At 43.7% G+C, this 60,948-nt stretch overlaps 2 protein-coding genes across 4 annotated transcripts; both read left to right on the top strand.

Annotated features, from left to right (window-relative positions):
• The first annotated feature begins 17,818 nt into the window (after positions 1 to 17,818).
• Positions 17,819 to 34,218, top strand: LOC308659647 (membrane-spanning 4-domains subfamily A member 4A-like). 2 transcript variants are annotated; one of them, XM_081313463.1, is made up of 7 exons: positions 17,819 to 17,924; positions 23,644 to 23,885; positions 25,634 to 25,756; positions 25,933 to 25,989; positions 27,899 to 28,027; positions 31,852 to 31,977; positions 33,800 to 34,218. In XM_081313463.1, the coding sequence occupies exons 2-7, from the start codon at positions 23,676 to 23,678 to the stop codon at positions 33,908 to 33,910; spliced, it is 756 nt and encodes a 251-aa protein (XP_081169589.1). In that variant the 5' UTR covers positions 17,819 to 17,924; positions 23,644 to 23,675; the 3' UTR covers positions 33,911 to 34,218. The 2 variants fall into 2 exon arrangements, with proteins under 2 accessions (XP_081169589.1, XP_081169588.1); XM_081313462.1 differs by lacking the exon at positions 17,819 to 17,924 and adding an exon at positions 22,864 to 23,497.
• A 2,400-nt stretch (positions 34,219 to 36,618) lies between these two features.
• LOC308659646 (membrane-spanning 4-domains subfamily A member 8-like) lies at positions 36,619 to 52,806 on the top strand. Of its 2 annotated transcripts, none has more exons than XM_081313461.1 (7): positions 36,619 to 36,790; positions 44,729 to 44,973; positions 46,041 to 46,163; positions 46,348 to 46,404; positions 47,396 to 47,530; positions 49,770 to 49,895; positions 52,501 to 52,806. In XM_081313461.1, exons 2-7 carry the CDS (start codon positions 44,761 to 44,763, stop codon positions 52,612 to 52,614), a joined length of 768 nt encoding a protein of 255 aa, XP_081169587.1. In that variant the 5' UTR covers positions 36,619 to 36,790; positions 44,729 to 44,760; the 3' UTR covers positions 52,615 to 52,806. The 2 variants fall into 2 exon arrangements, with proteins under 2 accessions (XP_081169587.1, XP_081169586.1); XM_081313460.1 differs by lacking the exon at positions 36,619 to 36,790 and adding an exon at positions 43,438 to 43,784 and having other exon boundaries at positions 52,501 to 52,803.
• The last annotated feature ends 8,142 nt before the right edge of the window (positions 52,807 to 60,948 follow it).

Raw genomic sequence — 60,948 nt, 5'->3', positions numbered from 1 at the left:
TTCTATAGCCAACAACCTTTTGAGCATCACCAAATTGTGTGACGATGACAAAGTGGAAGTCTTATTTCGCAAGGGGGGAGGTCATGTCACCCGGGACCAGAGGGTCATTGGAAATATTACCATAATAAATGGCTTACCATATTTTTCTCCCAAGCCACCACAGCCTGCCCCAAGGCTTTCCAAGGGCAGTGTGGGCAAGGAGCCTGAATCTCAGCAGGCACCTGCAGCACCACTCAAAGCAACCAGAGCCAAGAGAGTGTCAATAGGGAAGCCAATTCACGATAAGTGCGCCCACTTATTGCACAGAAGGCTGGGTCTTGCAAGCTTCCCTGTAGTTAAAAAGATGGGAGAATTTGCTGAGGGAGTCCAGCTCAAGGACTGTGACGTGTTTCTGGACTGTGCCATTTGCAAGAAAACAAAGAGGAAGGCTGCTCCTATATCAAAGGTGTCATTACGCAAGACTCAATATCCATACCAACTAGTACATGTTGACCTAGTTGGGCCTTTTACACCTTCCCTAGGAAAGAAAAGATATTTTCTCACTGCTGTTGATGATTTTTCACGTTACGGTCACGTATATACCCTCACAGAAAAATCTGAAGCCTTTGACGCCATAAAGTCGCTGTACAACTTCGTAGAGACCCAGTACAAGACCAAGATCGCACAATTGCAGAGCGATCGTGGGGCTGAGTTCATGTCTCAGAAGTTCCAGGACTGGGTAAGGCGTAAGGGCATCCGCCATTTCCTAACTGCACCGTTCACCCCTTCGCAGAATGGTGTAGCTGAGAAAAGGAATGGAATCCTGCAGACCATGATGCGTAGTCTGATTGCAGACGCGGGTGTCGCAGAATCATACTGGGGGGAGGCAATTCATTATGCCAATTACACCTTAAACCGCACCTGGAGCAGTGTTGTAAACCAGACCCCATATTTCCTGGTTCACGGTAGGAAACCAAATCTGGCACATTTGCGCGTGTTTGGCTCCTATGCATGGGTACACATCCCCAAGCAGCTGCGGAAGAAGGGGAGATCTGTTTCCCAGAGACTAAGGTTCTTGGGCTATGCTCCTGGCTCCAAGGCCTATCGTTTCCTGGGAGAAGGGGGCAGGCCTGTGACTTCCCAATCTGCCTCTTTCGAAGAGGACTCCAATTGGACCCAGATCCACTCAAATGATCTGAGCCCATATGCCAACCGACCCAGCAGAGGCACACCGACCGCGACATCGCCAGAGGCGACCTCGTACCCTGCCACCGACGAAAGTGAGGAACAAGACGAAGATGCGTCCAGTCCCATGGAGGAAGACACACCGTCTTCACCCCCAGCGACACCTCAGAGACCCGCGGAAGAAAAGAGCGGTGAGTGGCAGAAGGTAAGAAGGTCAAAGCGGTCCAACAAGGGAGTCCCACCAAAGAGAATTGACATTGGCCACATCGCGTCTGTCAACAGCGTTGTGGTCACCCCAAAATCCTTCTCTGACATCCAGGAGCTGCCCATCGAGGAACAGGAGAGATGGCAGCTCGCGATGGAGAAGGAAATGCAGAGCTTAAAACAACTTAAGGTCTTCACCCCCCAGCAACCACCAAAGGAGAGGAAAGTCATTGGCACAAGGTGGGTTTACAAGGCCAAACCACTTGCCAATGGTCTCTACCTGTATAAGGCCCGTTTGGTAGCCCAGGGCTTCGCTCAGCGTTATATGGAAGACTACTCGGAGACTTACTCTCCAACCGTCCGGGCAGAGAGCGTCAAGGCCGCCCTCGTGACTGCAGCCGCTCTGGGAGAAGAAGTCTTCCAATTTGACATCCAGACGGCTTACCTCCACGCCAACTTGGACCGGCAGATCTACGTGAAGGCTCCTCCTGGCTACCAGCAAGAAGGGGGAAATACATGGTTGCTTCACAAAGGGTTATATGGTCTTAAGCAGTCAGGGAAATTATGGTATGACTGTCTTAGAAAGAGTTTAGAATGAGTTGGTTTCTCAGAATCTCATGCAGATCAATGTGTTTTCACACGCAGTTCCAAGGGAACCACAGAACGGGTGTTAGTTTATGTGGACGACCTATTATATGTAGGGCCTAACAAGGAAAGGTGTGATGAATTTGCCAAGGCCCTGGAAGAAAAGTTTACTCTGAAGTCTTTGGGGCGGGTTGACAAGTACTTGGGTGTGCATATTTTGGCCACTAAAGGGGGGTTTGCTCTATCTCAAAAAGAAAAGATAGAGGAATTACTGGCCAAATGCAAAATGACAGAATCTAATCCTACGCATAGCCCAATGCAAAGCGATTTTTACAACCAAACCCATAAGGACGGTCCTGAGTTCACAGATAACACGCTTTACAGATCTGTGATTGGCTCCTTGCTATACATCAGCAATTGGAGCAGACCTGACATAGCTTTAGCTGTGAATCTATTGTCCAGGCATGTGGAACACCCAAAGGAATTCCACTGGACTGCTGTTAAAAGGGTGCTTAGATACCTAAAGGGCACAGCTGATGCCCTCCTTATGCTAGAACCAGAGAAGGGGAAGACGGCCCAGCTCTCCGCTTACTCAGACGCAGACTGGGCTGGAGACACCAAAACTAGACGGAGCACTTCTGGTTTCCTCATTTTGCTAAATGGCTGCCCAATACATTGGCATGTTAGGCAGCAAAAATTTATTTCTTGCTCCACGGCCGAGGCTGAATATGCCAGCCTGTCAGACACGGCCAATGATTTGACTTGGTTCAATGAACTGATAACAAGCATCTGGGCATCTCCCCCTCTGCCCATCCAAATTCTAGAGGACAACACTGCCGCAATTGCAATCTCGGAGGCTTATGCAGTAGGCTCCAGATCTCGCCATATAGACATACGCTATAAAAATGTCAGGCAGCTTACCAAAAAGGGTTTTATACATGTTGAGCACTGTAACACAGCTGACCAGATAGCTGATCTGTTTACCAAGCCTGTTCCCGTTGACCGGCACAACCTTCTGTGTAAGCGTTTGTGTCTGGCCTTCTGAATGTTTTTCATGCATGTCCATGACACCTGCTCACCCCTTACATACATTCACTGGTCCCTGTCATTGGCTGGCAAGAAGGGGAATTGTTAGATGTTTAGTGCCAGCCATTGGCAGTTCCCCAAAAGGGTCATCAGATGGAGGCAAAGAGACTTCTTTGCTTCCACTGATGAGCCAAGGGTCCCAGACCCACAGCCCCATTGGCGAGAGAGTTTTATGGTCAAGGAGGGGCCAAGACCCCCCATAAATACCTCTGCACGAGGGGCTGCTCTTTGTTCTCCAGTTCTATCTCTACTCCTAACCTCTATTTTAGTCATGTAATCCTAGCTTGTTTTGTTTTATTTTATTTCTCTCTCACATGCAGGCATGAATGCTTTCATGCCAAGTATTTCTTTCTCTTTGATCTATCTTGAATAAAACTAATATGATTGCATCTCTGCGTTCTGCCTTTGCTTGGGAGCTCCTTTAACGATTCATTGTGAGTCCACCTCACAGAATCAACCATATTTCAGAGCCACACATCGCGTTAAATCATTGCACAGTAGCACCTATTTCACCTGAGCCTTGTTTCTCCTTTCTGCACCACAAAAAGCTGCTCATGTAGGATGAAGCAGAGAAGAAGAATCCAACGCTCAGGCTAAATCATTAGTTTTACCGATGAAGAAATTTCTCAGCTATCCTAACCAAACCGGCTAAAGGATATTGCTCATGATAGAAGGTGGTAGTAGTGTTATCAGAAGAAGGCTAGATTGGAGCCTTTGTAGGAATGTGGAATTTGGAGGCCACGGGTCAGACCATGGTAAGGACATCCCATAATAATGTCAAAGGTTCCCTCCCAGCTGTAAAGGCCATTGTACAATGTACATTACTTTATCATTCTTATTCTTATGTTCTAAATGTAGTTAACCCATAATCTTTCTTAGTTCTACACGTTTTGGCCTTCTGCTGCCCAGGTGCCCAGTGATCACTCTAGCTTTGCATGTCAGTGAAAGATCCTTTGTTTTATTTCCAATCCCTCTGCTTCCTTATTTAAAGGGACCTGTTTGCCAGAACAAGGTGTTCAGGTTATCATGACTCAAACACAATAGAACATTTTGAGTGTACGTTTTCCTGAATTGCACCAATAGTCACAAGGGAGAGAACTGAAAGCAGTTAAGGCAGAGACTGGCTAGTCCCAAGAGGAAAAGCAACAGGCCTCCTCACTGTCCTAACATATCCACTGTTGGTCACCAAGATAATGGTAAACAGATTTTATACACCTTGAGGCTGTTGTTGGATGGGGTCAGAATACAAGGAGAGGAAAAGACTAGTTTTATACCAGTGCAGCTAATGATGACTTAAGGCTTGGAATTTTACTCATGGGCTGAGGATAAGGTAAAGGTAACCTCATGGGAAAATTGAGAAAATTGGCATTAACAGATTATGGTTAAGGGCAACAATGTGATTTAGATTCAGTCAGTCAAAGATATATTGCTTCCCGTCATCAATAAGGATGCAGCTAGATCTATTTTCTTTACCCAACTTCTTTCCAATCATCTGTCAGGTTGTAAAGGAATAAAACCCTGGACGAGATACTACTATGATTAAACAGTCATAAGAAATCAAAGGATAGCATTTTATAAAATAGTAAAATCTCAAGTCTTTGATCTCAGGTATATGGTTCTAAACTGTCCACACTTCAGAACTCACCTAAATTTCAGTTTTCTAAAACTGGGTGGCAAATGCAAAGAAGGGATGAGGATGTGGGAGTGGCAGGAAAACCTCATATAGATTTCAACATGTACAGCTGTATATCCTATATAGAATTTTCTAACAATCCTTTGTTTTGCAGTACTCAAACCCTACTGTAAAACAACCAATTTTTTACACTCTACAGAGACATAGTCAAAAGGTATGTCTAGAACACATTTTCCATTTTTTTTAAAAAAAATCTATTCCCCTTTCCACCAAAAAAAACCCTAGAAAAGAAAGAAATATACAAAGAGCTACACATTTGTACCTCAACAACCAGAAGAACTTGCCCTTATTTAACCAATATATATATATATATATATATATATATATATATATATATATATATATATATATATATATATATATATATATATATATATATATATATATATATATATATATATATATATATATATATATATATATATATATATATATATATATATATATATATATATATATATATATATATATATATATATATATATATATATATATATATATAAAAATTCAAATCAAATAACACTCATGTCTTTGGGACTTATTCAAGGAAAGATTTAAAACAAACTGAAAGAATCTGGGATAGCCTGGCTGCATACAAAATCTCCTTCGGGATTCTGCACATGAAGCCAAAATTTAAGACCAGACTGGTTTACTTATGATTATACCATACTTGCAGTGTCATATTGAGGAATAGTGCTGTCGATCATCTGGTATATGCACAGCATGATACCAGTTAATGCCACTGCAGCACTTGCAATGTTCATTCCTACACTGGATTGCACCTGAAACAGAAATTCACCAGAGAGAGAGAAATTACAATTGCAGTGTCAGCAAAGATGGAAAAGAAAAATAACTAAAACACATCAAGGAAGCCCTCATAACTTGTGGCTATCCCAAGTGGGCCTTCATCAAATCTCACAAAAGACCCAGCAGGAGCAACTCCAAAACTGATGAAGGAAACAATAAATGGAGCAACGTTGTCATTCCATACGTTGCAGGAATATCGGAAAAGCTCAGGAGGATCTTCGGCCAACACAACGTATGTGCACACTTCTAACCCAAGAATACACTAAGGCACAAACTTGCCCACCAAAAGATAAAACACCCAGACACAAACTGAGCAACATGGTACCTGCAGTAAAATGCAGTGAGCCATGTGCAGATGTGTACATTGGGGAAAAGCAACCACTTCATAAACACGTGGCACAACACAGGAGAACAAGCCCATCAGGAGAAGAGTCAGCAGTCCATCTGCATTTAAAAGACAAAGGCCAGGCTTTTGAAGGCAGTAAAGTCCACATTTTGGACAGAGAAGACCGCTGGTTTGAAAGAGGGATCAAAGAGGCCATCTGTATGTCAAAACTGAACAGCCCTCTCTCAACAGAGGGGGAGGGATACGACATCATCTCTCTCCAGTCTACAACACAGTCCTTTCAACAGTTCCAAGAAGGCTCCACACTCATTTGCATCACTCAGGTGACCCTGAAGACACAGATAAGCCTCCAGGTGCCATCAACTACTCACTAAAAGAATGCAAATGAACAGCTGCCTGCAGGAGTATAAATCTTTCCATTTTCCACCATCCTATCAGAGCTGAAGAAGCTTCTTGAACGAGAAGTGAAACATCTTCGAAGGAAAACCAGAAACTCCAGTTGTTATGTATCCAGGTACAGCCTCTGCATAGCAGCAGCCACCAGGGGGCGTTTGGCCTGGACGGTTTTAGCGGAGGAAAGGAAAAAAGTGATGAAGTACAGGTAGTCCTTGACTTACAACAGTTGGCTTAGTGACTGTTCGAAGTTACAATGGCACTGAAAAAAGTGCCCCCCAAGCCATAGCTGAGCAAGACACCTACCTGCCCGCCTGGTGGTGCTCTTCCTCCTGTCTGAGGTTTTCATTGTTGTGAACATTTCTGTTGAGGATTGGCAGCGGGGTGGGGTGGGGTGGGGGTGTTTGGTTTTTATTTTCCCCATCTGCTGGGTGGTTGCAGCAGGTTTTGGTCACTTCACATGACCCTGGGACACTGTGAATATGAATCAGTTCCCAAGCATCTGAATGTAAATCACAAGACCCTGGGGATGCTGCAACTTTCCAGCTGATTGGCGCTTCTTCTGGGCTCAGAAGCACCAGGATCAGCACTGAGCTCCAGCTGGAGCCTGGCACTGATCCTGGCACTTCCACTGAGCCCTGACAACCCCGAAGCGCTGATCCTGGCGCTTCCTCTGAGCCCTGACACCCTGCAGCTCCAGCCATCTCTCGCTCAGGCTTGTGTGGTGCTGCCACTGGTTCAGCTCATTCCCCTCCCCCGCTATCACTTTTCTAGGATAGTCGCGTATCACCTGCCAGGTGCCAATGTACCACAGGTGTTACCCCGTACCACTGGTTGAAAAGCCCTGCTCTAGGATACAATGCACTCCAAGCACTAAATGTTAATGTTAAATGGTCTTCTAGCTATACAACAACACAGACAGGCAACTAGTATTTTTCCTATCAAGATGGTCATTTTTCTTCTCTTGAATCCTCACTATGTTCCTTTACAAAACAAAAACATTTCTATGGTGCCATGAACACTTTAAACCAAGGAGAAACACGAGAGAAGAAAGCAAGCTCTTTGCAGGAGGGCTACCATCAGTTCTCCCCTATCTTTGATTCCCAGGATGAATCGTGCACTTATTCCATACTTTTACTCTTAATACACTGAGCTTCTTTCTAATGTTGCTTCTTTGTAGGAATACTGCTGAAACAGAACTTCTGTCAACTTGGAGGAGAAGAAGGAGAAGGAGGCATGTTGGAGGTCTGGTTCAAGACTTGAGTATGCAAGAACTTTGTCTTTGTTCAGGACTAGCACTATTACTAGTAGCAACTAAGGAAGCTCTGGTAGAACAAGCACCCACGTCATGGTCATTGACTCTCTCGGGCTTCTCTCATTTTCATCGTGGTACTGATGGGATCTGCCACGTTGCAGGTTGCAGATCAGGAAGGGAACTTGGGAAGAAGCTCATCGCAAAATGGGAATTATGGGAGACTCCAATTCTGGATGGTTGAACAGTGTCTACTGTTGACACAGAGCTTTCAATGCAATCAAAACCTGGAAGTAAAAGTTGATCAAAAAAGGAAGTGGGTGGGGATTTTGAGTTTGTTTTTTTCTCTCCAATGTTGATTTAAGACTGAGCAGTATTTGAAGACAATAGGCAATATAGAAGGACCTGAGCGCTTATAAACAAACAGCATAAAATAAATTCTAACGCCATATATCTTTCTCAGCAAATCATGATTTGGACGGTTTGTAGCTGCTACACATAGTGACCCAGTAGAAATGAACTATGGAAGAAGAAACAGAAAAACATTGACTTTAGTTCATTGGAAATATCAATGGAAAGAAGGCTTGGAAAGAAATGTCTGGTGTTTGAAGCCGTACAATTTCTTGCGAGATGAGAAGATCGTTCAAACTTGGTTTCAATATACTCAGTTACGGGCCAGGTGGAAAGAAGATCAGAAAATTGGTTTTGCAATGACCGATGAAAATCTGATAAAGCAAATTAGAAACCAGGGTCCAGCTCATATCAAACGGATATATCTTGCATTGATAGAAATTGACTCAGAAACAGAACTTGTTAAAGATTGTATGATAAAATGGGCTCAGAATATTCAAGAAGTTATTACAATGGACACGTGGGAAAAGATCTGGGTGAGGAACGTAAAATTCACGCAAGCCCAAAACCTAAGAGAGAACTGCTTTGGCTAAGAAGCAGGCGAGACAGCTAGTTAACAGTTTAACTTTTTATTCTGAACCAGGCAAAGAACAAGGGAACATGACATCTATTTATACTGACAGCTGCCGGCGGATCGACCAATCCGGGGTGAGTCTGCTCCCGCGCTGCGGTCGCCGCCAATCGGGTTTGTTTGGTTTTGACAGCTCGGAGCTGTCATCTGTAGCGCGTGTTGAGCTGTCAATGGTTGGCGCTTGCGCGGTTTCGCCCGGCAGCTTTTGACAGCTGTCAAAAGCTGCCGCGGTTTTACCTCAGCTCTGTAACTTCTGTTTAACTTAATGTAATAACAATTAGTAAATACACAACACCCCTTCCCCCTCCCTCTGATTGAGTTGATTTTACCCCAACTGTTTCTTTTTTGGTTTTCCCCATTCATAGTCTTTCAAGTATGTGGGAGGTTTCCTTAATCTCTCGGAGCGCCGGGGGGTAGCCTCGGTAGTATGTTCTGGTTCTCTTGGCGCTTCTTGGGTTGGCTCCGGGGGTGGGGTGTTTGGCTCTGCTGGAGTGGGGTGTTGAAATGGTATGTTCCGATCAGGGGAGTCTTGTCGTGCCAGTCTTTGCGCCGGTGCTTCTGTTGGTATTTCGTCGTCACCCCTTCCCCCTATATTTTGAGGACTGCGTTGGCGTAATTGGTCTATATGTCTGCGGATATGTATATTTTGTCCAATGTCAATGATGTATGACAAGGGGCCTGTTTGTTCGATGACCACCCCTTGTGTCCATTTGTTCCCTCCCCCGTAGTTTCTAGCCCAGACAGCTTGCCCAGAGTTGAGAGTTCTATGATGGAGGGGCAGTTCTGGGTCTGGAGGGGATCTGTCTGGGTGGAGACGGTCCAGTCTGGTGGTCAATCTTTTGCCCCAGCGAAGCTCTGCTGGGGACTTCCCGGTAGTTGTGCAAGGCGTGGTGTGTTGGGAGAGAAGGAATTGTGCCAGTCTTTGGTGCCAGTTGCCGGAGATGATCTTGCGTAGTGCCTCCTTGGTTGATTTTACCATCACCTCTGCCAAGCCGTTCGACGATGGGTGAAAGGGAGCCGAGGTGGTGTGCCTAATAGAGTTCGCCGTTGTGAAACTCTGGAATTCGTAGGAGGTAAATTGGGGCCCGTTATCGGAAACTATAACATCAGGGAGGCCATGTGTGGCGAATAATCCCCTTAAAACTTGTATAGTGGCCGAGGAGGTTGTATTGGCTACTGGCGCCACTTCTAGCCATTTTGAAAAGCTGTCTACGACAATTAGGAATGATTGTCCCTGGAACGGACCTGCATAATCTATATGAATGCGAGACCAAGGTGACTTTGTCGTTTCCCATCTATGTATGGACGCCTGTGGCTGGGCTGCTCTAACTAGCTGGCAGGAATAGCAGCCAGCTACGTGTGCCTCAATGTGTTTGTCTATACCCGGCCACCAAACATAGCTCCTGGCCAGAGCCTTCATTTTGACGGTGCCCGGGTGCCCTTCGTGGAGGCTCTCTAGTACTTTAAGTCTGTGTTTGTCAGGGATGATTACTCTGCTGCCCCATAAGAGACATCCCTGATGGGTGGATAATTCTTTTTGTTTTAAGAAGTAAGGTTGGAATTGTGGTTCCTGGGGTGAATATTGCCAGCCCGTTGTGACATAGCCTAGGACTCTGCCTAGGATTTTGTCTGCCGCGGTAGCTGCGGAGATATCTTTGACAGATAAGGGGCATTCTGGCAGCTCTGAGATAGCCAGTATTCTTCCAGCTGGTGCTGGGTCTGGGTCCACAATTGGTTGCGGCAGTCTGCTCAGGCCGTCTGCATGGCCCATGGTTTTCCCTGGTCTGTATTCTAGGTTGTATGAATAGGCTGATAGAAATGTAGACCATCTTAGGATGCGGGGAGATAATATTTGTGGTGTTAGCCTGTTTACTGTAAAGAGTCCTAACAGGGGCTTATGATCAGTATAAATAGTAAATGGTCGGCCATACAGGTAATCATGAAATTTTTTTACGCTGGCTACTATAGCTAGAGCCTCTTTATCGATTTGAGCGTAATTCCGCTCAGGTTTTGACAGCGTTCTCGAATAGAACGCTACAGGGGTCTGTATTCCTTCTTTAGTTAAATGGCTTAGGACCGCTCCGATGCCGTACGGGGAGGCATCGCAGGCGAGACATACGGGCAGCTGATCGTTAAACAGGGCTACCGTTGCGTTGCTGGAGAGTAAGTTTTTTAGGAGGTTAAAACTTTTATCATGCTCAGGGGTCCACGTCCAGGGTTTGCCCTTGTCTAATAATCTATGTAAGGGTTCTGCAATGGAGGCTTTATGCGGTAGGAAGGTGTGGTAAAAGTTGACTAACCCTAAGAAAGCCTGAAGTTCTTGTTTGTTTTTGGGGGTCGGTGCTGCTTTGATAGCTTTAATTTTTGTGTCCGTGGGGTGAATTCCCTTAGCATCTATTTTAAACCCTAAGAACTCTGTTGAGGGCACCCCGATGGAGCATTTGTCTCTTTTTAATTTGAGACCGGCCTTCCTGAACCTTAGGAGTACCTTGGTTAGTTTGCCAGCCAGGTCATTTTCTGATTCCCCTGCAATTAGGACGTCGTCAAAATATGGGCAGACCCCGGGAATTCCCTTAAGTGTTTTCTCCATGATTTCCTGGAAGATTCCCGGGGCTGCAGAGATGCCAAATTGAAGGCGGTTAATTTTGAATGCTCCCTTGTGGGTGACTATTGTTTGAGCCAAAGCGGTGTCAGGGGTGACAGGCAACTGTAAATACGCCTGCGCCAAGTCTAACTTGGCAAATATGGCGCCTGACTTAATGGCCGCGAGGATGTCTTTGACAGCCGGGACCGGGTAGGCATGTGCGTTTAAAGCGAGGTTGAGGGTCGCTTTATAATCGGCACATAATCTAATTTGGCCGTTTGGTTTAACTGGGGTCACTATGGGAGTCTCCCACTCGGCCCCTTCTACCGGTTCGAGGACCCCTAAGTTTGTTAATCTGTCAAGCTCCGCTTCTATTTTTTCCCTCAAGGCGAAGGGAACCCTTCTGGCCTTGATTCTGACAGGCATCACATTTGGGTTCAGTTTAAGTGATACGGGCGGTCCCGTGTATTTCCCTAGTGAGCTGTCAAAAACGTCCGCGAATTGTCGGCAGACGGATTCCAATTTTGACAGCTGAATGGCGTTGACACCTGTCAACGCTATTCCTAGTGCCTCGAACCAGTCTAATCCTAGCAGGCTTATTCTGTTTTCTTGGGTCACCAAAATAGGAAGGGATCCTTTAAATTTTTTGAACTCTACGGGGACGGAAGCTTTTCCCCGGAGTTTAATGGGCGTTTTCTGGAAGTCGGCTAGGCGGAGTTTGGTGGGTCTAAGGGCGGGCCCTTTCCTACTTCGGTTACAAATGTCCCTGTACGTTTGCCATGAAATTAGTGAGACGGAGGACCCAGAGTCCACCTCCATCTCACAGGGAATTCCCTGAATCCGTACGTCCACCTTGATTTTGGGTTTAAGAATGCTGTGGACTGTATGTTTCTCCGCCCTCCCCCTTACATTGGACACTGGGGTTCTGGGGCTGTGCCTAGCTCTGAGTGTATATGGGGCCATACCTTCGGCTGTCACCTCCAGGTCGTGCAGGTTTTCCCGGCTCCGGCTGCGGCACACTGCTTTGAGGTGGCCTGTCTTCCCGCACCCGTGGCATCTGGCACTGCGGAACCGGCACGTTGCCCTAGGGTGGCTTCCCCCGCAGCTGGCACACTTCGCCCTGTTTGTCGGGAAGTTGGCCCCCCTCTGATTGTTGGCAGGGTCCCCCTTGTAGTTGCGTTGCATCCTCAGTTTCTCGAACCGCCGTTTCACCGCGTCTATATCTGTGGGGCCGTCGTCGTCCTCAGAACCGCTGAACCTGCCATCTTCCTGGTGCACGGACCCCCGTGGTCCGCTGTCCGGTATCCGTCGGTCGTCTCCGTGGCATTCTTCGTATGCGATGACTTCTCTAGCCACATCGGTCATTGTCATTTCAGGCTTGGCGATCAGCTTCTTCCTCAGCCGTTCGTCCTTGAGCCCTATGACAATCTGGTCCCGGATTCGGTCTTCCAAATCCGGGAACCGGCACCGACGTGCGGCATGCCTGACCCTGGTTATAAAGTCATTTGCTGGCTCGTCAGGAAGCTGGAGTTTCCGCGCGAAGTTCACTCTCCAGTAGAGTTCTGACTTGAGGGGCATGAAGTATTTACTCAGCCCCTCAGTGAGGTCTGCATAGGAGATGGTGGCGACCGGCTCCGGGGTGAAGATCCCCACAGCGGCATCATAAACAGCAGGGCCGCTGAGCCAGAGGAGGGCGGCCGCCTTGGCCCGGTCATCTGTGATCTTCTTGACTACCAGGTACCCTTCTACCTGGCCCAGATGCGATTCCCAGCCTTCTGGGTGGCGGGTATCGAATTCTCGAATGTGGCCGTGGTTCGTCATGCTGTCTGTAATTGAGGTGCCGCTGCTTGCGTTGAATGGAAGTTTGACTTCCAGTGACTTCAGCAAGTGACCAGCTCAGCTAAGGGAAAAATCTCTTCTCCCCTTAGGTAGTGACTTCAGCTAAGCAAGCAGCATCCCACCTTCGTCGCCAGTGCTTTGGCTAAGAAGCAGGCGAGACAGCTAGTTAACAGTTTAACTTTTTATTCTGAACCAGGCAAAGAACAAGGGAACATGACATCTATTTATACTGACAGCTGCCGGCGGATCGACCAATCCGGGGTGAGTCTGCTCCCGCGCTGCGGTCGCCGCCAATCGGGTTTGTTTGGTTTTGACAGCTCGGAGCTGTCATCTGTAGCGCGTGTTGAGCTGTCAATGGTTGGCGCTTGCGCGGTTTCGCCCGGCAGCTTTTGACAGCTGTCAAAAGCTGCCGCGGTTTTACCTCAGCTCTGTAACTTCTGTTTAACTTAATGTAATAACAATTAGTAAATACACAACAAGAACTTTTATAAAATGTTTTATAGATGGCATCTAGACCCTAAAAAGCTTGCAAGTATGTATCCGAATTATCAGCCTACATGTTGGAGGTGTGGAGGTGAAGATGCAACGTATTTTCATATATGGTGGACCTGTAAAAAGGTTAAGGCTTTTTGGATAAAAATTTGGTGGAATATGCAGAAGATCTTTAAGCAAAGGATAAAGTTTTGTCCGCAACTGTTTTTGTTGGGCATAATTACAGAAGCTACTGTGCTGGACGTTAAGTTGATGCTGAACTTAATCACAGCAGCAAGACTTTTAATAGGTCAATATTGGAAAAAGGAGGAACTGCCGACTATAGAAGAATGGACTCTAAAGGTTTCTGACCTGGCGGAAATGGTAAAGATTTCGGCTTACCTGAAAGATCATTCGCAAGAACGTTACATTATGGAGTGGAAAAAGTGGATTGATTATATTCAGAACAAATATGGGACTAAGAAATTTCATTTAGCATTTGAGTAAGTTTTCTTTTTTCTTTTCTTTTCTTTTTATATGTAATATTAATATTGTTTGTAATCATTTTATATGAGCTAGAGGGTGATAGAATTGATAGTTTATTGTTGTTAGCATATGGATGCTTATGTTTGTTCTTTGTTTTTATACCCTGTATTTAGCTCTGGGAAGTCGGGGGGGGGGAGGGGGGAATGGGTGGGAGGGATAGGGAGGGTTAGGTAGGGGTGGGGGGAGGGGGGATTGTTAAAGTTAAAATGTACTGTAAAATTTTTCAATAAAAAAAAAGAAAAAATATCAGAAAAATCTGGCACCCATGAGGCTCCAACAGGACTTTTATAGGCATGTCAAACTCGTGACATCGCGCGACATATCACGCCTTTTTCCCCATTGCTGGCAATGGGCTGGGTGCGGTTTCGGTGTGAAGCATCTGGTCCGCGGCCAGCAGTTTGACATGCCTGAACTATGGAAAAAGAAACAGAAAAAAAGTCTGCTGGAAAAATCTGGCACCCATGAGAAGCCAGGGAGGCTTCAATTCAAACAAAACTTTTATAGGTATCTGTTAGCCATTAATACCATATTGCACGACTGAATAGAAATTTGCACATACTTACAAATATCCCTCCCCAAAAGGGGTAACCTCCAGTTCCAGACACAGTAAGATCATAAGGACAGAGACACATCGAGACAGCTGCAATGCTAATGTGGATCAATCCAATCATGATCTGGATGGCCTAGGGAAGGAAAACACACAAAATAACAAAAATTAGTTCTCTGAATCTGAGAAAGAGAAACATTCTAATTTGTTAGCATTCCAGGAAAGATATCACTTTTACTCCTGTGTCTGGAACTTGAGTTTGTGAAACTAACAAATGAGTTGAAAGGCCAGTTTGATTGGAAACAAAATTTTGAATGTATATATATTTGGCAAAAATGTACTCTGAAATCCATACTGTGTTCCTTTACAAGGCAAAAATATTTCTATGCTGCGAAGAGCACACTTTAAATAAAGAAAGATGGGGAGAAAAAAGCAAGCTCTTTGTGGGCAGGCTTGATTCCCAGGATGATTCCCACACTCATTCCATACCTTTACTCCTAATATGCTGGGCTCCTTCCTAATGTTACTTTCAGGTAGGACCACTTCTGAAACATGACCCCCTGTCAAGACAATGGAGGAGGAGGAGGAGGAGGTCTGGTTTAAGATTAGAAAATGAGAAGATATCTCTCTGCTCATCACTAGTACCATTTCTGGTAGTAATTAAGGAAACCTTGGTAGAAGAAACAGCCGCATCATGGTCATTGACCCTTTCAGGCTTCTCCTATTTCTGTCAGGGACCTGAAAAGTTACAGATCAGGAAGGGAACTTAGGGAAAAGCCTATTGTAAATAGAGCGACCAAGGCAAGTTCTAAGTCTAACAGAGAATATGAAGGGGTTTGAGTGCTTAGGAAGAAACAATAAAAGAAATTGAGATGTCATATACTTTCTCACCAAACTACGTTTTTGATTATTCGCAGCTGCTACACATAGAAAAAAATGAACTATGGAAAAAGAAAAAGAAAAAAAAAAGATTGTAGTCTACTGGAAAGGTGTTTTTTTTTTGCATCCACAGAGAGAAATACCTGCCATACCTAGGATCGAACTCAAAATCTCCTGTGTGAGGAGTTTCACCTCTAGGCCACCATACTGCTCAGTCTACTGGGAGGGTGGGGGGAAATCAGAAAAATCTGGGACCCATGGAATAGTCTTCTATACCAATGTATTATTTTATGTATGATTGTTTTAATTTTATGAAGCCAGCCTTAATTGTTTTGGATTGGATCCTAGAATATCAATACACACCCTCCCAACCCCTGCAAAAGCCGAACCCTGCATCATCCTTAAAAGAGTCTAAGACTTGTAGCAGACCTATAGCAGAAAGCCTGTCTTTAAATCAAGGCTCTTCAAACTTGGCCCTTTTATGACTTGTGAACTTCAACTCCCAGAATTCCTCAGCCAGGCACGCTGGCTGAGGAATTCTGGGAGTTGAAGTCCACAAGTCATAAAAGGGCCAAGTTTGAAGAGCCCTGGTCTAAATGCACCTGTCACACTCAACAGGTTGAGCAAATGTTCAGTTTGAATAAATGTAAAAGGAAACATAATGGATTAAGCCGTGCTAATTTTAGCAATGCAGTGAGTAGGCTTGCCTTTAGCATCTGTTTGGTAGCATATGCAACTCTACTAATTATTAGCCCGGGTGGATATGAATTCTGTTAGAATTACTGTATGTGGCAGATAATCCTTACCTCCCCTTAGAAAATTTTCCTTAGTTGCACTTACTGCTAAGCCCAAAGAAGTAAGCTCTGATTGGTATAAATGACAGCTTACTTTATCTACCAGGATCCAACCTTTGTTTCAAGTATATCATAGCTGGACCTGGAATAACTTTATAAAGCTTCATTTGGTACACTAATGTTGGATGTTCCTGCTAAAGGAAGATCTAGACTTTGTTATGAATCCCATGGTTTGAGGTTGGACTATAATATAGTCTGTACAAAAGTAAAAATGAAATATGCAACTCTACTGACAAAACAATATGATCCAGATGTTTCAGCAGCTTCTGAGATCCTTGCAAGTTTTTCCAGGAAAAGTTTCTGAAGGAACACAATTGGAACCGGGGACTGACTCCCTCCGGTTTCCCCTTCGCGTCATTGCGACTCTGTTCAAGCGCCGGAAAGAGTAAGTTGAAAGCTATAAAGAGCCCCGGTGGAGGAAAAGGAGAGAGAAGAGAAAAAACCTCTCTGCTGGACTTGTTGTTGTTAGTTGCGAAGTCGTGTCCGACCTATCGCGACCCTATGGACAACGTTCCTCCAGGCCTTCCTGTCCTCTACCATCTTCTGGAGTCCATCTAGGCTCACGCGTACTGCTTCAGTGACTCCATCCAGCCACCTCATTCTCTGTCGTCCCCTTCTTCTATTGCCCTCAATCTTTCCCAGCGTTAGGCTCTTCTCCAGTGAGTCCTTCCTTCTCATTAGGTGGCCAAAGTATTTGAGTTTTAGCTTCAGGATCTGGCCCTCTAAAGAGCAGTCAGGGTTGATCTCCTCTAGGACTGACCGGTTTGATCGCCTTGCAGTCCAAGGGACTCGCAGGAGTCTTCTCCAGCACCATAGTTCAAAGGCCTCAATTCTTTGGCGCTCAGCCTTTCTTATGGTCCAGCTTTCACTGCCATACATTGCAACTGGGAAGACCATAGCCTTGACTATACGCACTTTTGTTGACAGGGTGATGTCTCTGCTTTTTAGTGTGCTGTCTAGATTTGCCATGGCTTTCCTCCCCAGGAGCAAGCGTCTTTTAATTTCTTGGCTACAGTCCCCATCTGCAGTGATCTTGGAGCCCAGGAAAATAAAGTCTGTCACTACCTCCAGTTCTTCCCCATCTATTTGCCAGGAATTGAGAGGGCCAGATGCCATGATCTTGGTTTTCTTAATGTTTAGTTTCAACCCAACTTTTGCACTCTCCTTCTTCACCCGCAACAAGAGGCTCTTTAGTTCCTCTTCACTTTCTGCCATTTCTGCTGGACTACGACTATTTAAAGAGCTCCGAGGGTTAAAACGGGTAGACTGCACTGCGCGTCCCCTTCTTACTTCTGGCGATTCATGCAAAGACTGTAGTAGACCCCGAGGGGTTAAAAACCAGCCCCTCCCAGCGTGTGACTTGCATATTTTGGGAGAAAGCGCAAGAGATGTCGAGGGATGCGTTTGATTTCAGTGATTCGTTTTAGTCTGGGAATAACAAGGCATTATAAACTTGGACAAGTAGTTTGCCTTTCCTCTCTAAATCAAGCAGAAGATTCCCGGGCCCAAACTGTTATTTACTGCAACACAGTTAAGGGAGCAAGAAACTTTATTTTTCGGGAGTCTTCAGTTTAAGGTCTGAGCAAACCTCTCCTTTTAGCAGGGTGGGAAAGCCCCGCCCTCCACTTGTTTCTGGTAGATCGCTTTCGTTTCTCCCAGATGCGTTTGCGTTTCTCATTTTCAGCGGTTGTCGTGAGTAGATTCTGATTACTTTTTAAAAAATAAAAATTAATGTATGGTTCTTCCCTGCTCCCATCCATCCGTGGTTTTCCCAGCCATGCAAGTCACCGCAGGCCTTCTAGATGGGAGCATTTTGGGGCAGAATTAGCAGACAGGAAAGAGTTTGTAATCAGTGTTTCCACGATGGAAATGCCCAATATGCAGTGGGCTTATTGGGTCGGGGCAGGGGGAATCGATTCCTGCTTAACTTTAACTTCTAATTTCTACGCTCAAGAAGCTGCAGAGAAGGGCAACTAAGATGATTAAGGGCTGGAAACTAAAACACATATGAAGAACGGTTGCAAGAATTGGATTTGGCTAGTCTAGGGAAAAGAAGGGCGAGGTGGATGGGTGGGCGTGATAGCAGCATTCCAATATTTGGGAGATTGCTACAAAGGAGGGGGTCAGCTTATTTTCCAGAGCACCAGAGGGCAAGACGAGAAACAATGGATGGAAACTAATCAAGGAGAGAAGCAACCTGGGATTAAGGAGGAACTTCCTGACAAATGAGAACAATTAACCAGTGGAAAGGCTTGCCTTCAGAAGTTGTAGGTCCTTCATCACTGGAGGTTTTTAAGAAAAGACTGGACAGCCACTTGTCTGAAATGGTATACGGTCTCCTGCTTGAGCAGGGGGTTGGACTAGAAGACCTCCAAGGTCCCTTCCAGCTCTATTCTGATTGAAGGGAAACAGCTTTCTCTTAAGACAGCGATGGCAAACCTTTTGGAGACCGAGTGGCCAAACTGCAACCCAAATCCCACTTATTTATCACCTGGTGCCCAATGGACGTGGCCCACTGGGTGGGCATGGCTGCGATGGTAATGGCAGACTGGGTGGACGTGGCCACCTCACTGTTGCTCGTGGGGAGGGATGCCTGTGCGGGCTGGGCAGGGTTGGAGATCCAGGGAGTGTCTGGCGGGTGGGGCAGTGCGCAGGAGGCTCATCCTGTGGGGTGAGGCAGCGGAAAGGGTGTGGGAACCATTGCTGTGCAGCAAGGTGAGGCAGGGGCCAGGGTAGCTGCTGCCTGACACCATCAGCCCCTGCACACACAGGCCAGCGAGCGCATGGCGGCTGACGGTGTCTGTCAGCAGCCATAGCCTGCCAGCCCCACAAGTGGCACACACTGGGGTTCCGCAGCCCACTGCGAATACCAGACCAGCAGCAGGTGGAGTAGGGGAAGGGAGAGGCACATGATGCAGCTAGGATTGCGTGCCTCCCCATCTCTGCTGGGCCTGGGCGTGCTCTACCACCTCTATGCGGGGCTTCCTAGCCGACCACTTTGCCTCCTTCAGGCTGGGTGGCAGCCTAATGGGCCTACATGAGTGACTGGTGGCCATGGTAAATACTGAGGGAGATGAGCTCCACCCGCGGGCCAAGGGCAAGACCCTCGAGGGGGCTGAGATGACCAGTGGTGACTTGCTCCTCCAACTAGAGTTGGGATGTTATAGGTGTGTCCGGTGGCCTGCATCACATGTTCCCCTGACTTGGTGTGCTGCCAATGCCGCCGCAGTGCTGCTGCTGGAGGTCCAGCCCAGTATTCACAGTGGGCTACGCACTGCTACCAGATGCTGTCAGCCCCCGTGCACTCACCACCTCCTGTGCACGTGGCTTGGAACTGGGCAGGAGGTGAGGACAATCCTGCATCACCAGACCCAGCTGGCAGCATAGCCCTGCATTGCCAGGCCCGGCTGGCAGCAGCTCCAGAAGCAAAGCTGTGCTGCCCATTCTCATGCTGCTGGTGGTGGTGGTGGTGGGGGAAGGCGGGCTCCAGCACACACACACCCCTTGATGCTGCCACTACGCATTGTTCTGCATGCACATCCCGGGGCACACATGGGGCGACAGCGGTGAAGGGTTCGTGCATGCCGGAACCCCTCTTCCCCTGCCACTGGTCCCACCAGCACAGGGATGGGCAGCACAGCTTTGCTTACAGAGCTGCTGCCTGCCAGGCCTAGCGATAACAGTGATCACTACCATTGCCTCCTGCCCAGCCCCATACGTTGCCCAGGTGCCGCTGCCAGCAAGTAGCTGAGGCGGCTCCAGATACCCGGCCACCACTCCTCCTCCTCCTGCTTCCCTGCATGGTTGGCCGATTGAGGGGCATGGAGCATCAGGAGCAGCAGCAGCAGCCGCCACCCCTGTCAGAGCCACCAAGTGGACAGGGCCCGCACCGGGCGAGGGCTGCCTTCTGGCCATCGCGGGGCTGTGTCTGCCCACGCTGATGGGGCTGCACTGCGGAAGTGAGATGGCAGCTCTGATTCCCCTTGCCAGCCACCTCCCCCCCAGCCCCCTGCCTGGTGCCCCTTCTATGCAATCCAACATGAACGCTGTGTGGATGAGAGGCTTGGCCGGTGGGAGGGGCGGCTTTCCTCCGTTGAGGCATCCCAGCTCTCCCGCCCCCCTAGCCGGACCCCCTTGCCTCCCCCCAGCTGGGACCTGTAGACCCCTCCACCCTCCTGCACCCACCCCAGTCTGAGACTCCTGCAGCCCCCCCCCCAACATACCCTGCTGTCCCCCAGCTGAGACCTCCAGCAATTCTGCAACCAGGACCTCCTGCCCCCACCCCAGCAGACCCACTGAGCAGCCCACCCGACCAAGGCGAGGCAGAGAACCGGTTGTTAAATTGTTTGAAACTCACCACTGGTCACTTCCAAAGTCCACTCACTCACTCTCCCACCAAAACCTTTTATAGGTTCCCTCTCCCCACCCGGCTCTCGCAGCTGTTCCCAGACTCTGCATATGTGGAGAGGGGAGCAGCCTGGCCCCACATCCCTCTCTCTGGGGTGACGGCACACATGCCAGCATAGTGGGCTCTTGAGTGCCACCTCTGGCATGCATGCCATAGGTTCGCCACCACTGTCTTAAGGGATGCTCAAATCTTAATTGTGTATGTGATTCGGCCTATTGGGTCCAGGTTTTAAAGATCTAGAGGGCCACTAGATGTCGATAGCATTTGGGACTTTGCTTTATCACTTCACTTTTTTCTGGGGTTATCCAGACTTTCTTTTCTTTCTTTTTTTTTTGGAAACCAGGCTGATGTTCCAGTTGATTTCTGATAAGAAATCTCACCACATTCCAGAAACAAACCTGGCATGCAGATGCCTGCTCTTAAGGCCTTTGCAATAATTTGTTCTGTCCAAATTGGTATTGCTGGAAGATGGCAATCAACATGATCATCCATGTCTGATGCCTTTAGATCTAATTGCCACTAACAGGACAGAAGGGACATTACAGTAACACTTTGTCCACACGAGAGAGCGCATTTATTTATTTATAAAATTTCTATACCGCCCTTCTCCCAAAGGACTCGGGGGTGTACAGGGCAATAAAATACAAGTACAAAAGTTAAAAGTAAAATTAAGTGATTTAGCCCTAACAATAAATAGTTAAAAAATAAACCCAAACCCTGGCGGAAATGGCAAAGATTTCAGCATACTTGAAAGACCAGTCGCAACAGAGATATATTGTGGAGTGGAGAAGATGGATTGATTACATCCAGAATAAATATGGGACTAAAACGTTTCACCTAGCATTTGAATAAGTATTGGACTTATGCGATATATTAACTATTTGTAGTCATTTTAATAAAAGTTAAAGTACGATAGAATTTAATATCTTATTGTTGTTTGCATATAGTAGATTATGATTGTTTGTATTTTTTTTATTGAAAAGTTTTAAAATACATTTTATCTTTAACAATCCCCCCTTCCCCCCACCCCTACCTGTCCCTCCCTACCCCTCCCCCCCTTCCCCCTCCCCCCCCCCCCGACTTCCCAGAGCTAAGTACAAGGTATAAAAACAAAGAACAATCATAAACATCCGTATGCTACCAACAATAAATTCTTAAATCTATCACTCTCTAGCTCATATAAGATAACTACAAGCAATACTAATATTACATATAAAAAGAAGAGAAAATAGAAAGGAAGACTTATTCAAATGCTAAATGAAACTTTTTAGTCCCATATTTATTCTGGATATATTCAATCCATTTTTTCCACTCCATAATATAACGTTCTTGCGAATGATCTTTCAAATAAGCCGAGATCTTTGCCATTTCCGCCAGGTCAGAAACCTTTAAAGTCCATTCTTCTATAGTCGGCAGTTCCTCCTTCTTCCAATATTGACCTAATAAAAGTCTTGCTGCTGTAATTAAATTCAACATCAACTTAGTGTCCACAACAGTAGCATCTGTAATTATACCCAACAAAAACAATTGCGGACAAAACTTTATCCTTTGCTTGAAGATCTTCTGCATATTCCACCAATTTTTTATCCAAAAAGCCTTAACCTGTTTGCAGGTCCACCATGATTGTTTGTATTTTTATACCCTCTATTTAGCTCTGGGAAGTCAGGGAGGGGGAGGAGAGGGAAGAGTTGGGGAGGTTTGGGGAGAGGGGAGGGGGTTGGGAGGGGTTTTGTCTTTTAAAAAATGTACTGTAAAACTTTTCAATAAAAATAAATAAATATATATATATATATACCCAAACCCCTTAGTCCAGGCCGGCCTGTTCAAACAACCAGGTCTTCAGAAAGAGCGAAGGTCGGGAGCCATCCGGAGCTCAACAGGTAATTGAACAAGTAATTTAGTTGGGTGGATCTGAGATGGAGCTAGGATTTGAAAGACCCATTTTGCATTGAATATTGGAACGTAAGCAAGAAGACAAGCCTCCTTATTCACAATTAACTTTGTGTGCTTCTTAAACCCTTCTGGCAATCTTCTGCAGTTGGAAGGGAACGGTATCTCATAAAGTGAGATTAAGAGAACAGCGGTCTGCCGGTTGCAAGTGTTCTGGGATGCCCAGAGAGCGGGGAGATCAGCCGGAAATTTGTGAGGAAGAGCTGGTAGACACAGAGAGGGTTTAAAAGGGGAGGATTGGGTGGGGAAATAGGGAGGAAGGGAAAGAACAGAGAGGACAGAGGAGGAGAGCGGTGAAAGTGGAACAACAACAATAACAACAAGTGATCTGGGAGTGGCAGCGCAGGAAGAGCTGCCGGGACGATTGGCAGAGAAGGAGAAAGGCAAGCGGGAAACTAGTAGCTGAAAGGAAACCAGAAGAGAGAGGGAGAGGCTGGGGAAAGCAGGGGGCCAGGACAGGAGGAAGAGACAGAATAGCGAAGGAGGTGAGAGGGGGAGAAGGGTTTACTGGCTTGTCCTATCATCGCCCTCACCGCCTGGCCCATGCTTAGCAGGGCTGCAGGAGAGCTCAGTGGGGCAAGCGAGGGACAGAGAGCCGGGCCAGAAGGGGAGCCAAGAAAGCTGGAGGAAAGTAAGAGAGCTGAGCTGGGTGAGCGAGTGAGCCAGAGAGCTATTAGCTGAGTGGCCGTGAAGGTGCTGCGGCTGGGAGGATCAACCAGCGGAGCCAGGAGCCAGGCTGCTGAGCGAGGAGGATGACTAGGTGAGAGGATAAAGGTGAGCAGAATAGGCTGGCAGCTGGCAAAGGACTGGACTAAGACAGTGGGACCCGAGTGCCTGGACAAAGGGCCAGAGAGGTCCTTTCAGGGATGGTGCTACACACGATTAATTTTTGCTTCCTGAGAAAGTGGTATGTACTTTATTCTCCTACTTGAACCCTTCTGGCAATCTTCTGCAATGGGAGGGGAATGTTATCTCATACAGTGTGATTAAGGAAAAAGAACAGATTTTTCCTCCTTTATGCTAAGACACAAGCATTTCCTCACTTGTTTGCAGGTAACTTAGCTGTGGTAATACTTCCAGCAAGAATGGCCAGTGGAAATATAATTGCCTTTAATGGAGCGAACATAATCCAAACAGCCCAGGGTGTTCCCAGTGGTGCTGTTCAGGCATCTGGAGCAATACCAAATCCGCAGTATGGAGCTCAGCCACTTGGAATGTCCACCAGTGCTCCTCAACAAGTTCCCCAAAAGGGTCGTTTGGAGAAATTTCTCAATTCTGAGATCAAAGTACTTGGGGTAAGCATGTTCACAATGTACCTGTTTGAAGTCCATTAAGGTTTTATTGCTATGTAGAGACCTGACAAACTTAACATTAAGAAAACCAAGATCATGGCATCCGGCGCTCTCAATTCCTGGCAAATAGATGGGGAAGAAATGGAGGTAGTGACAGATTTTATTTTCCTGGGCTCCAAGATAACCGCAGACAGGGACTGCAGCCAAGAAATTAAAAGACGCTTGCTCCTGGGAAGGAAAGCCATGGTGAATCTAGACAGCACACTGAAAAGCAGAGACATCACCCTGCCAACAAAAGTGTGAATAGTCAAGGCTATGGTCTTCCCAGTTGCAATGTATGGCTGTGAAAGTTGGACCATAAGAAAGGCTGAATTGAGGCCTTTGAACTATGGTGCTGGAGAAGACTCCTGCGAGTCCCTTGGACTGAAAGGCGATCAAACTGGTCAGTCCTGGAGGAGATCAACCCTGACTGCTCTTTAGAAGGCCAGATCCTGAAGTTGAAACTCAAATACTTTGGCCACCTAATAAGAAGGAAGGACTCACTGGAGAAGAGCCTAATGCTGGGAAAGATTGAGGGCAATAGAAGAAGGGGACGACAGAGAATGAGGTAGCTGGATGGAGTCACTGAAGCAGTAGGCGTGAGCTTAAATGGACTCCACAAGATGGTAGAGAACAGGAAGGCGTGGAGAAACGTTGTCCATAGGGTCGTGATGGGTCGGACACGACTTTGCAACTAACAACAACAAGAAACATGACAGCCCCATTGAATCTAATAATTCAAATGAAAGTCTTAAGGGAAAATGTGTGCAATTGGCACAGTTACCTCAGCAAGTCTTCAGAGTCATGCACAATCCCCCAGGAGACACCCAATGTCCCTGAGATACCACCAATGTCCTTGGAATGCCACCAAGGGAGGGGGCTGACTGTTTCTGTATTTCTTTTATCTATAGAGTGGCAGCGTTTCTGGGTGATGAAGTAAACAATGTAGCAAGCATATTAATATGAGTATCACAGTGTGTTCAGGGTTCCCTCCTCAAATGAGAGGGGCCCGTCTATTCAGCTGAATAAACACTTATTGAGGCAAATATTGGGACTCTGTCTTTATTATACAGAGCCACACCTGAAAACTGGTAGAACACCTTGCTGAGGTTATTGGCTTGGCTATTGTCTGGCTTTGGAGTATATTCCAGAAACCTGTTCTTCCTAGTATTTTCTTTTGCATTTGCAGAAAAATTCTGACTCCGATATGCATTCCTTTTCTTTGCTCCTTACTGAGAAAGTGGAGCTCAGCCATAGTTTCAGCCAGATCTTTTTATCCCTCCTCTTGAGAAGTGCAAGTGTTGGGCATTTCTCCAGAAGACCTTGGTCATAGATTGGCTGCAGCCCAAACCGATTGAAGTCGCTTTGTGCTTATGACTATGGTTAACTTCCTCCTGCAGAGGGGTCTCTAGTGAGAGAAGTGAAAGAGCAGCCCGACTGTAGGTCTATTATAATCTGGAGGAAAAGTCTGGTACATAATGACAATGGTATCTCAAACTGTCCCTTCTCCCCATTTGAATTTTTCACCATAGGAAACTAGGCCTTGGGTCAACACCTGCCCTGGAAGCTTAGAAGCCCCAACCCCTTTCAAGGACCTTTCAGAGATGGATAGAAAGTGATGTCTTTCCTGGGCTGCTAATAAATTAAAATGTTTGCCTTTCTCAGATTCAGAGAACTAATTCGTCTTAATTCTGTATGTTTTCCTTCCATAGGCCATCCAGATCATGATTGGGTTGATCCACATTGGCTTTGGGGCTGTCTTACTTTGTCTCATTAGTTCTTACTACTTAACCACGTCTGGACGTGTAGGTTACCCCATTTGGGGAGGGATATTTGTAAGTATGTGCAAATTTTTGTTGAGTCATGCATCATGGTATTTATGCCTAATGGATACCTATAAAAGTCCTGTTTGCACTGGAAACTCCCTGGCTTCTTATGAGTTTTCTGATAATTTTTCCCTTCTATTTTCAGTGGAGCACAATCATTTCTTTTTCTGTTCCTTTTCCCATAGTTCATTGTTTCTGGATCACTTTGTGTAGCAGCTGCGAAACGTCCAAATCGTGGTTTGGTGAGAAAGCTATATAGCATTTGAATTTCTTTGATGCTGTTTCTTTATAAGCACTCAGGTCCTTTTATATTGTCTACTGTCTTCAGATACTGCTCAGTCTTAAATCAACATTTGAGGGGGAAAAACAAACTCAAAATCCCCACCCACTTCCTTCTTTGATCAACTTTTGCTTCTAAGTTTTGATTGCACTGAAAGCTCTGTGTCAACAGTAGACACTGTTCAAGCATCCAGAACTGTAGCCTCTCCTGGTCCCCATTTTGCAATGGGCTTCTTCCCAAGTTCCCTTCCTGATCTGCAACCTGCAACACTGCAGGTTCTGTCAGGACCACGATGAAAATGAGAGAAGCCTGAGAGGGTCAATGACCATGACGTGGGTGCTTGTTCTACCAGAGCTTCCTTAGTTGCTACTAGGAATGGTGCTAGTCATTGTGTATCATCTGACCCATCCACTGCGATAATCAAGTTCGCAGATGATACAACTGTGGTGGGTCTTATTACAGGTGGGGATGAGACAGCATATAGGGCGGAGGTACAAAAACTATCCATATGGTGTAGTAACAACAACTTGCACCTAAACATCAGCAAGACGAAAGAGATGGTGTTAGACTTCCGGAGAAAAAAAGAGGAACCTGCCCCACTTTACATCGGGGAGGACTGTGTAGAGAGAGTTCCCTCCTTTAAATTTCTGGGAGTCTACCTCTGTGAAGATCTGACCTGGAAAGTTAACACAACCCAGGTGGCTAGAAAGGCCCAACAGAGGCTTCACTTTCTTAGGATCTTGCGGAAGAACAGGGTACAACAACAGCTAATGACCCTCTTTTACCGGTCTACCATAGAGAGCGTCCTCTCGTATGGTATTGTGGTTTGGTATGCCGGTCTGACAGCCATGGATAGGAAAGTATTACAGAGGGTAGTGAGCACAGCACAAGACATTGTGGGCTGTTCCCTGACACCACTGGATGACATCGCCAGGGCTCGTTGCCTTGGAAGAGTGAGGAAGATTCTCAGGGATGACTCACACCCTGGACGGTATCTTTTTACTCTCCTACCATCCGGTAGGAGATATAGGAATATAGCCAGCCGTACCAACAGGCTGAAGAACAGCTTTTATCTGTGGGCTGTTAGGCTTTTGAATGGGATATAATCTTATGCAGAGTTGACTTGGGAGGCCGGTGTGTGGTGTAGTTGGTTCACATAGTGTGGTGGGATGGAGGGTTTGTTGTCACTGTGTGTTGGGGGGAGAGAGCACAGGGGGAGGCTCAGCTAATCTCAATGTACACATGTTGTACTTTGACAATAAAGGTTTATTATTATTTATTATTATTATTATTATTATTATTAGTCCTGAACAAAGGCAAAGTTCTTGCGTACTCAAGTCTTGAATCAGACCTCCAACATTATTCCTATTCCTACATGGAACATCAGGAAGAAATCTAGTGTATTTGGAGTAAAAATATGGAACTAGAGTGGTAATCATCCTGGCAATCAAAAGGGAAAGAGAACTGATGGTAACCCTTCTACAAAGACCTTGCATTCTTCTCCTCTGTTCCTCTTTGATTTAAAGTTTGTTCATAGCAACATGGAGATGTCTTTGTCTTTTAAAGGAACAGTGTGTGTATTCAAAAGAAGAAAAACAACCATCTTGATGGGAAACTACTACATTCCTATAAGGGGAGAACTGAAAAGAGCAATTTTTAAATGTTCAGAATTATCATCACTGGCTCCTGGGTTTCTCCATTCCCACCTAATTGGTTGCCTCTCTAATTTTGTATAGTTAAAAGAGCATTTAACATTAAGATTTAATGCTTAGAGTATGTTGGGACTAATTGCTTATATGTTTTGCATTTAATAAGACCTATGCTGACATTGTAGTTATAATTTCTCTCCTCCTGGTGCATTGCTGTTTCAGGTACAATCTAGTGTAGGAATGAACATCACAAGTGCTATAATGGCATTAATTGGTATCATCCTGTATTCCTTTGAGATGATCTTGAACAATCTTAGATATAAAAATCAATATAACACTGGAGATTTAACCGTAAGTAAACCAATTTGTCTTAAATTTTGTCTTCATGTGCAGACCAGAAGGAGATTATATATGCAGGGGAGATATCCCAGACCCTTTGACTTTTGTATGAATTTTTTTCTTAAATATCAGTCCCAAAGACATAAGGGCTATTTCATTTGAATTTTTTCCTTAGGTAATCAAAGTGCAAAGTGTGTAGGACTTTGTAGATTTCTTCTTTCTCTTCCAGTTTTTTTCCTTTTGGTGAGGAGGGGGATAGATTTTTTTTTTAAAAAATGAAAATGTATTTTAGACATACCTTTTGGCTATGTCTCTGCAGAGTGTTGGTTGTTTTACAGTATGGCTTAGGTGCTCCAAAAGAAAGAATAGTTTGAAAATTCTATATAGAACAGAATACAGCCGTACATGTTGAAATCTATACCCGGTTTTCCCACCATCCTCACATCCCTTCTTTGCATTTGCCACACAAGTTTTAGAAAACTGAAATTTAAGTAAGTTTTGGAGTGTGGAGAGTTCAGACTAGTTGAAGCCACCTTTTCTGGCAGGGAGGGTTTAGAACCATACCAATACCTGGGATCACAGGCTTGATATTTTACTATTTTGTAAAGTGGTATCCTTTGTTTTCTTATTAGTGTTAAAACATAATAGTATCACATCCAGAATTTTTCCTCTTTCCAACCTGACAGATGATTGGAAAGAAGTTGGGTAAAGAAAATAGATCTAGCTGTATCCTTATTGATGAGGGGAAGCAATAAACAGACTGGCTGAATCTAAATCACGTCGTTGCCCTTGACCATACTCTGTTGATGCCAATTTCTCCAATTTTCCCATGAGGTTACCTTTAGCTTATCCTCAGCCCATGAGTAAGATTCCAAGCCTTAAGTCATCATTAGCTGTACTGGTATAAAACTAATTTTTTTCCTCTCCTTTCATTCTGGCCCCATCCAACAACAGCAAGGTGTATAAATCTATTTCTCTTCACCCATTATCTTGGAGATAAAGTCAGGTGACCAAGACTGGATATGTTAGGACAGTGGGGAAGCCTTTTGCTATTCCTCTTTGGACTAGCCAGCCTCTGTGTTAACCATTTCTCTTTCTCCCTCTTCATCAGCATTTTGTTTCTTGAGATTTCCTATCTGCAATGTCGCGTGGTCGCACAGAGAGATGGACACTTGAGCTGGGTAGTACTTCTTTATTTGATCAGGAATGAAGCTGAAGCAAAGGGGTTACCTGGCGTCTCTTTATACCTGCCCAGGTGAATCGCAGCCAATAGATTCAAACCTGAGCTTCCCGCCAGTGCAGGTGGCCAATGGATTTAAACCCTGGCTTCCTGCCAGAGCTGACCATGCCCTGGGGCTGTTAACGACTCGCTCTATTCAGGCTTTCCCGCCAAAAGCGGTTATAGCCTGGAGCTGTCCAGCCCCCTGCTGTGCTGACATTCCGTGTATGCTTTAAGAGCATACACTACACTATCCATCCCCTCTCTCCTCCATCATCCCAAATGTGCTTTTTCAAGAAGCAACTGGACCTTCTCATTTTCCTTTGAAGACGTTTTGCTTCTCATCCAAGAAGCTTCTTCATCTCTAACTAGATGGTGGCCTCAATGACTCGCTAAAAGAATACAAACAGCCAACTGTCTGCAAGGAATATTAATCCTTCCATCTCCCACCATGTGGTCAGAGCTGAAGAAGCTTCTTGAATGAGAAGTGAAACCTCTTCACAGAAAAACAAAAAAGTCCAGTTGCCTGTTGAAAAAGCACCTTTCGCACAACCATGACCTGGATGACTGAGAATCTCCGTAGACACATTCCTCCATTGCTTCTCTCCAGGCACCAGGAAAACAGTCCCTCTACAGTATATTTCCTGTTGGGATATAGGAAGCAAGCAAATTATATCTATTTACTTCCACAGTGAGATGGCCACTGATAAATAAGCAAAGTAAATCTATTTACAGTATGGTTTAATGTCTCTGCCCCTCCCTGCCAGAAAAGATGGCTTCAGCTAGTCTGTTTCAGATCTTCTGCCTTGCAGGATATATTTAATTGTGGCAAGAGCTGCCTTCCTCCTCTCGGAAAATTAGTAGGGCTTGGGCTATTAGTACCCAATGTCTTTTCATATGTACCTTTATTTTACCTAAAATTTAACTTGAGAAATGCCAAAATTGAGGGTGGAAGGAAGGCACAACAGACACCCCCGTTTCTGTTGTAGTACCCTGAGTGATGGATGTTTTCCTTACTGACTGATGCATGTTCAAAATGGATGCCAGCAAAGTCAGAGGAGAAAACCAGTCTCCATGTCTGTAACAGGTAGGATTTTTAGAAGCCAGAGCAGCACCATTCAAAAGTAAATCAGAACAGAGCAACAAAGGGCAGGAAAGAGACTGGCAAGAGGGACTCAGTATTTGATGCCTTCATTATCTTGTGTTGACTCAAGGATGAATTATGCACGTAGCACTTTGATTCAGTTTACTAGAGTTAGGAGATGCCACACATTGAAATAGGACTCTTCCAAAGCAAGCGCTGCAAATTAGAATCTGAATAAATGGTTCTGGGTGATAGGAACAGACACAGTATATTTTCCAAATAAGGAAAATGTCCAGCTGCAGAATGAATTAGTTTGCTTTCAGTGCTTTGGGTTCTGCCCTTGTGACTCTTGGTGTAATTCAGGAGAATATACATCCAAAAACCTAAACCTAAACCAAAATGTTCTACTGTATTTGAGTCATCATAACCTGAATACCTTATTTTGGGGAACACGCCCCTTTAAATAAGGAAGCCGAGGGACTGAAGAAGCCGAGGGACTGAAGATAAAACAAAGCATCCTTCACTGACATGCAAAGCTAGAGTTATCGCTGGTCACCTGGCCGGCAGAATGCCAAAGAGCCTAGAATTAAGAAAGATTATGATTTATGTACCCTTAGAACATAAGGATAAGAATGATAAAGTAATGTACATCATACTATGGTCTTTACAACTGGGAGGGAACCTTTTCATTACTATGGGATACTCAGGGCCTCCAAATTCCACATTCCTACAAAGGCTCCAGTCTGGCCTTCTGCTAACACTGCTACCGCCTTCTAAAAGCTGAGCAGCTTTTTGTGGTGCATAAAGGAGAAACAAGGCTCAGGTGAAATAGGTGCTACTGTGCAATGATTTAACATGATGTGTGGCTCTGAAATGTGATTGATTCCCCCTTTGATTCTCAGTGTTACCTGGAATTTCCCTTCAGAATGCTACAAAACATAAGAGGTGCTAAAGTTCCCTGGTGCGGTTTTCTCCTATCACATAGGTTGTACAGGCAGTCTTCAATTTATGACTATTCATTTAGCGACCATTCAAAGCTTCAGTGGCACTCAAAGCTATGACCACTCCTCGCATGTACGACTGTCCCCACAGTCACATGATTAAAGCTTGGGGTGCTTGGCTACTAGCAGTGTATTTAGGACAGTTGCAGCATCCCCTCTGCAGACTTTCCCAGCCAGCCTTCTGATCAGCAAAGACGATGGGGGTGGGGAAGCTGGAGTCACTTAGCAACCGTAGGATTCCCTTAACTGCAGCGATTTCCTTAACAACGGTGGCAAGAAAGGTCAAATTACGCATGACTCACTTAACAACTGCCTTGCTTAACAATGGAAATTCTGATCCCGATTGTGGTTGTTAGTCGAGGGTTACCTGTACTCAGCCTCTGTTTTTCCCCAGTACAATTGTTCCTCCCAGTATTTCCCCAGGAAGCAGCTGGGGGTCCCTTTTAAAGGTGCAGCACATAAAACAAAATAAAATACATACCACTATATTAATTTCTCAGCAGATAACAACTATCTTTCCACATGTCTACAGTTTATCGAACATAATATTGGTTATGGCCTCTCCAGTCTTCTGTTGTTGTTCAGCGTCCTGGAATTTTGCATCACTGTTTCACTTGCACACTTTGGGTGCCAGGCAACCTGCTGTAGTGATGACCAGGTAAATATGTTGATAGTTCGATAATAGCTTTAGCATTTGTCACTGTTAAAGAATGTAAAGATGATTGTCCATTTTTCTTCTTTACATATACACTCCACCTAACCTGACCTTTGCTATTACCCTGAAGAATAGGTGAGATTGGCTGCTTACTTACATCCAGTAAGCTGTATAACTAGGAGAGGCTTGAATTTTGATCCAAGACCTTGTGGTTTTTTGCTCCTGCATATGAATAATTAGATAATGCAATTTTTTCCTCTAGCTTCAGTTTTGCTAGAGAGGGAATGTCATGAATAAAACAGTTTGTGTTTTCTCTTTTTACTTCATGATGTAGAAGTTCATGTCCTCATTTAAGAGGGCTCACTTTACTTTTACTTTATTTACCTCAGTAGTGTGACTACATTAATTGAAAGCATCTGTCACTTGATCACATTTTCTCATAATGCTACCATTTTTTGGGGGGAAAAAGGTCTTTTTCATTTTTTTAAAAAAAATAACATTTTTAATTCTCAGACCAACAGTTGAATACATGATTACCATAAGCTACCTAAGATCTCCAAATGTATATGTGGTAATAAAGGGATTCTAACAGAGCTACAAAGGTCTTTGAAAAAACCAGTTGAAAATAATTGCATTACCAACCAAGTGCCCACATTCTGCATTGGCATGTTCTGTGGTGGGGCAGAAAGCCACGTCTGTCCCTTGTTTGGCAGAAGCGACAATTGGCTTCCTTTTGTACCAATATCAACCATACTCTCAGCCTTTCAGAAATGCTTCAGATTAATTTGAGAGGGAGAAAATGGGAAAGAACAAAGACGGAAAGGGGCGAATATGGTTAGACCTGAATAAACAGAAGCACTCTAAAAACAGTGTAAGCAGCTAAATCAGCATGCAGAGATACATGTCTTGGAGGCCTTGTTGCTCTCTAGCTTGGTTGCTTTTTGGCAAATGTTTCATTACTCAAATTAGATAACATCTTCAGTGCAGGTTTATTATTTGGGTAGTAAAACATCTGCCCAAAACAAGGAAGCTCAGAGACCAACCTGAGCTACATATATTCTCCTTTATCATTACCTGTAACAGTTCACAGCAGCTGTCAGTTGAAGCCATTTCAAAAACCAAAAAATAACCTCACCTGGAGGGAAATGCATCTTCTTTGTGCTTTTAATTTGCTAAAATAAGTTAATAATCTGATGTCCTTTTTGAATAAATCACGAGAATATTATTTATTTATTTATATGCTCCTCAATTAAGCTGGACCCTAAGAGGTTTACAACAACACAGTAACCATAAAAATACAGAAACATAAAATATGAACAATATATAACTGCAATAAAAACTAATGCACACTAATGCATAAAATAAAATCAATCTCCAAAGGTCCTCAGGAGAAGCTAGTTCATGTCTCTTACCACTTACCACTTTCTAATCTTGAGGCCCATCCCAGTTGGCACCATCCTTATTTCAGAAGGTCATCCATTCCATACTAGAGAACACTCACTGGGGCGGGTGTGGGTCTTCCTGTCATACCCCTTAGTAGGTAGGTGGGAGATCCTGAGCAGGCATTCTCTGAATGTGTGGATAAGGTTGGGAGATTCAATCAGGAAAAGTCACTTGAATGCTCAGGCCCTAAATCATTTGCATCTTAATTAATAGTTTAAAATAATTCTCTGTCAGGACTTTGAGATATCAAGGATTTCAGCCTGTTGGTGAGACTGCCAGTATCACAGTTAAAAATACACAACTAGAGAATCTATTCCTCCTACCCAGAGTAACAGATGCGTCCCTGAGTATTTTTTGTAATGACTATTCTTTTCTGTTACAGCCAACCATGCTTTATTGGCCTTACCAAGTCATCAGAGGTGGAGCAGTCACACATGAACCAAATCCTCCTCCACCACCGACTTACAATAACATGGTTACCCAATCTCAATAAAGCAAGAAGAAAACATGAGAATTGTGGGCAAGAGAGGCTTCAGGAGAAGCAATGCATTTCATATTACTTTATTTTGTACTCCAGCTTTCTTGTTTATTTTTCAATTACAGCATTTAAACCCCAAATTAAATCGTGGCAAGTTTTAAAAGTTCTTCTATTATGCTTAATAATTATAATGCTTCCCAAGAAGCAAGAATTTGTGCTATAAATCACCAGTGGATTTATTTAATATTTTAATAAAAGATAATAAAAGAGCCAGTTTGGTCTAGTGCTTAATGTACCAGATTAGAAAGCAGGATAGATAGATAGATAGATAGATAGATAGATAGATAGATAGATAGATAGATAGATAGATAGATAGATAGATAGATAGATAGATAGATAGATAGACAGATAGACAGATAGACAGATAGACAGACAGACAGACAGACAGACAGACAGACAGACATGATAAAATTTTATTACTGTCCAAGACCAGTACAAATGTAACTTAATCAAGCACAATCCAAAAGTACAGTTAACAGTTTAGTAGCTTAATTCATGAATATGACACTTTTATGGCTAAGGCATGCAATTTACCAATTAATGTACATATGGCATTATGCCAAGACTGCTTTTTTGTAGGGTTATGCACATACAGTCATAACTGACGAAGAGAAATGCAAATTAATGGCAAGAAAATTGAGTTCCATAAGAAGCCACCTGTTAAATCAGTTGCTATTGGTTAAACTGGTGTAGTACTTGTTGTTCATAGAGTGGCCAAACAAATGCATTCCAGAAGCTTAGATATATGGCCATGAAAATGCCAACCTTTTTCATTGTCGCTTCCTAGCAGCTGATACATAAAGCACGTTGCCTCTGATTCCCTCCAAACTCTGTCTTCTCAACCTTAGAAGTTTTGGAATTCTCTTGCTTCAACTGGGGATAGGGATCTTTAGTAATTTAAAGATCCATGGGCTTCTGAGCAGGCTGAATCTATGAAACAATGAGGAGAACCTCAAATAGAATCAGAAAACATCACCTACCATATCAGAAGTGTTCTGGTTCAGGTGTAATTTTTTCCTGTCACTATGATATGGAAAAGGAGATAATATTAAACTTCAGTGGTATATAATCTTCTAGAAGTCCCAGATAAAAGTTAGCATGATAGGGTAGTCAATTAAAAATCCTGACTTGACCTAAATGTTGACTGTTGGGAAGTTCTTTTCTATTACAATTTCTTCACCCAGGAAGCTTTATGTAAAATTCAAGGGTTGAGGTTTTAAAACTTTTGTGTCAAAAGTCCAGAAATAGCTACTGTAGCTTAAATCATAATGGATATGGCCTGCATCAGAAGGAACAAGTGTACAATTGAATAATTTTATATAAGGGAATAAATCAGTGAAATCAGAGGAAATGGGGAATACAACAAAGAAACAAAATAATATCAGAACAGTCTGGCCTTCGTATAGTCAGTTCATGTTCTCAGTAGGGGCACTTGTTGGGAGATAGTTATGATGGGTGAAACAAACAAAATGGTGGCCTCTCCGGTATATATACTTTCAAAAAAAGTCTTTGCCTTTTATAAAAACTCAAATAAGGGTTAAGACAGATTTAAAAATAGGTTAAAATGGGTTAAAATAGATTAAAAATGCAAGGTTAAAAAAGGTTAAGAAGTTTAAAAAAACCTGTTACTTTTGGAGAAGCTCTTCACAGCCTTTGCTGCCTGTGGACCCTAGAAAGCAGGAGATCATCCAGCGTATTTATGAGGAAGTAGATTTCCTACAGTGGATGATGCAAGCTGTTTATTTCTCTTTGGTTTATATTTCTGATGATGTTTGTTTTTTAAAGACAAATAGGGAATTAAGTAGGAGATCTGATGCTACAGAGAAAAAAAACAGCTACTAAAATTACAACACAAACTATTAATACAACACGCCATTGACACAATACTGGTAGTTCTCAACGTACGACTACAATCTGGACCAGAAGGTTCATTGCTAAGTGAGGCAGTGAAGTGAATTGTGCCTGACGTATGACCTGTTTTGCCACTCTTGTTAAATGAATTATTCTGGTCGTGATCATTAAGTGAATCTGACTTCCCCCATTGACTGTCATGAGTTTCGATTATAATGAACATGGGGATGTTGCTGTGTATGAGGACTGGTCATGAGTCACTTTTTTCAGATCTGTTGTAACACTGAATGGTCACTAAATGACCGCTTGTAAATTGAGAACTGCCTGTAATAGTGATTGCATAATCACTGTTATCCCAAAACAGATTAGAAGAAGTTTGCATAGAACTAAAATGTTCCATGTTGTTAGGGCACTTAAGCTGGTCAAAAACACAGGTTCCATGCAAATTGCCATTTTTGGTTCTTTTGACTATCATCCCATCTCTGAGCATGGTTGACTCAGGAATGTACAGAAAATCTGTTGTTTGTTTGTCCAGAATTACATGGTGAAAGGTTTGGCTCCTGTAATGATCTTTACATCTGTACAAAATGTACATTTGCTCAGTTTTTGAGGTTTAAGTTGACAGGCAACATCCTGAATATAATCTAGCCACACTTGAAATGATGTCACTATTACTTCCTTTCTTCTGATTTTGTGGTGAGATTCAATGGATGCAGCTGAGAACTAAGAAGCTGAAAATTGTGCTGTAAGTGTTATGGAGTGGAGTCAAATGAACTGAAGGAACAGGCTTTCACTACTTTCTTGTTGATAATTACTGTATATCACGGTGTCAAGCCCACCACATCACGTGATGTGTCACGACAAGTTGTGACACTTTTTGCATTGTCGGCCATGAGGTGGACGCGGCTTCTATATGATGAAACCGGCCTGCAGGCTGACAGTTTGAAAACCCTGCTGTATATGATGAAACATTTCATGACTACAGTGAGTTTTGCAGGTGTGCAAAAGGCACATTTGCAGTTTTTGAGGCTTGGGTTGATGGGCTTGCCAGAACATTTTATAGAATATACCATTAAAATATGTTATCAGAGCATTCATACTTTTATTAAGATTCTGAATTTTAAGAATTTTGTTGGCCTCCTTACTCTCCACTTTTCTCAGGCCTTGAAAGTAGTTTGTCCAGGGAAGTGAGATAAGTTGTATATTCCAGGGATAGCTTTTATTTAGCTAAATGTACATTCAGAAAAGGACTTCAGAAGTAAGTAAGTAAGTAAGTAAGTAAGTAAGTAAGTAAGTAAGTTCCTTATATGGAGTGATGTTGAGATGGGTCTGTGTGGGGGGGCAGATTATAATGGGCAGATTATAAAGTATGTAACCTGTGTTGGATGGAGGGGGATTTGCAACTGCCCACCTAACAGCTTGCTGTCCTTGCTCTTGCGTGAAAAATAAAGAACTTAATTCATGCAGCTGCTTATTTTCTTTTTCATCCCAGCTCAGAAAGAAACTTAGTAAGAAATAAAAATTTCACAGGTTACACCCTGAATCTAGCCACAGCTGAATTGATGTCATCCTGCTTCCTTTGTTATGTTTTTGTGGGGAGATTCAGTGGGTGCAGGTGACAACAAACAGGTTGATAAATGTGCTATAGATGCTTTGGAGTGGAGTCAAATGAATTGAAGGCACAGGGCTTCATTTGATCCAGAGTTCGACACTGTAACTTGTGCAAGATTGATAGGATGCTTCTGAATACAATAGAAGGGATCCCTTTCATTGCTAACCAAGTCACGTAAAGATCAATAGATGCCTAATCCAACTGGAGTCCCCCCCACTTTTCTTTGGATAAATCCACCCCTGGAGCTAAACTTATTATCATTCTGCTTCAGCTTGGCTTTCCCAGATTTAAATTGAGAAATGCTGACAGATTCAAGTCTACTTCTAGGGTGCATTTACCATATGTTGTCTAAAAGATCTTCTGTGGAGGATCTCTGTGGATAACAATTTCTTAGAGGATGATTTATATTGATTTCTCAATGTAGTTGAATAGGGATAGAGGTAATAACTTATATTCTTAACAAATGGCACCCCACCCCGCAGTACAGTAAAACAGATGGCTTCAGGTGAAAGAAGAGAAGAAGTGATACAACAGCAAGATTTTCTAAAGCTTTGGTTCTAGGAGATGTGGCTTCTAACACAGATACATGTTGGTGCTTTGCTTGGGCACCAAAATATTTGGATAGTTTTTCCTCTTAAGGGTGCAGGAGAGAGAATCTTAAATGTGTTGCTTGATGAGTTTAACTCTGTAGACTCCATAGACAGGAATATAAAAAGCACCCACTATAACTAGTGGGTGAGACATAGGGTCAGAGGTTTAATAGCAATGTAGTTATACCAATATAGTCTTTGTTTGGCAGGCATACATGGGATTGTAAATCATTAAATGGTTTCTAAGTGAAACCACAACTGTGCTTATGTTCTTACTTCAGCTTTCCTTTTCTTTACAAACCTTGGAGGCCTTAAATGTGAGACTTGGTGTTAAAAGTTGCTTTTCCATTAACTCTTAGATAGTCTCTTAAATGGAGACTATCTATAGCTTGAGTGCTGGAAGAAACTCTTCCTCACTCTGAGCAGAATGAGATTGCTTAATGAGAGAATGAGCCCATCCACACAGCCTCCTGACTTTGCCTCAAAGACTTCTTGTAACCATCTTTAAGGACTCATCTGCATAGTACAGCCTCTCTCTCATTCCCAGTTCATAGCTGACGGCAACTACTATTGGCTTCCTCTGATTCAACGTGGAGAACATGTTTTCCACCTTCCCTCATCATTGCTTCACTGATAGGATGGTTGCTGACTTCCCTCTAGGGCATCTGGGGTTTTGATGCTGGACAGACGTGGTCCCCCCCTTTATGGATTACTGCCTTGTTGCAGCGAAGGGGCTTGCATAACTCAATGAAGCTATGAGCTATGCTGTGCAGGGCCAGCCAAGACAGACAGGTCATAGCACAGAGTTCTGACAAAATTTGATTCACTGGAGAAGGAAATGGCAAACCACTCCAGTATCTTTGCCATGAAAACTCCATGGACAGTACCAAAAGGCAAAAAGATATGACACTGGAGGATGAGCCCCTCAGGTCGGAAGGTGTCCAATATGCTACTGGGGAAGAGCAGAGGGCTAGTACTAGTTGCACCAGAAAGAATGAAGCAACTGGGCCAAAGGCGAAAGGACGCTCAGCTGTAGATGCATCTGGTGGTGGAAGGAAACTCCATAGGAACCTGGAATGTAAGATTCATGAATCAAGGCAAGATGGACATGGCCAAACAAGAGTTGACAAGACTGAACATCGACACCTTAGGAATCAGCAAACTAAAATGGACAGGAATAGGTGAATTTAATTCAGATGACCATCAGGTATACTACTGCGGGCAAGAATCCCTCAGAAGAAATGGAGTAGCCTTCATAGTGAATAAAAGAGTAGGAAAAGCAATACTGGGATACAATCCCCAAAATGGCATAATAATCTCAGTGTGAATCCAAGGCAAACCATTCAATATCACAGTAGTCCAAGTCTATGCCCCAACCACCAGTGCTGAAGAGGATGAAATTGATCAGTTCTGTGAAGCTCTATAGCACCTTATAGAATTAACACTAAAAATGATGTCCTTATCATCATAGGGGATTGGAATGCTAAAGTAGGAAGCCAAAAAATAACCAGTATAACAGGAAAGTTTGGCCTTAGAGTACAAAATGAAACAGGGCACAGGCTGATAGAATTTTGTCAAGAGAATACGATGGCCATAGCAAACACTCTTTTCCAACAACCCAAGAGACGGCTCTACACATGGACATCACCAGATGGCCAACACAGAAATCAGATTGACTATGTGCTCTGCAGCCAAAGATGGAGAAGTAAAAACAAGACCAGGAGCTGACTGTGGCTCAGACCATGAGATTCTTGTTGCAAAATTTAGGCTTAAACTGAAGAAAGTAGGGAAAAGCACTAGGCCACTCAGATGAACTAAATCATATCCCTGATGAATACACAGTAGAGGTGACAAATAGATTTAAGGAATTAGATCTGATAGACAGAGTGCCTGAAGAACTATGGATGGAGGTTCGCAACATTGTACAAGAGGTAGCAACTAAAACCGTCCCAAAGAAAGAGAAATGCAAGAAAGCAAAATGGCTCTCTGAGGAAGCTTTGCAAATAGCTGAGGAAAGAAGGGAAGTGAAAGGCAAGGGAGAAAAAGAAAGATACACCCAATTGAATGCAGAATTCCAGAGAATAGCTAGAAGAAATAAGAATGCCTTCTTAAATGAACAGTGCAAAGAAATAGAAGAAAACAATAGAATAGGGAGGACCAGTGATCAAGAAAATTGGAGATATGAAGGGAATGTTTCATGAAAAGATGGGCATGATAAAGGACCAAAATGGCAGGGACCTTACAGAGGCAGAAGAGATTAAGAAGAGGTGGCAAAACTACACAGATGAACTATGTTGTTGTTGTTGTTAGTTGCGAAGTCGTATCCGACCCATCGCGACCCTATGGACAATGTTCCTCCAGGCCTTCCTGTCCTCTACCATCTTCTGGAGTCCATTTAAGCTCACACCTACTGCTTCAGTGACTCCATCCAGCCACCTCATTCTCTGTCGTCCCCTTCTTCTATTGCCCTCAATCTTTCCCAGCATTAGGCTCTTCTCCAGTGAATCCTTCCTTCTCATTAGGTGGCCAAAGTATTTGAGTTTTAGCTTGAGGATCTGGCCTTCTAAAGAGCAGTCAGGGTTGCTCTCCTCTAGGACTGACCGGTTTGATCGCCTTGCAGTCCAAGGGACTCGCAGGAGTCTTCTCCAGCACCATAGTTCAAAGGCTTCAATTCTTTGGTGCTCAGCCTTTCTTATGGTCCAGCTTTCACTGCCATACATTGCAACTGGGAAAACCATAGCCTTGACTATACGCACTTTTGTTGACAGGGTGATGTCTCTGCTTTTTAGTGTGCTGTCTAGATTTGCCATGGCTTTCCTCCCCAAGGAGCAAGCGTCTTTTAATTTCTTGGCTACAGTCCCCATCTGCAGTGATCTTGGAGCCCAGGAAAATAAAATCTGTCACTACCTCCATTTCTTCCCCATCTATTTGCCAGGAATTGAGAGGGCTGGATGCCATGATCTTGGTTTTCTTAATGTTTAGTTTCAACCCAAGTTTTGCACTCTCCTTCTTCACTCGCAACAAGAGGCTCTTTAGTTCCTCTTCACTTTCTGCCATTAGAGTGGTATCATCTGCATATCTTAGGTTGTTGATATTTCTCCTGGCAATCTTAATTCCAACTTTTGATTCATCTAGCCCTACCTTTCTCATGATGTGCTCTGCATATAAGTCTTGTCATCTCTTGTTTGGCCATGTCCATCTTGCCTTTATTCATGGATCTTACATTCCAGGTTCCTATGGAGAATAGATCTTTACAGCATCGGACTTTCCTTCCACCACCAGATATATCCACAGCTGAGCGTCCTTTCGGCTTTGGACCAGTCGCTTCATTCTTTCTGGTGCTACTAGTACTAGGCCTCTGCTCTTCCCCAGTAGCATATTGGACGCCTTCCGACCTGAGGGGCTCATCTTCCAGCGTCATATCTTTTTGCCCTTTGGTACTGTCCATGGCAAAGATACTGGAGTGGTTTGCCATTTCGTTCTCCAGTGGATCACATTTTGTCAGAACTCTGTGCTATGACCTGTCTGTCTTGGGTGGCCCTGCACAGCATAGCTCATAGCTTGATTGAATTACACAAGCCCCTTCGCCACGACAAGGCAATAATCCATGAAGGGGGATGGGACTAAATTGTCTTCGTTGATTAGAGAAAAGGCAGGACTGATTGGAAACCCCTTACAGCGGGGTTGTCAAACTTGCAATGTCACATAACGTGTTGTGATTTATCGTGACCTTTTTGCCATTGCCAGCAATCGGGTGGGTGTGGTTTCGCTATGATGCATCCAGTTTGACATCCCTGCCTTAGAGAGTTTTTGTATGGAACAGAATAAATGTACTTGAAATTAGACTTTTTGATAATTCCAAAAATAATAGATAATAGAAAAAGTGGCTACATTGGTTATCATAGATAACTTTGCAATTATTTTTGTATTTAATGCGAAGGAAGTAGGAAATTATTTTCTATTTTTTTCCTTTTTTCTGCAGTTTTGCCTTTATCTTTTTCTCTTTGTTTTCTTTATTCTGTATTAGTACCTGATATTCAGTTGCTTTCTTCAATAGAATAACATGTCCTTTATATAAATATTGATAATTTTTATATAGCCACATTTTCAATCAATATATTATCTCCCTCTACTTTTTTCAAATGTTTTTCTCTTTGAAGCTTATAAGATAACCATTTCCTTAGTTTATTCGCATATTGAAAATGTTTATGTTTTGCATAATTCAATTTCATTCCTAGTTTTCTTATGGTTAATATGCAAAACAGTTGCTATAAAATCTTCATTTTTGACAGAGTTATGTTCCCTAGGGAATTTTTTAAACTCATATTTTTATTTCATCTAAAATATGTTGGGTTTCCTCTTGCCTCTTCTTAAATTCAGAATTATATTGTGTCAGGTAACTGGACCAGCCATGCTCACACCTGATTATCACCCCATCATTTGAAAGGCCCGTCTAATTTCCCCTTGAAATGAACTGCTAGGAGTTGAACTAAAGGCTGAAAAGCCAATATGATAATATAGGGAAATCGTCTTGGCATCTGAAAGACATAACGGCAAGCAGTTTTTTAAAAAGATGAAATCTGGAAATAGCGTGGCTCATGGGGGGAGGGGGAGTGGAGGGGAGGGGGCAGAAGCTGAAGCGAACATTGAAGCGACCTGCTCTCCACGCCCCCATAGAGGTTCGTAGAACAGGCTATACAAATAAAATTAATAATAATAATAATAATAATAATAATAATAATAATAATAATAATAATAATAATAATAATAATAATAATAATAATAATAATAATAATAATAATAATAATAATAATAATAATAATAATAATACAAACTAGCACTAGGAGGATCAGGACTCTAGAGGGCGCTCCCGTGTAATATGCACATTGAAAGAACGGGCGACTCTTCCAAACAGAGCAGAAATTTCTCTCACCAATGAAGGCGAATTCTCTTATAAATTCTCTTATGAAGGGAAAAATTCTCTTTATACAAGGAAGTGTCAATCAAAAAGCAAATGTTCAGTGCAAAAGGAAACATAATAGATTAACCCACGATCACTTTGCCAATACGCGGAGGGGATTTGCCTTTGGCATCTGCTTAGTGACCAAACGATATGGTGGTCCAGATGTTATATCGGCCTCTGAGGTTTCCAGGGAGAGTTCCGCAAGGAGCGCAGTCGGAGGCTGGGATCGGCTCCCTCCAGCCTCCGCTTCACGCTGTTGCGGCTTTGCCTGTTCAAATGCCTAAAAGAGCAAGCCGAAAGCTACAGAGAGCGCCGGTGGAGGGAAAGGAGGGGAAAAAAATATTTCTGCTGGACGAGGGCTATTTAAAGAGCTTGGGGGTATGGGGTGGGGGAGAGAGACGGACTGGAAAGCTATGATGACATTGCGCGTCCTCTTGTTTTTCTTTCTGGCGATGCCTGCAAAGGTTATAGAAGACTCCGGTGGTTAAAACGGGTCCCTCTAAGCGTGGGACTTGCCTACTTTGGGAGGAAGCGAAAGAGACGTGATACGTTTTAGGCAGGGAATAAGAGGGCATTATAAATTTGAATAATTTCCCTCTCATTTCTGAATGAGCAGAAGGTTCCTGGCCCCAAACTGTTACTTGTTGCAACAGTTAAAGGGGCAAAAAAGAAGTTTTTTTTTCTGGACTCCCCGATTAAAATATGAGTAAATCCCTCCTTTCGTTAGGTGAGGAGCCCCGCCCTCCACTTGTTCGCATTAAGGTACTTTCGTTTCCCCTGAGGCTTATGTGTATCTCGTCTCGAGCGGCTGTTGTGAGTAATTTCTGATTATTTTTTTAAAAATAGTATGGAATTAATGTGTGGACCATCCTGTGCCTGTCGCTTCTCCCCTGCAACCATCCCCCTGCGGCTTTCTCAGCCACGCAGTCACCACAGGTCTTCTAGATGGGAGAATAAGGGGAGACTTAGCAGACAAGAAAAAGTTTAGAGCCAGTCTTGCCCTGATGGAAGTGCCCAACATGCAGACAGGTGCCCTGTAAATTTACAGAGATTCAGTATTTGAAGTTCACAGTTCAAAGGTGGGGTGGATGAGTTGATTTTTGCTTAACTTTGGCTTCCAATTAATAGAGCTCAAGAAGGACGTAGCTTCCTCTCAAGGTCTGTACAAATCCTAATTGTGGGATTAATTTGGGCGCTTGAGTCAGGGTTTTAAAAATCTGGTGGGTTATTAGGTGTCGATAGCAGTTGGGACTTTCCTCTATCGCTTCACTGCTTTCTGAGGTGGTCCGGATTTTTGTTAGGAAACCCAGACTGATGCTCCAGTTGTGTCCTAAAAAGAAACTTCACCTCATCAGTGAAGCAAAGTTGGAATTCAGATCCCTGCTCTTGTGTCCTTCACAGTAACTTGTTCTGTCCAAATCGGTATGACCTTCATGGAAGATGGCAATCGACATGTCTGACGCCTTTAAATCCATCTGCCAGTAACAGGACAGGAGGAAAATCACAATAAAATCTGAATGAGGAATGCCATTTATCTGGGTGCATCCGAGGTGGTGCTAAGATTAGATAGACAACTTTTGCATTGAGAAATGGAATGTTCTCCATGTTCTGATTTACTTTTTCTCCCTGATGTCTATGGATGTCTTCAATCATCCAGGTCATGGTTGTCCCAAAGGTGCTTTTCAGAAGGCACCTGGACTTTCTTGGTTTTTTCCTTGAAAACATTTTGCTTCTTTCCTCACTTGTTTTTTTTACAGGTAACTGAGCTGTGGCATCACTTCCAGCAAGCATGGCCAGTGGAACTGTACTTTTCATCCCCTCTAATGGAGCGAATGTAATCCAAACGGCCCCTGGATTGCCCGGTGTTGTTCTTCAGGCATCTGGAGCAACTCCATATCCTCAGTGTGGAGCTCAGCAACTTGGAATTTCCACCAGTGCTCCTCAACAAGCCCCCCAGGGTCCTATGGAGAGATTCCTCAGTGCTGAGACCAAAGTGCTTGGGGTACACATGCTTTGCCGTGTGCCTGTTTGAAGACTGTTAAGGTTTTAGAGCAGGGGTGTCAAACTCAATTTCACTGAGGGCCGCATCAGCATTGTGGTTGCCCTCAGGGGGCTGAGTGGGTATGGCCTGGGTGGGCGTGGCCTACTGGGTGGGCATGGCCAGCTCTACATCATTCGCATCAAGGGTGCCTATGGGGGCCTGGGCAGGAGTGGGACAGATCTGAGGGTCTCTGGCAGAAGGAGGGTGTCTGGGCCAGGGCCAAGGCAGTGGGGAGCCGTTCCCTCACTGTTTCCAGGATGGTTTCGCGGGCCGCATGAAACCACTTCACGGGCCTCATCTGGCCCCCGGGCCAAGTGTTTGACATGTCTGTTTTAGAGCTATGTGGAGACCAGTGAGCCTCATGTTGAAGTTCTAGAACTTGGCTTGGCTGTTGTCTGGTTCTGGAATATACTCCAGAAACCTCTGTTCTTCCTGGTAGTTTCATTTGTGTTTCTGCAAAACACTCTGACTTACATACGTATGCATTTCTTTTCTTTGCTCCTTAACTGAGAAAGTGGAGCTCAGCCAGATCTTTTTCTCCCTTCTCTCTGAGAAGTGCAACTGTTGGGCATTTCTCCAGAAGACCTTGGTCATAGATTGGCTGCAGCCCAAACCGATTGAAGTCGCTTTGTGCTTATGACTATGGTTAACTTCCTCCTGCAGAGGGGTCTCTAGTGAGAGAAGTGAAAGATCCATCTCTGAAAGGCCCATCTTGATATTCTTACAGTCCTTCTTCCTGACAAGAGCAGCCTGACTGTAGGTCTATTATAATCTGGAGGAAAAGTCTGGTACATAATGACAATGGTATCTCAAACTGTCCCTTCTCCCCATTTGAATTTTTCACCATAGGAAACTAGGCCTTGGGTCAACACCTGCCCTAGAAGCTTAGAAGCCCCAACCCCTTTCAAGGACCTTTCAGAGATGGATAGAAAGTGATGTCTTTCCTGGGCTGCTAATAAATTAAAATGTTTGCCTTTCTCAGATTCAGAGAACTAATTCGTCTTATTCTGTATGTTTTCCTTCCATAGGCCATCCAGATCATGATTGGGTTGATCCACATTGGCTTTGGGGCTGTCTCACTTTGTCTCATTCGTTCTTACTATCTTTCCTTATCTGGACTTGGAGGTTACCCCATTTGGGGAGGGATATTTGTAAGTATGTGCAAATTTTTGTTGAGTCATGCATCATGGTATTTATGCCTAATGGATACCTATAAAAGTCCTGTTTGCACTGGAAACTCCCTGGTTTCTTATGGGTGACAGAGTTTTCTGATAATTTTTCCCTTCTATTTTCAGTGGAGCACAATCATTTCTTTTTCTTTTCCTTTTCCCATAGTTCATTATTTCTGGATCACTTAGTGTAGCAGCTGCGAACCGTCCAAATCGTGGTTTGGTGAGAAAGCTATATAGCATTTGAATTTCTTTGATGCTGTTTCTTTATAAGCACTCAGGTCCTTTTATATTGTCTACTGTCTTCAGATACTGCTCAGTCTTAAATCAACATTTGAGTTGGAAAAACAAACTCAAAATCCCCACCCACTTCCTTCTTTGATCAACTTTTGCTTCTAGGTTTTGATTGTACTGAAAGCTCTGTGTCAACAGTAGACACTGTTCAAGCATCCAGAACTGTAGCCTCTCCTGGTCCCCATTTTGCGATGGGCTTCTTCCCAAGTTCCCTTCCTGATCTGCAACCTGCAACACTGCAGGTTCTGTCAGGACCACGATGAAAATGAGAGAAGGCTGAGAGGGTCAATGACCATGACGTGGGTGCTTGTTCTACCAGAGCTTCCTTAGTTGCTACTAGTAATAGTGCTAGTCCTGAACAAAGCAAAGTTCTTGCATACTCAAGTCTTGAATCAGACCTCCAACATTATTCCTATTCCTACATGGAACATCAGGAAGAAATCTAGTGTATTTGGAGTAAAAATATGGAACTAGAGTGGTAATCATCCTGGCAATCAAAAGGGAAAGAGAACTGATGGTAACCCTTCTACAAAGACCTTGCATTCTTCTCCTCTGTTCCTCTTTGATTTAAAGTTTGTTCATAGCAACATGGAGATGTCTTTGTCTTTTAAAGGAACAGTGTGTGTATTCAAAAGAAGAAAAACAACCATCTTGATGGTAAACTACTACATTCCTATAAGGGGAGAACTGAAAAGAGCAATTTTTAAATGTTCAGAATTATCATCACTGGCTCCTGGGTTTCTCCATTCCCACCTAATTGGTTGCCTCTCTGTAATTTTGTATAGCTAAAAGAGCATTTAACATTAAGATTTAATGCTTAGAGTATGTTGGGACTAATTGCTTATATGTTTTGCATTTAATAAGACCTATGCTGACATTGTAATTATAATTTCTCTCCTCCTGGTGCATTGCTGTTTCAGGTACAATCTAGTGTAGGAATGAACATCACAAGTGCTATAATGGCATTAATTGGTATCATCCTGTATCTCTGTGAGATGATCTTGAACAATCGTTATTCTAGATATAACCATCAATATAACACTGGAGATTTAACCGTAAGTAAACCAATTTGTCTTAAATTTTGTCTTCATGTGCAGACCAGAAGGAGATTATATATGCAGGGGAGATATCCCAAACCCTTTGACTTTTGTATGAATTTTTTTCTTAAATAAATATCAGTCCCAAGGACATAAGGGCTATTTCATTATAATTTTTTCCTTAGGTAATCAAAGTGCAAAGTGTGTAGGACTTTGTAGATTTCTTCTTTCTCTTCCAGTTTTTTTCCTTTTGGTGAGGAGGGGGATAGATTTTTTTTAAAAAAAGTGAAAATGTATTTTAGACATACCTTTTGGCTATGTCTCTGCAGAGTGTTGGTTGTTTTACAGTATGGCTTAGGTGCTCCAAAAGAAAGAATAGTTTGAAAATTCTATATAGAACAGAATACAGCCGTACATGTTGAAATCTATACCCGGTTTTCCTGCCACCCCCTCATCCTCATCCCTTCTTTGCACTTGCCACACGAGTTTTAGAAAACTGAAAATTAGGTAAGTTCTGTAGTGTGCACAGTTTAGGATCATACCAATGCCCAGGATCAACCAGCTGATATTTTACTATATTGTAAAGTGCTGTCTTTTGTTTCCTTATTAATGTTAAATCATAGTAGTATCAGATCCAGGGTTTTTCTCCTTTCCAACCTGACAGATAATTAGAAAGAAGTTGGGTAAAGAAAATAGATCTAGCTGTATCCTTATTGATGAAGGGAAGCAATATATCTTAGACTGGCTGAATGTAAATGACGTGGCTGCCCTTGACCATACTGTGCTAATGTCAATTTCTCCAATTTTCTGATGAGGTAACTTTTACCTTATCCTTAGCCCAAGAGTAAGATTCCAAGCCTTATGTCATTATTAGCTGGTATAAAACTAGACTTTTACTCTCCTTTTGTTCTGACCCCATCCAACAACAGCTTCAAGGTGTATAAAATCTATTTCCCTTCATCCATTATCTTGAAGATAATGTCCGGTGATCAAGACTGGATACGTTAGGACAGTGGAGAGGCCTCTCGCTTTTCCTTTTTGGACTAGCCAGCCAGTCTTAACCATTTCTCTTTCTCCCTCTCCATCAGCACTTTATTTCTTGAGGTTTCCTGTCCATCCCCTCTCACCTCCATCATCCCAAAGGTGCTTTTTCAAGAGGCAACTGGGCCTTCTTGTTTTTCTGTGAAGACATTTCACTTCCCACTCAAGAAGCTTCTTCAGCTATGACTAGATGGTGGCTTCAACGACTCACTAAAAGACTGCAAATGACTAGCTGTCTGCAAGGAATGTAAATGCTTCCATTTCCCACCATCTAGTCAGAGCTGAAAAAGCTTCTTGGATGTCTTCACAGAAAAACATCTTCACAGAAAAACAAGAAAATCCAGTTGCCTCTTGAAAAAGTACCTTTGGCACAACCATGACCTGGAAAATAGACCCTCTATATTTCTTATTGGGAAATGGAGGACAAGCAAATTACATCTATTTACTTTGACAGTGAGATAGGCAGTGTCTACATATGATAAATAAGCAAAATAAATCTGTTTACAGTATGGTTTAAGCTCTCCACCCCTCTCTGCCAGAAAAGGTGGCTTCAGCTAGTCTGTTTGAGATCTTATGCCTTGCAGAATATATCTAACTGTGGCAGGAGCTGCCTTCCTCTTCTCAGAAGATAAATAGTGCTCGAACTATTAGTACCCAATATCATTTCATTTTCATCTTTAGTTTACCTTAAATTTAACTTGAGAGATACCAAATTGAGGGTGGAAGGAAGGCCCAGCAGATACCCCATTTCTGTTGTAGTGCCCTGAGTATTTCCCTTACTGATTGATGCAATGTTGAAAATGGATAGCAGCTACTAGCTATTTATTTAGGACAGCGTCCCCTCTGCGACTTTCCCAGCCAGCTTCTGATCAGCAAAGACGATGGGGGTGGGGAAGCTGGAGTCACTTAGCAACCGTAGGATTCCCTTAACTGCAGCGATTTCCTTAACAACAGTGGCAAGAAAGGTAAAATTACGCATGACTCACTTAACAAATGCCTTGCTTAACAATGGAAATTCTGATCCCGATTGTGGTTGTTAGTTGAGGGTTACCTGTACTCAGCCTCTGTTTTTCCCCAGTACAATTGTTCCTCCCAGTGTTTCCCCAGGAAGCAGCTGGGGGTCCCTTTTAAAGGTGCAGCACATAAAACAAAATAAAACACATACCACTATATTAATTTCTCAGCAGATAACAACTATCTTTCCACATGTCTACAGTTTACCCCACTTAATATCGGTTATGGCCTCTCCAGTCTTCTGTTCTTGTTCAGCGTCCTGGAATTTTGCATCACTGTTTCACTTGCACACTTTGGGTGCCAGGCAACTTGCTGTAGTGATGACCAGGTAAATATTTGATACTTTACTAATATCTTTACCAGTTGAAATGTGTTTGAATATTAGTAGCACGGAATGGTAGTTGGGCTTGATTTCCGAGCTTGGTGATTTGGCTACAAACATTTCGTCTCCATTTGGGGGGGACATCTTCAGTGTACTTTGAATTGTGCTCATCTGTCTTTTAAAGAGCCTTGGTGGAGCAGTGGGCTAATGCCTCCTTAAGTAACACCAGCTGCCTGCAATTAGTGCAGGTTCGCATCCCACCAGGCTCAAGGTTGACTCAGCCTTCCATCCTTCCGAGGTAGGTAAAATGAGGACCCAGATTGTTGGGGGCAATTAAGCTGACTTTGTAATAATGCCGCTTGGGGTGTGTGTGAAAGCCCTAATAAGCAGGCATATACATAGAATGAAGGCTACTGCTAAGCTTGTAAGCTGCCCTGAGTCTTCGGAGAAGGGCGGGATATAAATGGAATTAAAAAAAAAATAATACCTTTTTATGTGATGTAAGTTTTGTGTGATGGTAAACCAAACCTACCAAAGAATCAACAATGTCTTCGGAGATATCGGATTTACAATAGAAACAGAACAACAACAAACTGCCAATCCTGGACATCCTTGTAAACAAAACCACCAATGGCTAACTTCTAACATCCGTGTACAGGAAGGCAACACATACAGATAAAATCCTCAGCTTCCACAACTACCACCCCCAAATGCCACAAACAAAAACTTCGACAGAACACTGTTCAGGAGAGCAGAATCCCACTGCAACACCATGGAAGCCAGATCAGCAGAACAAAAGCACTTGCACAAAGTCTTTGAGAGAAACAGATACCCACAAAACTTCATCTGGAGATCCCTACACACAAACAATACAAACACCCAGGAACAACAATGACCAGATGAATCACAATTCCCTACATACAGAATGTTTCAGAGATAACAGCAAGACTACTACACCAACATGTCCTCACAGTAGCCCACAACCCTCAGACGCCTCAACCCTCACAGTAGCCTCAACCCTCAGATGGACCCTCTCAAAACCTAAGGAGCAGAAAGAAAAAAACCAAAGATCAGGCATCATATACTAAAACCAGTGCAGCAACTGTGAACAGAACTATGTGGGCCAAACAGACTGCACAAGCACTCCCTGGCTATCAAAAGACACAATCAACTATCCCTTATGTCCATCCACGAAGACTCAGAAGCACACAAGTTTGATCAAACCAGGACCCAGTTGTAACACAAGCAAAATCAAGGAGAGGAGGAGAATTTCTTGAAGCTTGATTCTCCACCAATAAGTCAATAAACAGACAATCTACCAACAGCTGAGAACCAAAGAACTACTTGAACTGCAATCCCGAAGGCAACATTTAAAATGAACAAACAGGTACCCCATCACACAGCAAAAAGCACAACCCCCCCCACAAGGAACCAGACCACATTTTAACAACAGCCATCCATCCAAACAACCCAAAACTAGACTTGAAACCAGACCATGACTCAGAGGCAACCAAAGAAACACACCGTTTGTATCACACAGAGGATACTTAAACACCAAGGACTATGGCACAACAACAACAACCAGCCAATCAAATAGCCCGAAACCAGACCATGACTCAGCAACATCCAGAAAAATAATGCACACACCAATTTACATCACAGAAAAAGGTATTTAAAAGGCCAGTGCTCTGACAGATGAGCACAATTTTAAGCGCACTGAAGATGTACCCCAAATGGAGATGAAATGTTTGCAGCCAAATCGCCAAGCTCGGAAATCAAATCAACAGCCCAGCTTTAGCAGTTCTCATTGTTAAAGAAGTGAAAGAAGAAGATTGTCCATTTTTCTTTATTATACTTACACTCCACTAAACCTTTGCTTTTGCTCTCCAATAGGTGAGAGTGGCTGCTCAGGATACCCAGTAAGCTTTATAACTAGGAGAGGCTTGAATTTTGATCTAACACCCTGTGGCTATTTGCTTCTGCATATGAATAATTAGATGACACCAGTGGTGGGATTCAAATATGTGAACAACTGGTTCTCTGTGTGGATGCCACTTCCGGAAGTCCATTCTGGGCCTGGGCAACAAAAAATTAGCTACCGGTTCTGCTGAAGTGGTGCGAACTGGCTAAATCCCACCACTGGATGACATGGATTTTTCCTAGCTTCTCTTTTGCTAGAGAGGGAATGTCATGAATAAAACACAATTGTGTTGTCTCTTTATAATTCAGTGATGCAGAAGTTCATCTCCTCATTTAAGAGGGTTCAGTTCTGAATGCATATATTTACTTCAGTAGTGTGACTACATTAATTTAAAGTATCTGTCACTTGATCACATTTTCTCACAATGCTACCTTTTTAAAAAAATATAGCTTTCATTTTTTAAAAAATAACATTATTTTTAAATCTCAGACAGTCACTTAAATGCCCAGTCTTAAACCATTTGCATGTTAATTTATAGTTTTAAAGAATTCTCTATCAGGACTTTGAGCTATCAAGGAGACTCCCAGCATCACAGTTAACAACACACAACTGGAGAATCTATTCTTCCTACCCAGAGTAATAGGTGCCTCCCTGAGTATCTTCTGTGTTGACTATTCTTTTCTGTTACAGCCAATCATGCATTTTTTGCCTTATCAACTCATCAGACATGGAGCTGTCAGAAATGAACCAAATCCTCCTCCTCCACCAGCGACTTACAATAACGTGGATACCAAATCAGAATAAAACAAGAACTCCAGGGAGGAAATGTGAGAAGTGTTGTCACAAAGGTTTCAGGGGAAGCAATGTATCTCATATTACCATATTTTGTCCATCTTCCTTGTTTATTTTTCAATTACAGCCTTTAAAACCAAATTAAATGATAGCAAAGTTTAAAATTCTTCTATTTTACTTAATTTTACTTCCCTAGAAGCAAGAATTTGTGCTGCAAATCATCAGCATATTTATGAGGAAGTACACAGTGGATAATACAAGCTGTTTATTACTCTTTTGTTTATATTCTAAATGATGTTTGTTTTTTATGACAAATATGGAATTAGGAGATCTGATGCTATAGAAAAGAAAAACAGCTACTAAAATTAAAAGAAAAATTATTAACATATTAATAAAATATGTTATTGACACAGTTCAGGTAGTTCTCAACTTACAACTGCAATTGTGGGTGCATCTGAGAACTAACACGCTGAAAATTGTTATGGCGTGGAGTCAAATGAATAGAAGGAACAGGGTTTCATTTGATCCAGGGTTCCACTCTGTAACTTGTGCAAGATTAATAGGATTCTACTGAATATGATAGAGGAGATCCCTTTTGTTGCTAATTAAATCACATAAAGATCATTAGATGCTTAATCCAACTGGAGTTCACCCTCCACACACACTTTCTTTGGACAAATCAACCACTGGAGCCAGACTTATTATCATTCTCTTTCAGCTTAGCTTTCCCAGATTTATATTAAGAAAGGTAGACAGATTCAAGACCAGTTGTGGGATTCAGCCGGTTCACACTGGTTCGGTAGAACCGTTAGCTAATCTTTTTGTTGACTTCAGTGAACTGGCTGATGCCCTAGTGTTTTTTCACAAGGCCCAGAACGAACCACTGGAAGTGCATGGACACCACTTACAGAAGTCCATTCTGAGCCTGGGAGACCTCTCCCAGGCCTCTGAGGCTCAAAACAGACTTCTGGAAGTGGCATCCACAGACTTCCAGTGGGCCGTTCTGGGCCTGGGAAGCCTCCCTGGCTCAGAAAGGACTTCCAGAAGTGGCATCTATGCAGAGAACTGGTTGTTCAGGTATTTGAATCCCACCACTGTTCAAGATCACTTCTGGGGTGCATTTATGTTGTCTGAAAAATCCTTTGAGGGGGATCTCTATGGATAACAATTTTTGAGAGGATGATTTATGTTGATGCCTCATTGTGCTTGAATAAGGATGGAGGTAAGAACTTACATCTTAACCAGTGAAACCACCACATAGTACAGTTAAGTAGATGGCTTCAGGTGGAAGAAGACAGAGGATTGAAAGAAGACAAGAAGTGAACCACAGCCAAAATCTAAAACCCGAGCTACAAATATTTCATTTTATTTCAAAGTTATATGGGTGTAAACTTATTGAGACCTGCTATTCCACCAACGGAGCAGTTAGAAAACATTTAGATCCAACATATCAATATGTGAGAAACCAAATTGTTTGAAGTGCCAATCAAGAAGAGAATCAATCAACTGTTCAGAATTCAAATATAGCTCCAAACAACTGATCACACTGGCACACAAGATGCTTAGGAACTAAGGAGAATAGGACAAGAAAATCCTGCTAATGATGTTACCTAGTTTGGTAATGAAACATTCAGGAATTATATTAAAACAAGCTTGGAGAACAAACCACAGCCAAAAACAAGAAGTGATACTCCAGCAAGATTTTCTAAAGCTTTGGTTCTAGGATATGTGGCTTGTATCACAGATTCAAGTTGGTGCTTTGCTTGGGTGCCAAAATATTTGGGTAGTTTTTCCCCTTGTAGCATAAGGGTGCAGGGGGAATCTTCTGAGCAGGAGAGAGAATCTCAGATACGTTGCTTGATGAGTTTAACTCTGTAGACTCCATAGACAGCAACATAAAGAGCACCCACTACAACTAGTGGGAGAGATACGCTCAGAGGTTTAATAGCAATGTATTTATACTGATATAGTCTTCAGACTTTGCTTTATGTAAGGACCTGCTAGATCTCCCAAGAAAGCAGAACTCTTGAAACAGGCATCTTTTCAAAAGAAAATTTTATTGGGAGTTAGTGATGGCAAGAAAGCAAAGCAAGGTCTGAAGATATGGTGTGTGAAAGAATACATCAAAAGACAATTCAAAACACCTCCACCCAATGTCCAAATGTCTGGTTGAAATCCAGCCAATCCACAGGTGCCATAGGGTTATGAGAGCCTGGAGGTTTAGCGCCCTTCTCAAGGTTTCTCTTGGTTTTATTTCTCAACAGTCCCAGGCTCCATTGCCTGTAGATAAGGCAGATGTTTTCAGGCTGCATTCCTCTCGCCCAGACAGAGGGCACCTCGTACAGAGCAAAGCAAATAATATTCCCCATGCAAACACCCTCCCCCAACAGTATGGCAAGCCCCAAAAAATACATAGGCAAAAGCAAGAAAGGGAGAAATGGGGGGGGGATGAAAGCAAATACATTTGGGGGAGCTCTGACAAATTGCCTAGACGTTTGAGATAAATTAAATATTAAATTTACTTTGAATGTTATCCTTCAAGAGAAGCAACATGATGTTCTACTATTGGTATATTACTTCAGGCTTGATTGCTAGAATAAATACAGTAAGCCCTTTAAAAAAAGTTGGAAATGTAACAAACAGGTTGGACCCTTTTTCCTATGTGGTGATAATTGCAAAGCCTAGCAATACTGGAAACTGATTTACAGTCAGAGAGAACAGGTTTTGGAAAGTTACAACTTGGGTTATTAAACTTTACCCATCCATATAACATATGATGGATCCCCCCCTCCCCAAAACTGCTTATGGCCCAATTTTGAAGTTCTAATGTCCAAACCGCCACCACCACCACCACCAGGTTGCTGGCCGGATGGCGTGCAACCACTTGCGCCACTGCTTGCCTGAAGGCAGGCATAATGGCTTGTACTACCTCCTCCCACTTGCTCTTATATTGGGGCATGCGTGACAGTGCATCTGCCAGAAAGTTTTTGCCCCCTGGTACATGCAGTAACCAAAAGTGGAAGTGCTGAAAGTATTGCGCCCACTGTATGTGTTTTGGGGGCAGGCACCATGGTGTCTGCAAAGCCTCCAGATTCTTGTGATCTGTCCACACCCCGAACAGTTCCTTTGCTCCCTCTAGGAAATGTTGCCACATCGCCAATGCCCACCATACGGCGAATGCCTCCTTCTCCCATATTGCCCATGCTCGTTCTGTATCTGTTAGCTTATGAGAGGTGTAGGCACAGGACTGTAATGTCCCTTGGCTGTTCCTCTGGAGTAACACTGCTCCCACCGCGACATCACTGGCATCGGCTTGGATGATGAACAGCAAGTCAGGATTCGGATGCAGTACAACTGGCTCCTTCGAAAAGAGGGCCTTCAGGTCCTCAAAGGCCTTTTGGCAGGCCAATGACCGCACTAGAGGTTGACTGGGGCATGGCTTGGCTGCTGCTTGTCAGGTACGGAGCAGGTCTGTTAGGGGTAAGCAAAGGAGGGGATGAACTGCCAGTAAAAATTGGCAAACCCCAAGAAGCTTTGCAGCTGATGGAAGGTTCTTGGAGCCTGCCTCTCCAACACAGCCCTGGCTTTACCTGGGTCCATCTCCACCCCTCCCCCAATATTTGGTACCCTAGGTAATCCAACCGGGTTTGGTGGAACTCACATTTGGACAGCTTCACATATAGTTGGTCCCTCAGCAGTTTTTCCAACACCTGTCTTATGAGTCGGACGTGGTCTGCCATGTTGGAGTAGTAGATCAGGATGTCGTCCAAATACACAAGCACCCTGCAGTACAGGTGTTCATGCAAAACCTCATTAATGAGTTGCATGAACACCATAGGGGCTCCCTGCAAACTGAATGGCATGACTCAAAACTGGTAGCTGCCTAATGGACAGTTGAACGCCATCTTCCACTCATCTCCTTTTTTGAGCCGGACCCTGTAATATGCTTCCCTAAGGTTGAGTTTTGTAAACACCTTCCCCTTGGCCAGATGGGCCAATAAGTCCATCTACGGTAGGGGGTACATGTTCTCGATGCAAACCCCATTGATGCCACGAAAGTCTACACACAGGTGTAGGGAGCCATCCTTCTTGAAGAGCACTGGAGCTGCAATCCGTGATCTTGCTGGTTGGATGAAACCCCTTGCCACGTTCTTATCAATATAGTGTCTCACTTCTTTCATCTGCTTAGGTGTCATGGCATACATCTGGGGTTTCAGCAGTTTGGCCCCTGGCAGGATGTCGATGGCACAGTCGGTTGGCCGGTGAGGAGGTAGTGCATCACATTCATGCTCACTGAACACCTCTGGGAAAGGGACCTTCCCCTTGTGCTCTCCTGTTCTACGAGTGCCTCCCTGGCTCTCTCTCCACCCTTATTTGCTTGTTCTTGGGCTGGTGGTCGGGGGCCAACACCAATCTGTAGCTTACGGTAGCCCCTTCCCACCAAATCGTGGGACTCCACTTGTCTAGCCATGCTAGCCCCAAAATAGCCTCGGTCATGGAAGAGATCATGATGAATCAGAGGACTTCCCAATGGGCCTCCATCTCTAGCCTTAATGGGTCTGTTATAAGGGTAGCCAGTGCGCCTCCCAGGAGGGAACCATCCACCTGCTCAAACCGAACGGGTTTGGCCAACTGCCTTACTCTGATCCCTACCTCCGCCACCCCAGATTTGCTGATTAGGCAATGGGTGCAAGCGGAATATATCAGGGCCCTGTACTCCCCACGATGCCCTGTTTGTGAACTTGTCAAGATGATGGGGATGACAAATGGTCGTATGGGTTCACTCACCATTGGATCCTCTGTCGGCTCGTCCTCACTGCCATGGGCCACCAGTTGGTATCGTGTGGCAGTAGTCGCCTCCTCCTCCTCCAGGATGCCTAATGCACTGCTTACAGCTTCTCTTGGGTGTGGCTCTGGACTTCCTGGGAGTCCCCTGGTTGATGGGGACTGGGCACTCTGCTACCCAATGCCCCGGCTGGTTGCAACAAAAACATCTAATCGATGGCCGAGGTTTGACCCCAGGGAAACCCAGACCAGGATCCTGGGTCCTTTGTTCATCATTCCTTGGTTTCTCCATAGCCTTACGCAATGCTGGTGGTCCCTCCCCCTTTGCCCGGAATTCCTGCAGGCCTGCATCCAAGTCCACCACCAAACAAAACCAGTCCTGTAGCCGGTTTGGGACTGTCACTGCGTTTTTGTTTTTTTTTTTAGTTTTTGTCAGTAAGCTCATTGCAGTCTGTTTCTTTGCAAGTTGAATTGTTATCTTAACATTGTAACCATGGTGAGTGTCACATGTTCAGCCATGTATTTTGTTTGGTTTTATATTTATTACTATGTGCGCATGTCCAAAACAAAAGTTACTTTCTCTTTCTTTTTCCTTTGTGCTCTCTGGTGAGATAGACATGTAGTCATGAGCCTTTCTGTGTTTTTACAAGTTTCTTTGTAATTAAAAGGTTTATAGTAGAATATATGCTTCGGGTTTTCTTTCTTTTACCTGTTGTTTATCATGCATCAAATGAACCATGGTTCATCGCCCTCTGATAGGGTTTTGTTTGATTTACTCTTCTGACATGGTAGCGGAGGATGGTTTGTTGTTTTTTTTATGCTGATAAGCGTTTAGGCTATTAGTTCAGCGACTGAGGAACGCTGTTCTCAATTTACTGAAAATGCCAGAAAGAAAGAAAGACAGAAAGGAGTCTGACAAAGAACAGACTTTACTTGCTTCTGCCACACATCCTGGAGAAGAAGATTTAAGGTCAGTTACACCGTCTTCTGATTTTACTAGCTCTCATGCAGCCGTCTCAGAAAGAGTTCACACTCAAGGAGCTCATGCTGAATATGAGTGGCTCGTTGCCAGACCAGTGAAACTTGGGAAGGATGTAATTTATTATTCTCCTCCTAGCCCTGAACAAACTCTGCATGAGAAGGCTGTGCAAAGTTATTTTGATCAAATTGAGGCATTTGAACAGAGGCTGCAACAGGCAAAAGCATATGCATCAATGATTAAGCAGCATGAGAGGGACTCTGCTGTTATTCAAAGCCCAGATTCGGCCATATTGCCTTCTTCTTCCAAGCCAAAGCCACTCCCACCAGTGGGTGTTATGTTAGATGAAGGGGAACAGAAAGCACCTGAGTCACTGCCTCATGATGTAGTGCAGGATCAAATGGCACACAAGGCTATAGTGATGCCTGAATTTAATGTTATAACACCATCTGCTGGTGAATCTGTTTTACAAGATAGAAATGAATTACTATATGGAATACAGGAGCAAATACAAAGAATGCAATACACGTTTTCACAGATGTCTATTCATCAATCATTGCTCCAAGCTAATGGTGCTAGAATTCCTATTAATACTGTTACTATTCAGGTTCCTGTCCCAGACAGAGCACAGCAACAGTCAGCCCAAGTGCAGTTACCACTAGGTTCTCAAATACAAAGGCCAGTGCCATTTGCAGGCCAACCTAATGTTGCAGCTCAAGTACCAGCGCCTCCTGCTGGCCAGGGTGCAATTGCGGCTCAAGTGCAGCCACAGCCAGCACCGGTACCAGCGGCAGTCCCAATGCATCTGCCCCAATTCTTGGGACAGGCGCCACCAGTGCCTCCTGCAGGTGAACTCCAGATTGCACAACCTGCACAGCCAGTACCTCAAATGCATGTTCCTCAACAGGCATCTTCTATTGTACCACTGGTTGGTGACTCAAAATTGAAGCGATCAGGACAAAATTACAGGGCATCGGTCAGTGAAGTTGGACTTTTGCTCCGCAGAGAAGGTACCCATTGCATGGTATTTAATCCTCCTAACCAGCCATGGATTCCTGATATATGGGACAGTCTGTTTCTTTGCAAGTTGAATTGTTGTCTTATCATAGTAACCATGGTGAGTGTCACATGTTCAGCCATGTATTTTGTTTGGTTTTATATTTATTACTGTGTGTGCATGTCCAAAACAAAAGTTACTTTCTCTTTTTTTTCCCTTTGTGCTTTCTGGTGAGATAGACATGTAGTCATGAGTCTTTTTGTGTTTTTACAAGTTTCTTTGTAATTAAAAGCTTTATAGTAGAATATATAATTCGGGTTTTCTTTCTTTTACCTGTTGTTTATCATGCATCAAATGAACCATGGTTCATCGCCCTCTGAAAGGGTTTGTTTAATTTACTCTTCTGACAGAGATGCCTCAGAAGACACATGCCTGGTGTAGGTCTCGGTCCAAACCAACCCAGAAGTGGTGGATCAACAAACGTTCAGGCCATGACCGTAGCCAACTGGCCACCCTCTGGAATTCACGCACATACTCGACTGTGGACCAGCACCGCTGCTTCAGTGCCAGCAGTTCCCCTTTGGCCTGCTGGGTGCGTGAAACATCTTCAAAATGGGACTGCAGAGCATTCAAAAATAAACCGGTGTCAGCCAGCTCTGGTGTGGTTGCTATATAAATCTGCTGCCCATTCCACGGCTTCGCCTTGTAGCCCTGCTGTTATCACCACCACCAATGCCCACTGGGATGGGTAAAAGCAGGCATATTGGTCCACATGGATAATAACCTGGCAGAGAAACATGGCCAACCGATCTGGGTCTCCATTAAAGGTCGCCTTCAACGGTGGAGGACCCCAGGCCATCCCTTGACCCCATGGCCCCAAGGGCCAACCCAGACCATGCAGAGCGTCCATTGCAGGTGTAGAACGCTGGGCCGAGGATCCATCTGCTGGGACTGGTTGCCTGGTACGGGTTCTGCCTGGAGCCATTGGTGACCTGCCATCCCATGGTGGCTGCGATTGTCCTGTCTGTGTGCCCTGGTTATAGGCCCCTGCCACTGGGGTGTGAGTAGTGTGGCTGGCCCCTACCCCTAGCTTTCTCCATGATCCAGCATATGTTGGCAATTTGATCTCTAGTTCCTCTGCCTCTTCGAAATTTTGCCTGTACTTCTGGTAGTTCTCGATCCACAAGTTGTTGGAGTCTAGTTTGTAGGATTTTAAGCATAACTTTACTAGCATGAGAAATGTGTGCAATGGTGTGATAGTTTGAACATTCTTTGGCACTGCCTTTCTGTGGAATTGGAATGTAAACTGATCTTTTCCAATCCTGTGGCCACTGTTAAGTTTTCCAAATTTGCTGGCAAATTGAGTGTAGCACTTTTACTGCATCGTCTTTTAAGATTTTGAATAGTTCAGCTGGAATACTGTCACCTCCACTAGTTTTGTTGTTGCTCAGCTTTTCTAAGGCCCACTTCACTTCACATTCTAGGATGTCTGGCTCGAGGTCAGTGACCACCTCATTGTGATTATCAGGGACGTTAAGCTCATTCTTGTGCAGTTCCTCTGTGTAATTTTGCCACCTCTTCTTAA

This window comes from Vipera berus, assembly GCF_964194415.1.
Source record: "Vipera berus genome assembly, chromosome: 1".
Lineage (NCBI taxonomy): Eukaryota > Metazoa > Chordata > Lepidosauria > Squamata > Viperidae > Vipera > Vipera berus.
The sequence above is the reverse complement of the archived record's forward strand: the minus strand, read 5'-3'. Positions and strand labels throughout refer to the sequence as shown.

Bases quoted from the DNA above. Each gene is read 5' to 3' on its own strand.
- LOC308659647 (XM_081313463.1), top strand. From the start codon at position 23,676: ATGGCCAGTGGAAATATAATTGCCTTTAATGGAGCGAACATAATCCAA. The intron at 23,886-25,633 runs GTAAGCATGTTC...TTCCTTCCATAG, and splicing joins CTGAGATCAAAGTACTTGGG to GCCATCCAGATCATGATTGG. The intron at 28,028-31,851 runs GTAAGTAAACCA...ACATGTCTACAG, and splicing joins ATAACACTGGAGATTTAACC to TTTATCGAACATAATATTGG.
- LOC308659646 (XM_081313461.1), top strand. From the start codon at position 44,761: ATGGCCAGTGGAACTGTACTTTTCATCCCCTCTAATGGAGCGAATGTA. The intron at 47,531-49,769 runs GTAAGTAAACCA...ACATGTCTACAG, and splicing joins ATAACACTGGAGATTTAACC to TTTACCCCACTTAATATCGG. The intron at 49,896-52,500 runs GTAAATATTTGA...TTTCTGTTACAG, and splicing joins CTTGCTGTAGTGATGACCAG to CCAATCATGCATTTTTTGCC.